Consider the following 63,260-nt stretch of genomic DNA (forward strand, 5'->3'; position numbering starts at 1 on the left):
TGAATTCATATGTCATATTCTAATCGCTGAGAAGAAAGAGTTTCAGTTTGGACATTTCACCACACATCGGCATCGCAAATCTCATCCAAGCTTGGTTATTCACTCACTCGTTCGAGTCTTCCCATAATGGCTTCATATAAGGGGGCCTTACAAGAAAGACAAATCTGGATGTTTTTAAACAGTGGAAGGAAACCAGAGAAGATAAAGACTCTTAAATAAACTGAAAACTAGGGAGGCCTCGATATTTTCACAGCCAATATCGATACTTGCCTTGAGAGTTGGTCGATAAAAGTTGCTAATAATCTTTCTAACATTATGAGATGAACACCACACTACATATGTTTTACGCAACTGCTTTGGCTTTATTACATAGTAGCGCTTTTAACAGAATCTGTAAACACACAGTGGACCCTGCATTAATAAAATATATAAGAATAAGAAATAGAAGTCATTTAGAAATAAAAAAAAAAATGCTTTAAACCTTGTTTGATGCAAAATCAAATGGATGGGTTCTTAATAACAATCTGCTACCAATCAAGTGGTTTGGCTAGAACCACCCCTACAAAAATACTTTTTCTTTTTTATTTGTAATGTTCTTGCACACAAATTACAGACATACAGTGAGGTCATTGCTACCTGAAACACTGGCTGAAATTTTCTTTAATTTCTGTCTACAACGATAGATTTCCCGCTTGGAAGATGTGGTAGAATTCTCACCACCGCAAGTTGGCAATCCAAGATGGCTTCCCAAATGTAAAGAGAAAGTAGAAGTTCAGAATAAATGAAATACACCAAACACATTTTGTATTTCCTCGGTGGGTTTTCTTGTTTTACATGGAACAAATATTTATCAAGAAGTTGCTTATATTCGGACAACGAACCCATGACAATAGCTTTTGTGGACGTGGCCATGTTCTATTTCGAGCTCGGACATCCATTGTTCTGTTCCGTGGTGATCTCACACTTGACCTTTCACAAGATGTGGCATCTACATATTATATAGATTTGAACTGAGGATGTTCCAATCGATCGGTCACCAATCATGATCGGGCGATTTCAGTGTCATCGGTGAATGCCAATCACTGCCTGTCATTGCCGATCACAACAACTGTTCACGTGTGACAGCCGGCGCTCCGATGAAGCTCCGCTGGTTGCCATGCATCTGCTCCTCCCTCGTGGCTACTCGGCAGCAGCATGTCTGCTGTGGAGGTTCTTTCAATCTGTCAAGTAAAGTTTGCATCCTGCAAAATGTTGTGCAGGGAAGTGCCTTCAAATGAAATACACCATTTTAAGCACCAGCACTTGACAGAGCAAAGAGAGTTTTCTGGGCTCATGAAAGTGAGAAGTGGTTCCTCTGCAGCAGGCTGTTAGCCCAGCTAACACTTAGCAACACCTGACGGTCCAAGCGTGACACTCAGAACACTAGCCTTTGTCAGGGAGATAGAAACGATCGAATGCATCGTAAGCCACCTCAGTCTGAAACTTTTGATTACATCTGGAGCGGATACTTTCATCTATGCAGTGCTCTCTGTCTCATTCCGCTACAAGCCGCCAGTATGTAAATGTTTCACGGACAGAGAGATTCACCAAACTGCAACGTCTCACATTGAAATAAATGTCTTTCAGCTGTCATTTTGACAGTATAGTCAAAATGAATAGTCAGAATAGTAGTTTTTTTTCCTCCTTGAAGAGGTATATAAAAGCGTGTCTGAATTAAAATGGTTCATTTCATCACATTATGTACACAGAAGGTCACATAACATCACATACTCTCTGAAACCTAAAGGTATGCACCTGACTAATGTTAGTGTCAATAGTTTGGAACACTGCCTGTCTTCATTCACCCTTTTTCAAGACTTATCTCGGGAGTGTTGTGGTCACGAGTGAGACAGCCGTTCACACATGGCTCCCTCAATGTGTCCGGAAGTGTTTACCAGGCCCCAGAAGGAACAGCGCGAGCTCCATATTTCGGCTGGCATCGGCCGGGTGGGCTCGCGCCAGAGTGCGACACAGGACCGCGAAGACACGGCATCTCCTCCCGCGGTGTGTGAGAGCTGGTGCGTGCCGCTGAAGTCGTGACGTCACTTGTTTACCGTCTTGTCGGTCGCAGCTCGCTTGCAGTGCGGCAGCTCATCCAGCAGGGCTTACGTAACCGTTGCAGCGTGACAGTGAGGCGGCCTCTGCTGCAGGGGCTGAGTGGGTGGGCGACGGCGCCCACTGCCCGCTGTCACCCTCTCGGATCAAATGGACACGCACGGGCGCGCGCGCTGGCTCGAGGTACAGTGTAAACAGCCAGTCAGCTACTTAGGCTCGCCGTGTGTGAGTGCGCGTGCACGTTCGTGTGTGACATGAAAGCTCATCCGCTGATTCCTGTGAACTTTCCCCCCCAGCTCTCCTTCTCTCATCACTCACACACGCACGCACGCACGTTTCCCGTGATCCTCCACTGCAGCAGCAGCAGAGAAGTAAACAACCCTGTGACTCAGGGCTCGCGCGGTGCACCGCGTAGAGTGGTCGCCCCCTACTGGTTACTCAAGGTAACACGTATCACCAAATATGGGCTGCAGGAAGTGATGCTGTTACCGTTCAGACAGTGTTTCATTCCTCCAGAGAAGAAGCTTCATATTTCGCTGCCATTCGGCCCATAGGGTCCAATAAAAGTGTGAAAAAGGGGCGAGTACACTGACTGTACTGATTTCAGGTACCGATGACTCACCGGTTTAAAAAAATACTTCTGCCACTCTTTCATTTTCACTTTATATTCAATTGTTTACACAAACAACTTACAAAGACTACTATGCACTGATCCTCTAAAAGTGCAAACATGTGAGGGTCAATACCAAATGAACACATTCGGCCTTAACAGTTTGTATGTAAAGTCTATGTTGTATTTCGGAAATATGAGACGTAATTGATAATGTTTCATCCTCAACCTCTCATTACCTCCATGATTATGACTGAAAGATCATAAACACTGGTGTTATCATGCCATGAAACATACAATCCCATTGAAGATGAAATCACTGTTCAACAAATCACATTAGTTTATGCATCCACTCTCTTTGCACTGAAAAGAGTATTTTGTATTGTGCATTTTATATTGTACATTTTTATATTTATATTTTTGTTGTTTATGGAACATGTTAAATTACGAGCAAAATTTCCCTCGGGATTAATATTTTTTTTCTGACTCTGAACTGTAAATATATTGTAATGCTACATCTGTTAATTGAATGTCCTCCAAAAAATGTGCTGAGCTTTTCCTTGATGTTGCTGTCAAGGTGCTTCATTAAAGTAGGTCATTTTTTTTTTCAATACAATAACCTAACATGACTTAACTGGAACGGTATGTACCTGGAACAAGATGTGCGAACACTTCAGAGAGTCAAAACAAGTGTGTACTGACTGTAGAAGGCTTCAAATTAATGACATAAGCATTACTCAGCTCATTTATTTTTCTGTGTCAAACATCCAGTACTTGTCAATTCAATATGTATGAGTATTAATCTGGTAGGGTATATATATATATATATATATATATATATATATATATATATATATATATATATATATATATATATATATATATATATATATATATATATATATATATATATATATATATATATATATATATATATATATATATATATATATATATATATATATGAGACTAGAAAGTACGACCCACACAGCGTACAGTCATGAGTACAGTCATGCTGCTTTTCCTGATACAGTAACCGGAGGGAAGTGAGTCACTATTTTTTTTTTTTGTAAAGTCGTAAACATCCTTGTGTTTTCTAACTCTCGACTCACTCTTTGGCTCCAGGTTCTTGCAGTGTCGTAAACAACCTGCTCTTGGTGGCACAGGCACAAGGGCGACCTCATGTGGTGACACTCATAACAGCGCGGTGATTTCTCAGTCAGAGGTTGCTCAGCAGTTTTTATGTTCCTCCCGGATTTTATTGCGATGTTAATTACGGTTGGGTTAATAGATTAAACTGTTGTTCAACAGAAAACTACTTCATAACAACGTCTACTTCTTAGATGAACATGTTCATACGGACAATAACATAATAGTTTAAAGACAAACGTCGACTCGTCAGCGGAACTAGTTTCACTCGTGGTTTCCGGGGGACCGTTTGTGAACCAGGAAGTCGTGCGACGCTGTCAAGTTTCACCTGAGAAGACAAGGGGTACTGTAAACACATTGTTTGGGATTTTGCCATAATTCGGTATCATTCATTTCCTAAACCCAACAGATTGTCACGTCGGCTTCAATGGTTGTTGTGTGTGTTTTTAATTCTCGATAGTTGTGTTTGCTTTGCTTGGAGAATTTTACTGAAATATAAACAGGCACATGCGGATTAGTCTTATTTCAAATGAAGTGTGTTTCTGACGTAATGTTCACCTAAAAGCGTCATCGGGCAACGGAGCTTTTATTTTAAAACGTGAATACCATGGGGCTTAAAGTTTGTCTGCAGATTTGCCGTTCTGCATTTGACGAATAAGCATCGTTAAAACACGCTGATCAAACTGGACACACGGTCCTATAATGGTTACGCTTAGCGATATTACACTTTATGTGATTTGCGCTTTACGTGATTGTATTTTTGGTCCGTGTTCATTCCTTTTGTGTCGGTTTATACGTTGTGAATTATAATATTAGTTATTACCAGAAAACGTTTGCGCTGTATATATGCCAAAAGGCTTGTACTTTGTTTACAGCTGCAAAACATTGAACCGCTGCTTTGATATTAGAACAACAGCTCACCATGTCAAACCTGAACAAGCAGCATGTGTTACACTGAAGATTTAAATTGAATCTGGTAGTCGAACTGCTTGAATGTTATTGTTTTTTTTTGTTTTCATCTCTGTCTGGTTTGTCAGCTGGACTATACACTCTTATTAACAGGGTCGTTATTGTTATTTTTCCGAGAAGGTTATTATTCTGTGAAGGTTTTCTTTCTCTATTTAAATCCCAAAGAGAGTTGAGGAAGTGAATGACAGCCAAAACTCATCCCCTGTAATCATCAACTATCAGTAATTTTTGATATCTATTCTGACAGATACAATCATGGCAGAAGCGTCGAGCCACACGGCTGCTGGTCAGTCGTCGGTGGCGGCTCAGGTTCCCTTTGTCGACTTGTGCACTGTTCTAGAGAAAATACAGAAGTCCAAACTCCGCCCGGAGAAATCTAAAATCCTTGGAGACTTCATCCAGTCTTGGAGAAACTTCCATTCTGCACTGCATGGCAATGGCCAAAATACACAAGACTCCTTTTACCCAGCAATGCGTCTCATTGTCCCGTCTTTTGAACGAGAGCGAATGGCTTATGGCATCAAAGAGAGCATGTTGGCTAAACTCTACATAGACGTGTTAGGCCTGCCGAAGAACGGCCCCGAGGCAAATAAACTGTTGAACTATAGAGCACCGACCACATCTCAGGGGGACGCTGGCGACTTCGCCAGCATGGCGTACTTTGTCCTGAAGAAACGTTGCACCAACCAGGGGAACCTCAGCATCAAAGACGTCAACGACTTCCTGGATTCAGTTGCCATGAATAACGCCAGCAAGAAAAAGGATCTAGTGAAAAAGAGCTTGCTGCACCTCATAACGCAGAGCACAGCTCTGGAGCAGAAATGGCTCATCCGGATGATTCTGAAGGACATGAAGGTCGGGATTAGCAAGGAAACTGTTCTTCAAGTCTTTCATCCCGATGCTGCTGAACTGTACAACGTCAACACAGACCTGAACAATGTTTGCCGGCAGCTCCACAACCCCTCCGTTTCCTTAAGTGACGTCTCCATTGGGCTGTTCTCTGCCTTCAAGCCCATGCTAGCTGCTGTGGCAAACATCCGAAATGTTGAGAAGCAGATGGGTAACAGTCCTTTTTACATAGAAACCAAGTTGGATGGGGAACGTATACAGCTGCACAAAGACGGTGATGTGTACAAGTACTTCAGCAGAAACACTTTTCAATACACTCAGCAGTTTGGAGGTTCACCATTAGAGGGCTCGCTGACTCCCTATATCCACAATGTCTTCAAGAGCCATGTTGTTAGCTGCATCCTTGATGGAGAGATGATGGCCTACAACCCCACCACAGAGACCTTCATGCAAAAGGGCAGTAAATTTGACATCAAGAGGCTGATGGAAGACTCCGAGCTACAAACATGCTTCTGTGTTTTTGACGTCTTGCTTATTAATAACCAAAAACTCGGCAAAGAGACGCTGAAGAAGCGGTACGAGATGCTGCAGACAATTTTCACCCCGGTTAAAGGGAGGATTCAGTGGGTGGCAAAGACAGAGGCCAGGACTATGCAAGAGGTGGTGAATTCACTCAACGATGCCATTGACAACAGAGAGGAGGGGATCATGGTGAAGGATCCGCTCTCTATTTATAAGCCAGACAAACGAGGGGAGGGGTGGCTGAAGATAAAGCCGGAATATGTGGATGGACTGATGGATGAGCTAGACCTGCTGATTGTCGGAGGCTACTGGGGTAAAGGACGGAGAGGCGGGATGATGTCCCACTTTCTTTGCGCTGTTGCAGAAGCTCCCAAACCTGGCGAGAAACCCTCTGTCTTTCACTCCATCTGTCGTGTTGGTTCTGGCTACACCATGAAGGAGCTGTACGACCTTGGCTTGAAGCTGGCCAAGCACTGGAAAGTCTACCGTAAAAATAATCCTCCAGCGTCCATCCAGTGTTCAACTGAGAAGCCAGAAGTCTATATCGAACCCTGTAACTCAGTGATCCTCCAAGTCAAGGCGGCAGAGATCGTCTCCAGCGACATGTACAAGACCAACTGCACACTGCGCTTCCCCAGAATTGAGAAAATCCGCGAGGACAAGGAGTGGTACCAGTGCATGACTCTGGCTGAGCTGGACCAGTTCCGTGGTAAGGCTTCCGGGAAGCTGGCCTCACGCCACCTTCAAATCGGTGAAGACGAACCACAGAGAAAGAAGCGCAAGCCACAAGCCAAACCCAAAAAAGCCGTCGGGATTGTCGACCACTTTAAGAGTCAAGACCTCTCAGGGGTCGCCAAGGAGATGGATATGTTTGAGGATGTGGAGTTTTGCATCCTCAATGGCACAGACGAGCATCCCAAGTCAGAGCTGGAAAGGGGCGTGGTCAGGTAAAACTTTATTTGTTTTTTTATTTGAACATAATTAGAAATAAATCCTGATGTATTGTGAGTTATGTTCAGACACACACTATGTCAAAACAACTGTCCCCATAATGTTGCACTGGGGACATCTAGTGTTCAAAGGATGGAAAGCAAGCAACATAGTTGTAGTAATTCAAATTTTTAAATTAGATTTGACTCGATTTTGTGTAGTGACACATTATTTTTTCATCTCAATTGGAAAAAATGTCTTCATTATTCTAACTGGTTGTGATTTATTAGGGAGTGTTAAGAACGCAGATGAGGTTTCATGAAACAGTGTCCTGATTTTCAAAGACCACCAAATGGTGCAGTCTGCTGTAAAATGTTTGGATTTGAACAACACATTTAATGAAACTTCACATCATTTTATTGCCAAAAGCGCCATCTGGTGGCCTCTGAAAATTATGACACTGTTTCATCCACCCTGCAACACTGTTTAATGATGCCTCATCTACCCGTCACTCGTGTTCTTCTGGTCCTGTAAGCAGTACTGTTCCAAACGTGTTGATGATTGGGTATTTTTGTGGTCGCACATGCCACCAGTCTCACAAGTTTTACTGTTGTACTGCTGACAGGTGCGGTGGTATTGTGGTGCAGAACCCTGGCAGGGACACCTACTGTGTAATTGTGGGCCTGGAGAACATGCGTGTGAAGAACCTGATTTCCTCCAACCAGCACGACGTGGTCTGGGCCACCTGGCTGCTGGAGTGTCTGGATCAGAAGCAAGTGCTGCCATGGCAGCCACGTCACATGATCCACATGTCACCGTCCACCAAAGAGCACTTTGCCAAGGAGTACGACAGCCACGGCGACAGCTACTTCGTGGACACAGACAAGCAGCAGCTACAAGAGGTGTTCAGTCGGATTCCTGTCGCAGACATGGATGTTGACGTTGGACTGGTGGAGGACAAGTACGACTGGCAGCTTTCCACCAGCATGTTCAGGCCTTTCAGAGCTTACATGGACATCTACACGCAGATTGGAGACCCTGGCTCTGCCATGGAGGCCAGTCCATTAGACATAAGGGAGTTGGAGTTTCGCTATCATGGTGGTACTGTGGTGAAGCGTTTGGAGGAAGGGGTGTCACATGTCATTATTTCCGAGGAAACAAGGCTTTTAAATTTGAGGGCAGTAAGGCGCCGTTTTACAGGGAAGTTTAAGATTGTTAGAGACTCTTGGGTGATTGACTCCATCCAGGCAGGACACCTGATGGACGACAACAACTACCTGGTTTAAAATGACTCACTGCAGGTTTTAATCGCTTTGTACATGTGTTTTAACTGAAAAGCAGCCAAGCCTTTATCATTTTAAGGACAAATCTCATGAAGCATTTTTTAACAATTTTAAATGAATGAATTTTGAATGTATAAATATTGTAAAATAAAAATGCTGATCTAATAAAGTTGTTTTAATTCAATTCCGTTCTCTGTTTTACCTATATGTTTTTCCAAACCAAAAATTACAGTATAATTTTGAACAGAAAAGTTGCCACAAAGCTTCAAGTAAAGGAAACAAAATGTCTTTTGAGTAGAATATTATATGTTGGAGTATGATGAGTGGGTGTGATCTTAGGAATTTTTCTGAACCACTATTTTATTTCATTTGACTCTTGAAATGATTCTTTGTGTCATATTAAATGTGCAAAGCAGGTGGTTGGGAGATGGCGGCAGAAGCTGAGCCAAAAGGCTTGAATGCAAGAGACTGAAATGAGTTTTCTCCGACCGGGGGCAGGCGTCTCCCCTAGAGTGAGAAGTCGGGAGAGACTCAGAGTAGAGCCGCTGTTTCTCTGTGTTGAGAGAAGTCAGTTGAGGTGGTTTGGCATCTCATAAGAATGCCCCCCGGACGCCTCCCATTGGAGGGGTCTCAGGCGTGGGAGCCAGCTGGGAGGAGACCAAGGGGTCGACCCAGGACCAGGTGGAGGGATTGTATGTCTTCACTGGCCAGGGAGCGTCTCGGGATCCCCGGCGGGCGGATGTTACCCGGGAGGAGAGCAGTTGACACTCTCTATTGAAGCTGCTGCCACCGCGACCTGGCGACAGGTAAGTGAGCGAGGATGAATGGATTAATAAGAAAGCGACCTTTGTTTCAGCTAATCATAATTCAGAGCCCTTGATTCCCATTCATTGCTCACTCTCTAAACTGAACTTACATCAGCTTGCTTTGATTCAGCTTGAGTCCAACCGGTGCCAACCTCCCAATAAACAAGTCATCCAGTTCTCCTGTCTTCACTGAATGTCAAGTGTGTATCTCGGGACGCCTGGATGTGTTCTAACCTTCATAAGTTCGTCCTCCCGGGTGCAGAGAGCTGTCAGTGGCGCCCTGGGCATTGTTGTGGGTAAATGCCACGTGAATTCATTTTCCAAGCGCAGCTGATGAGGTACCTTTTTCTAATCACTCAGCGGCCGTCGACATGCCCAATAGATCCCTGTAGACCTGTGTTTCGTTGTCAGCTTAAGCCGGTTCAGAGGAATTCTGCAGACCCTGCCCTCCACAGGTGACAACTGCGGTTGAGCCACACTGGAGAGTCTGGTCTGTGGTCTGACCGGTCTGTTGTTCAAGATGTGGCAAGGTTCGTAGTAAAGGTCAGGTCAGTACAATGTGTTTCAGGATTAAGATCAAGACAGGACTGAATATTTGTCAGTTAACCTGACAAGACTTGTCCATCTGCGGTTGATTTTGATGCTTTCACAATTGAAATAGTCATTCAGAGCTCCATGCTATTGTCGCACATGACCTTTAACACCGGCCGGGACCCCTGTAAGATACACCATTTTCACTCCAAGAGATCCAAAAGTTTAAGCTTGATGGAGGAGTTTCTCTTCGAGTTTATCGCGCCTCAGTCGGCAGTCGCCCACTCTGGACTATTTCCAGGTGATGCGGAGTGTTTGACAGGCCTTCATTAAATGTGCTCAACCTGTGCTTATTTCTGTACAATGACTCGCTCTATCTGTCTTGATATGGCAGCACGGTGAAGAGGCAAGGCCACGAAAATGCTTGTATTTTAATTTATGTCGTACGCCAAGCCTCAAATGGGATAATTAATCCCATTTTTATGTTGTGGAAGCTTCAGTCAAATCACGCTTGGATGAGCAGCGAGACGACCAGCGGCTGCACTGGGCTGAGATAAATGAGCTCCTGTAGAGACAAAGCAGAAGCTCCAGGCGGCTACAATTAGCCAGTCAACTTGTATTATTGGGATTAAATCAGGCACATTTTCTTCAACAGGAGAAATATTAATTTGTCTTCACATCCAGGAAATTCATCTGCCACTCTTTATTCATGATCCAGAGAGTGTATGGCGCTCATAAGGAAATGGCCTGTCATTCTCCATCCAAATCCTGAGGCTGTGACCTGCCGATTCTGCTCACTGGCCTTTAATGCTAAGGAGGGGCACGACTGATGACATCATAACAGGATGCTGAAATTGGGTCGGGATTGTAAGATATTATCATTAACTACAATATCGACTGCACTTAAAGCTGAAATATTATGACATAATTCGGTCCGCTGCCATTACACCAAGGGTCTCAAACTTGATTGACTGGGGACACCAGAGAAGGTCTTGGTGAGGTTGGGTTTTTTTTTTTACACCTAACAGATCATTTAATTCAGTTTTATACATAACCAACGGAGAAGTACTTACTTAAATGCATTAGAAATGCTGTTCTTTTAAATCCAATTCAGTGTTGAAATGCAAAGCTCAAGACCGATACAAGGCTCATTTAAAAAAGAGCACTTGCACCACAAACTGTGAGGTTTCATAAAACAGTGTCCTGATTTTCAGAGGCCACCAGATGGCACTGTAGACAGGAAAGTGCTTGGACTTGAACAACTTATTCAATGAAACCTCACATCACTTCTAGGACACCTCATCTACCCATCAACCTGACTCAACATTGTCTTTGACCACATTAATGGTGCCAGTCTTGAATAATGTGTTGGTCAACATTCCTGTCTAGAGGCGTCCCAGGATGCACTGCAGAGTACAAAGGCTGCGCTGCCTGCAAATAATCTTTGCAATGTTTTGATGCCATTTGAGTGCTTTTTTTTTTTTAGCTTTGCATATTGAATAAAAGTTCAGGCTTTCTAGGAGAGCCCTGGCCAGCCTGCATTGCACTTGGTATCATGAAGCCATGAGTTCGTCCACCAAAATTGTGATAGAAAAATTCAAATACCTTTGTGCTGTATCTGAATGAAAGAGGAACTGACCTGTCGGGTGCACACCCATGCCACATGGGATACCTAGTGATACCTAGTTTGAGACCCTTTCTCTAAGAAGTAAGTCGACCCATGTGCACCTGCTGCCGGATCATTTCATTCAAAAACAAACAAACAAACAAACAAACAAACAAAAACAACAACCATATTTTTGCATGTACCGGGATCTTCATATATAATGAATGTGTTACTTTTTTTTTCTTTATACTAATTAATTGTAATTTCAGCTGCCAATTAAAAGAAACCCATACGCTATAAAGCGTGTTTTTGGTGGTTTGGGGTGGATAGTTCCCCTCTGACCACGATGACATCTGGTGACTCTTGGCTGCCCCCATTTGATGGATTAACACCAGCAAGGGCTCCATTTCTTCCATGTATTCTATGTGTAATTTTTAATTATACAAAGTGAAAGTTGTGGATGCTGCTGGACAGTGTTTTTTCAAAATATATAATTTAAGATGTTTTGCAGACAATTTCTAACTTGACTGACCTCAGTGTGGAGAAACGCACCCTCGCCTTGATGGACAAGGTCTATCAAGCTAGTGTAATTACCGGAGGTGGTAGGTGTCGCCCCTTCGAAATAGTAGCTCTGTACCTTCGATGACAGACGAGTCCCACTTTCAAAGCCTGCATGCGTGAAAATGCACTTTTAGTCCTCTTAAAGCGGCTGTACACTGTGTTTTGGTTTGTTTGAAATTCAGATGATCGCTTACATGTTTCTCTTCCTGAATCCCAGGTGTGAGTCCAAATGATCTTTAAACGCGCGATACGTGTTGGACTTTTATTTCGTAAGGAAGCGGCGGAAGCACAGTCGCGAATGATAAGGAGCTTCATGCAGCTTCCTGCAAACACCGTCTCTTGGCGAACATGGCGGCAACTTGACAACGGCAGCGAGATGGAGACGGTGAGGGCTTGAACAAGAACACAGGTCCGTAAAAGGCTGCAGGCCCAACTGCCGACACCGAGCCAGACGGCTTCGCCATGTTGGAAGAGGAAAGTAGCCTTGTCCCTGCACGACCGAGGCCGGGGAAAACGTGAACGCGTCGGCGAGCCTTTGTGGAAAAGGAGTCGAGGCTACGCAGAGGAGCGGAGCTCAGGTCGGGCGGGAGGACAGCGGCTTCACCGGTCAGCCATGGAGGATGCGGCCCGTGGTCGCCAGCGTCTGATTTCCCACCTGACCAGCGCTTATTTTCATGGGAATTACCGCTGAAAGCCAAGGCCAGCCGGGACAAGCCACCAGCCGACACCCGAGGGGAGGAAGAGGCTGAGCGGAGCCCACGTCAATGACTGTTGCGGCAGAGGAGCCCCCACGGTGGAGTCGGCCGGTTCCCAAAATATGACCAGGGGTGCTGGGACGTGTTGGCAGCAAGAAGATGACGACGGCTTCCACATCTGGCTAGACAACCCAAAGCCATTCACCGACTCCGAGAGGGCGCAGAGATGGCGACTGTCCTTGGCATCCCTCTTGTTCTTCACCATCCTCCTCTCTGATCACCTGTGGTTCTGCGCCGAGGCCAAACTGGCTCGCACCCGGGACAAGTTCTCCCCCTCCCACCTCCTCTCACCCCAGACCCACTTAGCACACAGCAGCCTCAGAGAAAACCCAGATGCTATTTTTATAGGAAACACGACCGAGCGCGTGTGGCGCCTGGAAACTTGCCACCACGAGAGTTTGTCTCAGAACTGCTTCACTTTCGCAGATGCGGACCACTTGTGCAGGGGCCTCTCCAGCCAAGACGGGACTCGGACCGTCAATATGAGCGGCTTCTACCTTTCCTTTTGTAACTCCTACTCACTGCTGGATTTGTTCAACGGCTCGACAAGTCCGGACAATTTGAACTGCAGCCTGGACGTGCTGACCGACGGCGACACGGCCAGATGCAGCCTGTGCGTCCAGGCGTACCAGCGCTACGACCAGCACGCCCATGAGAAGTACGAGGACTTTGAGCTCCTGACTCAGAAATACGAGCCCGGGGCTTATTCAGTGAGGACGTGCATGGAGCAGTGCAAGGTAGGCTGCAGAGGAAGGGTGGGTGGGTGGGTGGGGGGGCGATTCGGTGGCCATCTGTTGATTTGGGCCCAGATAGATGCCAGATTTTGGTTCTCCTCCTCCTGTCGCCATGGAGACGAATGACAGATTCAAGGAGACTCCCGGCTTAGGGCCTCATGTTCATTCATTCCCCCCCTCCTCGTCTTAGGCCTCATGCTAATGTGGAAGCTTCTCCTTTCCCCCTGCAATCTGGGGCAGGGAGGCACTTCCGGTCTCAATCTCGGCCATCCAGATGAGGTCGTCAGGGATTTTATAGCCGCTGTTTGGTGTCGAGGGGGGTGATGGTATCTGCAAACAACTCTGGTAGAGAGCGTGTATGTGTGTGTGTTGTCGCAGTCTGCCAGGTGTTCGTAATGGCCGCCCCACTCCACATCGAGAGCTTTTCATTCAAGTCAAGAGGTGGTTTCCCTGACTAATGTGGCGGAAGCTTTTTATTTCCCGTGTTTGCTTAGCACCACGCCTTAGACGGGCCCAAGCTGCCTGTTTGCTTGTCGGCTGCTTACCTCAGTGTGTGTTTGCTCCTGGTTCAGCACCGTGGGGAGCTCCACAGCGCAACAGGAGCTGTCCATGGTGCTGAATGACGCTCTCCAGCTTCATTCACAGAAGCTCTGGCCAATCCCAGATGGTCTTCATTCAAGCCAACCCTGACAGAGAGGGCGTCAAAACCACAGGAAACCCATGTGTGATGTTATCCTCACCTTATGATCTCTGTGCACATATTTATTGAACAGACAGGAAATAGAGGAACAGGAAGTACAAGTGTGTAAGGATAAGGATACAGGATTCTTAGCTGTTTTTGTCATCATTTAGTGAAGCGTGACTTGCAACACCTTTTAAGGTAGACCACTAAGGTCGACACTCTGGGTTCTGCTGTCACCGTTGTCCCTCCCGTCAACTTCTTGTCAAAGTCTTCTACACCTGCAGGTGTGTTGTGGTTGGCAAAAAACACTGTCTGCTGCTCTTTAGCAATCTTTTACAATTGTACTGGTGAGGTGCTCCACAAGTTGGGGACTAGGGTTGCAGAAAATAGTCGAAAATAGTGATGCAGACATGAACGATTCTGCGTTAATGCAATGACAGGACATGATGGATTATTATTATTAAGAAGTTAACGTTACACTTACCAGGCTTCAACTTTCTATACCAAGGACATGGCGCATAGCTAAGTCATTCACAACGTAAGCGACAGGTTTAAGGCTACCTCATGGAGTGGATGATGAAAAATGCTCCCCGTGAGCTGAAAGAGGGAAACTGGCCTCATTTTGGATTTTATGAAGTCTAACACATGGTGGAGCAAGTATGTTGCAAGTTCTCTCGGGTTGGACTGGTTGCCATTCTGCGTGGCATGTTCTCACTGTGTGTGTGGGGGTTTTTGCCGGGTTCCCCAGCTTCCTCCCACAGTTCAAAGATGCGCTCACTAGTGCCTAGGTGTGTGTGTGAATGGGTCCAGGGTGTATTCCTGCCTCTCGCCCCGACTACCAACCCTCAACAGGACTAAGAGGTGGTTTACTGTGTAAATATACTGTGTAGCTGTGTCCAGCATCAGCCAGTGATGCTAAGGTCAGCAACAGCTACACAGTGGAACCAGCCTAAAACAACGATAGACTCTGTGCCTGTGAAGGACCAACCTGCTTTGACTGGTTTTGCTGCCGCTAAAGACATGGGAGCCACTGAAACGCTGCCATCTCCCAACCACTTCACAGAAAATGGGCAATGTAAGCAAAGCTAGCATAAGTGTGGAAGACCGTTCTAGAGGTCTTAACTAGAATGCGTTTTTTTTGTGTGCGTGTGAGATGACGAAGAGAACAGATCATGGATGGTAAAGTAAGAGAATTGGAATTTATCTGATTAGCCTATTGGTGCAAAAGTAGAATTCTGTATCTGAACTGTTGTAATGAGTCGTGATATTGAATTGGACTGAAATGTCGGCAGGATAATCCATTCGTGAGACCACTGAAGATGCAGAGCGCTGTAGGGGAAAGTTCTTTACATGGACTTTTCTGTCATGTAGTCTGCACCTCAGCTTCTTCATCGGCATGTGAGGATTGTGAGGCTGCGTGGTTGTGAATAACATTCCTCCTACTGCGCTGCTGCACAGTTGTACTTCTACTTCAAATGCTTTTGCACAAACTTTGCAGTAGTTTGTGGTTCAGTCGCTGTCAGACACTAGACATACAGTCATGTAGGAAAGACTATCGCTTCATGATGACTCTGTGTTTATCAGTGGAGAAGGTACAGGGGTAGCGCATTCTGACCTCAAGTTTTTCTAGTACTGAATAATATAATAATAATAATAATAATATTATATAAAAGCTGCCATGCCATCAGAAAAATGGTCTCTTGTTAAAAATGAAATCTTACATGAGCAAACAATAAAAACAAAGTAGAAACAAGACTTTGCTCATCATGGAGGTGGACATGACCGCGACAGTTTTCAGAGTGTTATTCGCAGAGAAAGTCTGATGCTCGCGGAACTCAAGCCGCACATTCCGGTCGAACATACTGTATGAAGAGACAGACCATGTGAGGACGGGTTGGATTGGAGGCGGATTTACTTTGCATGATTAAAAACTACCGTTTTTACTGTCACCAATTCAGTTAAGGACAAAACGTTCCCCAATGTTTCTCTGTCGCTTCTTGATGGGCTGCGTTCTGTTCCACCCTGCATCCACCTTAGCATGAGCAAGTGTGGACGATTAAACCTTGGCATTTGAACATCTAGTTTACATGTGTTTCGTTGACGTGTAGATGAAGATTGCTACGGTTGCTTAAGAGGTTTCCAGGGGTAATTTTTGGTTGGTTTTAGTGTTATTACTTTACTTGCATTATTTGTAGAGATGGTTTGAGTGGGTGGAGTCCAGGCGTTTGTGGAAACCACTGCTTAAGAGTTACCTGTTGAGAGCATCCTTGCCTTGTGACCTTTTCAGGAGTGCCTCCCTTTAACTTGAGAAGTAACTTTGACAGATCATCTTTTTCAGCCCAAGGGCTCTTTTCCCCTACGCTGCACACTGTTTTCCCCCATAATGTCCCCCTAACTGCACAGCCCTCCCCCCTCGATTTAATTTTAAACATTGTGCAACATAGAAGAAAGTTCCCTTTCTGGTGGAATATCTCTTTAAACTGTTCTTCTGCTAAATCAACTCAAAAACCTTCGCATTTCTTTCCCATTTACTCGTCAACGTGCCATTTCTCTCCCCACTCTCTGCGCGAATTCAGTCCTCATCTCCGTTTGCAACGCTCTCAGCATGGATACACTTTCCTTTCCTCGATGTGAATTATGCCTATTCCTAAATTCCTGTCACTGTTTGGAATGTTTATAAACTATTACACCGGTCACCACAGCTGACATTGAGAGATTGCTAGGTCCGGCCCTGCAAACACAGAAACTTGGGGGAAACACTGCTACAGGGCGCCTGCAATGCTGAAGCGCTGGGAAGGTCCCTGATCTCATCATATCTGAATGACGCTCACCGTGCATCTCCCTGCTCTCCTTGCCGGTCACTGTGAGGCTCCAGTGGCAGTGAATGGGGATTCACCGTGTGATGTGACCACACGGCTGTGGAAGTCTTACAGAGCGACCAAATCCTGCAGAGTGGCTCAATCTTGCAAGAAGAAAATGACATTCATGCTAGGGCTGGGCGATTATGGCAAAATGATAATGATTATTTTGATTCGTACCACAATCACGATTATTCCAACGATGATTGAATGACTTAAGATTTAGCTGTCATTAAACTTTCAAACTTTATTGAACAGTGAACTACAATAAAACAATGTGTAAAATTTAAATAATAATTTAACAGTTATATTTAACCTTCTTCATGTCGGTGAAATATTCCTCTCTAGAAACGTCGCCAATCTGTACGGTCAGGCTTCAGAGAACAGTGGAGACAGGAGAGGTGAGAGGACTTGGCTGGGATGCAAAGATGTTTCTGTGTTTCTGATTTGTAAGATGTTCCAAGTTTTTAATTCATTTTTTCGTGATAGAAGAAGTTACTTCTTTTATTATAAAACATATATTTGAGCGCTCTTCCTGCGTCTCTGCAGTGTTATGAATGAGTGCTTGATTTTATCACCCCATCTAGGGTGGGCGCAAGCGATTGTTCTTATGCATTTACCCATTTACAAATAATGGCTGGTTTTAGAAACATCGCCAACAAGCAGTTAGCATTGCTGTTGTGACTCAGAACGCTGGATGAGCGTCTGCTCCTTGGAGGTTCTGAATACCAACTGGAACGTGTCGGTAGCCAACAGTGGCTTGTATTAGCGCTGAGTGGCTCACTCTGTGTAGCGCGCTCACTGTACCCTCCACAGTAGTTTCCCACCGGTCAGTTTTCGAAGCGTGGTGCAGCGTGAGGGTGCTCCAGGACATAATGAGAGAAGCTGGGGAGATGGGTGTCCGGCTAAATAATCGTTCAAACTGAATGATATATCAGCCAGTACTAGTCAGAAGTGGAATATGTGATATTTGACACAGTAACCTGCCGCAAACTGGCAGTTCAAGAAGATCGGGGTCATATGAATTAATGCGCCTGTCCAATAACTGACAAAAAAGATAATTCGTCTCACCGACCCAAATGAAATTCCTTTTGAATTGTTCCATTGGTGCGGGTCAACACTTATAGAATTAATAGGAGAGTTTGAGTAAAAGTTGGAAGATGTGGATTTATGTGCAAACTGTTTTAAGACTGATGTCAAAATTCACCAGTTTCTTGTGAAATTTCCGATGTGTTTTATCTAACACATCTTCAAACAAGGGTATAGAGTAAAACTTCAGTAGACAGTAAATTCAGTACAGTAAATAGAAGAACAGCTAATTCAAAACTCATAATGCCGAAATTGATTGCAGCTTCTGAAATTCAACCCAAAATTCAGGCTCTTGTCGAGTCTCAAAGTTTTGCTACTTATGTTACTGGTTTGTCATATTTTCAGTGAACTGGGCCACTCCTCGACCCCATCGTTGAAGGCTTATCTGACAGGCTTCTTTAAGAAAAACATGGAGTGAAAGAGAGCAGTGGAAGCCCACGAGCGACGAGCTGATCTAATCTACTGTGACTGTTAAACCTCAGACATTTAGACGTGTCAGTCTGCTGCCAACCTCCAGTTACAGTGTGCTGTTGTTTCCTGGGTCTTTCAGCTGACATCTTGGCATTTGAAGTGAAAACAGTCATTTAGTCAAGCTGCTAATTTCTAGCATTTTGACCACGCACTACCACCTCTGTAATTACTGGTTTGCTGAAGGTTTGTGATCATGTCTGCACTACACCAAGTCCCAGTAATTGTGGCTTTTGGTCCAGTAAATGGCCTTTTGCTTTAACCCTTCAGGCGTCTGATTTTTTTCAATGAAATATTCCACTACTTCAAAAGGCTGTAGCAAGGAACTGGTTAGAGCTATTGGTGTACTGTGAAAGAGAAGAATCTTCGGTGTGATCCAAAGTCACCAGATGCCGGCCATAGTGAACAGCAGCCTCCCTTGTATCCTGTGAAGTAGAAGCGACATCAGGCTCCATATTTGCTCGTATAAATGCAGTGACGCCGCTTGTTGCAATTTTGTGACGGTGGCGCTTCAAGGGTTGTGAGGTCTAGCTTCGTACTTTGTGTTTCCTGATCTATGTAGTCGCCATTGATTATTGACTGTGGAAAAGTTCTGTAGATGTATTGTCTTCCCAGCAGTGTGAGGAAGGCCCCTGAGATTTAAGCTGGGATATTTATTATAACCTGGTAGTAGGTGCAGAGCAGCTTCAGGTGCTGCTTTGATGGCTGTAGCCTGCGGTGTAACATCACAGACTTGTCTGTAAACAAACTGTTTATCTGGTCAGAAGTGGCAGGATTCTACATCTGCATCCAGCCATTGAGTTGAAAGCAACATACTGACCGATTTGTTTCATAACAGAGGGGAATTTTTGCTCCATAACTAATGTAGTGTCCGTTGGCACTTGACATATGTGAGTAACGTATGTGGTAGCTCTTAGTCAAAGTTTTGGATTGGTAAAGACATCCGATGTAATATCATATAACAATAATGTCTTCAGTGGGCTCTGAACCAGACTCTGAACCGGTCATATCCACCACACAGACCACCACATGCAGGGTAAAGTGCAGCGCTGCCACCTAGGCACAAAGTTCTCCTCCCCTTTACTTAGATGCTTTAAAAAGAAGGTCATGTCACTACAAGGGGAACAGATCTAAGACATACCCAGCGTGTCTTTTGCTAGCTACCATGGAGGCTCTTCGTCTCACACAGCCACAATTTAGCAAAAGGTTCAACAGGAGACAAGAAACATCTCTTTTGTTGATGTTGGAGACAGACTCCAGTAATGCTGAGAATTAAGTAACTGGTGAGCATAGTATAATAATTTATAGCCATGAATGTTGTGCAGATTTTTATATATTGCCCATCCCTACTGAATAGCTGTGTTTTGACTGTACTATTCTGTTTCATCAAAGTCAAATGTCCTGCGATGTTGTGGTCTAATGTTGTGCACAAGTAGAAGGCACCCCTCTGCCCCTTCCTCCTCCACTCGACTGCACACATCTGCATCGATCGAGGACGATCTCAATGGTGATGACGAGATGTTGATCCCCATTGATTTGGTTGTGGCACTGTCTTAAAGGAACACTTGAACGCTCCGTGTGGCTGGATTGAATAATTCAGTTACTAAGTAGAGAATTACTCTATCGAAGGTGTGGAGAGCAAAATAACAAGTTGAGGTAGAAGATTTGTGGTTTGTTTGATGTGGCATTGAATTAATCTACTACTACTACTACATCAATGGAAATCTAAATTCTGGGGTCGAAATACACTTCTGGGATGAGTTGAGGCACCGGGACCATCGCGACCCATTTCACAATGGACATGTCACCGCTACAGCTTAAATGAGAGCTGTCACTCAATCTGAAAAATGACATTTTTTAAAAATGAACGCTCTGTATTGAAACTAAGTGGAATCAAACCTATCAAACGCGTCTTGGAGGTGGACTTGAACGTGACCGTATTCTGCCTGTGTTCAAGAAAAATCCAAAAAAAAACATAATTGAAGTCCATTGTTCACAGAACTCAAGTTGTGCTTTCTGGCCGGACATACGAAGAGACGGACCGCTGCTGATTGGAGAGAGATTTACTTTTTTATTGTCACCAGTTCAGTCAATGTCAAAACGTCAATGCTTCTGCTTCTAGACTAGACTGATATTTGATATGTTTTCTGGAGTTTGAGAAGGTGAACTGAATTTTGGTCTATTAGAAGTTTTTTTCTGCGGCACAGACTGTGGCAGTGAAGGAGGAGAGAAGAGATTGTTAGGTTCCTCTCTGATGCCCAAATAGTGGATCTCCAAAACTCGCCGTGAAGTTTGAGGACACTGGGTGACGGGTGGGTGACAGGCGAGGACAACGGGGGGACTTGTGATGAAGGGAGAAGAGTCAGACAGACCATTTGTAATCCATTACACTTCGATGGTAATATAAAAGTGTGTTTGTACACAAGGTTAAGAATAATTTTTAGTGACTTTAAATCTGAAATGTGTCTGGATTCCACTGGTATATTTTTGAGCATGTGCAAATATGCTTGGCGTGACTCGCCAATCCTTGACATGAATGATGTATGGGTCCTGGTTCCCACTCCTCTTTCAATACTCAATACAAGCATTGCTTCAATTCTGCCATTTTGTTTTTGTGTTCTCTTTGACTTTTATTTGCTTTAGATGAAATGTGGAAACATTTTGTCAGTGGCTCATCCAGGAGATTGTTTTTTTTTTTTTAATTGTTCGCCTGTCTTGCAAGCCGCATACGTGATGGCCGCCTGGCTAGGATGTTGTGCAGCTGTTACCTTGGAGAAGGTTTTTGTCCCTTCAGGTCGAATGCCTGGCCCTCTCCATAGCAACCCTTTTATGAATGGGTGCATCCCTGTGCAGCATCATAATGAGGAGGGGAGGAAAACGAAAAGGCTTGGCTGCTGCACTGCACAGCGGTGCATCCATATTGTTCGTAGACAGATCAGCCACATGGAGTGAAGATCGCATCACATCATATGTTGGGGCTGCACAATGAATCGCATTTTATTCGTGATTGCAATTTTGTCTACGACTTAACTTCTCTGATATTCGGCGATATCTGAATTTACATGGCTGCAGACTCAGACCAGATGCTCGCAGTTTTTGCCACTGAATTTGGAGACAGTGTGAGTAAATTTGAAACCTACTCTCGCATGTCCGATATGTAAACAAAACAGTACTCTGACCATCATTGACGTGAGGCACGTCCCTCCATCTGAGAACGATGTGTGGCTGATGGAAACATGCTCCCATTTCTGTACTGGTGGCTGGGAGGTGGTGTGGTGGAAGAGGGAGGGACGTTATAACTCTTTATATTCCTATATCGAGTGATTGTTTTTATTGAGGTGTACTTCGTGATTGTGCTTTTTAATAGCATATTTATTACCTCGGATAAATCAATAAAACATTATTCTGTAGTTTTGTTTATCTTTTTTTTCACTGAATGCTGTCTGCTGTTTGCATATCTTTTCAATTTGAATTACAATAGCAATAAAAATGTTGTGATGTGGCCATTATCATGCAGCCCTTTCACATGTAACTGGATGTATGGTAAAGGGTAGAGAACTGCACCTTGTTAGACTGGGTTACTCAATCAATGGGATCTGTTTAACTTCTGAAGCATTTCCATTGCCTGCGGACACAACTGACACTCATGTTGTCCGTCACAGGTAAAGTTGACAATTATTGAACAACATCTATTTACATCTGTGTGTTGGAATGTTTGGTACTTTAGGTGGACTGTGACAGGTCAGTAGCCCTTCTTGTTTGTATCGATTGCTTATCTTTTTTTATTGTCATCTTTATTTTTTTTTTCGCTGTGGATGCAATGTGCAAGGTAGAAAATAATGTTTTCACAGAGCACTCGCGACAGTTCTGTCAATATGCATTATATTCATGCTGAATCACCGCCGTATTGTTCCATTGGACTTCGGACAGTTTTCAGCTCCCTGTCTGCTCATCAGCTCCACCCCATACATGCACGTGCTCGCCACTCATGACAAAACGAATAAAAACACATGGTGGCCGCAAATGATGATGGGAGCATGTTCCTCTCAGTGCTGCTAAAATGCATGATAAATGGTTGCAAACTTTGGAATGGATTTCCTAGTCCATTTAACAGTTTGAGCAGACAGGGATGCAATTTCTGCAGACAACATTAAGCTCGGATTCAGCTCTTTGGAAGAGTTTTTGAAACAGGCCAATATGGATTTTTACTTGTTTTTTTTTCTTTTCTTTTTTCCCAATTAAATCACACACAAAAGTAACTTTTTTTAGTTACACACACATATTAAATAACAATAATACAAAACCACACTGCATAGAAAACATTGCCACTTTTAAAGCAAAATAAGTAATACAAAACTCAAGGTGTTCATCACAAAATAAATAACTTACTCCCTTTTCAGTGAACAGCAAACTTCATCACTCATCACCGGAATAACCTGAAATAGCCATTAGCATTGCTTTTGCCAGCACTTTGCTCCGGGTAGCATTTGCTCGGTTAGCCTCTTGGTAGTGTTCAAGTTCGGTGTGATGTGAGGCCAAATTTGAGGTGTTGAAGGTTGTTGGTGATTTGACTTAACTTTAACTTTAACTTGTGGGTACACATGTTGCGAGTTGCACAACGTGTGGTGTGGTTTTCTGGAGAAATGCCTCCTTTCTTTTTTTCATTTCTACATCGTGACATAAACTTTGTAAGAGTAATAATATTACTCATCATCGGTATATAAATAGCGTCTTAGAAGAAGAAAAAAAAAGGAGTGTATTTTCATGATGACATCATAAATGCCCATATCGACCTGCAGATAGATTGATCTGTGCAGCCCACACTGTATCGGATTGTTGTATCTCTAATCTGATGTAGAGTTCAGAATACATGAAATCTGTCAATATTAAGTAAATTTCAGAACCAATACAGTGGTAATGGGCGATAACTTATCGTACACGGTATACCGCCAAACACGATCTCCATGATGACAATTCTCACGATGAATTCGATAACCGCGCGGCTCACTTGCTGTATTGGACTTGCATACATGAACATGACAAAACCGGCGTTTGACAGCCGCGACAGAGGCGTGTGGTGGGCTTTTGACTGGGCTTATGACTAAATGATTATTTAATGACGTTATTTCTAATATTTCTTCAATAACACCCTGGAAATGTGTCCAGACGGGTCCATAGTTATAGTCAACTGTTACAAAGATTACAGCAGACAGACGGCTCAATTAAACCCCTAAATAAAACTGGCAGAGCAGTCTAGCAGACATGAGCGGGTTCTACCAGAGACTTGAAACTTGAATTTCTCATCTCTACTTAGTTAACTATTATAACTATATTAAAAGATAGAACAAATAATGATGTTGGAGACAAACTCCACTAATAGTTGTCATCATAAAACAATTTCAAGAGAGACTGTACTGACCAACACATGGAATAGCATGAAAATGCATGTGTTCAGTAGACTAGGGAAAGGGTTATCTTTGAATCCCTGTTAAGCTCTGAGACCCATTAGGATGATTGAGGCTGGTGTTTATCCTGGCAAATGTGTTGTTAGTTACTGGATTCGGAGGAGGAACTGTGTTTACATTATATTTGCTTACATGTGCTGTGCATACTTTTCTGTAGGAATTCACCGAACTGAAAATTTTAGGCTGAAGCCGAATAAAAATTTAAATGCTCGGCCGATTACGAATAATACAGAATATAGTGAATCATCATGATATATTATTGTGAAGATAAAAAGTGTGTATAAACTCAGAGAGACCAGGTAGATATGCTTAGCTGACATAACTCTTTCAAACATAAGAAAAAACTAGAGTTCAAAAGCAAGCTCAGTTAGAGTGTCTTGACTGATTCTGTCTTAATGTAAAAAGAAAAAAATAAAAGCTTCTCATTTTGTCCACACTGAATTGTTACCATGTCACCTTGTAAGAACGAGATAATTACAGAGTAGTAACCTGTGATATTTTTCCCTCTGTTACCGACTATGTACATTGAACTAAAGAGTATTACATTGCTTTTATGCTAGAGCACTTTAGTCAGTTGGCTGAGGAAACAGCAGGAAATATAATATGTTATATTGAAATATATTTTATTCCACACTGCTGCTGCTTAGTTGCTTAGTTGCTGCTTAGATCTTTCTGTTCTTGGTCTTTCATGGTTGAGATATTTGTTGGTATCCATTTACTAGGTTCCCTATGGGAATGAAAATTGCTGGGAATTTCAGACTTCGAACACCGGAACAATGCTATTCCTAAGACCACATCCATTTTTCTCTCTCTCTATTTCATTCTTTATTTTATTCATACTTTATTGTCTTATTTGGAGCATTTTGATGACAGCATTTAGACTGTTTTAGTGACACACCAGATTGGCGTGATTGGTTGTGGTTTTATGTAGGGCAGCAGCTATGGTCGAATCAATTTGCAATGGAGTATTCCACAGAATATATATTGATTAATCGAGTAATCAAATAAACAAAATAAATTTAAACAAAAATTTCGCTTATGAATGAACGACAAACTTTTCAAATTGTTTTACTTTGCAAGACAAATAGAAAAAAAATCACAAATAAAATAAAGTAGGTATTTACCTTCAAGTTCAAATCATTGTCAGAAAGCGGGCGCACATCAGTGAGTAAGAGAAACAATAAACACTGAGACTGAATGACATATGATGTTTTTGTGAACCCTGAGGTTCTTAAATGAGCTCTATATGAACATGGTTGCGTGTGTGGCATTGTGGACTTGTAGTAGGAAGGGCTGGACGATTATGGCAAAAATGATAATCGCGATTATTGTGAGTGAAATCTTCATCCCGATTATTCAATGATTTAAGATTTTGCTGTCCTTTAACTTTTGAACTTTATTGAACAATGAACTACAATAAAACAGTAATATTTAACCTTCATCATGCAGATTAACGGTTTCTCTCTGGAAACACCAGTCTGTATGGTCTGGTCAGTGGAGACAATACTTCGAGCTGAGCAGGCACTTGACTGGTCGCAAAGATTTTTCTCTGGTTCTTACAGGCAGGGATATTCACAGTTTACCTTCGTATTGGGTCCATGGCTCTAGCATGGCTTTCCGCGATGGAGCTGCTGAAGCATCAAAGACATGCTGCAATGATGATGAGAACATTGTTGCACCGAACAACCAAACCAAAAATGCTCCATATTTTTGACAGTGTCTGACTATACGCGCTTCTTCTGTGTTTGTGCTGACCTCGCCATCATTCTTCCGCTCTTGCGCAGGTGACATTGGCGTGCTGAGTGACATTAAAAGCAGAGTGTGAGGATTGGTAATTAAAATTACAGATTATTGGAGGCAGAAAAAAAAATCCTCTGTTATTCATCTGCTTTCCACTACTCAAACTCCTCTCATACTTTTTGTTTCAGATGTAGTTTTATGGATGAAGAGGGGTATTGCAAGAATGCAAGCGTATATGAAGCATCTACTGGACCAACAAAAACGACTGATAACTTTTTTTTGTAATGAAAGTTAGACAGGGAACAAATATGCTTATAGCACATAACTTGTGAGTTAACTCGTCATAATTTCTTCTGTCGCGTAATCAACAGGAACATTTGATCACTTAAACCAGAAATGTATAATGCAGTGACGATGACGAAGACACATTAGTTAACGCTGCACTGAGGCAGATTCAGCACAGAAGAAAATGTGGATGTGCCGTAATTACTTGAGCCCATTGTCGATGTTTTCCACTGACCTGCCCTCCAATCCCTCATATCTCATCAGTCAAGTGGCCATCTGAGTTGAGGGCTTTTTGAGAGCTGCACTGCCATCACTGAGTGACCCATCCTCAGCTCTCCACTAGTGCTTAGCCTTTATCCCAGTACTGAATGTGAAATGCAAGTGCCCACTTTCGTGACACATTGTTGTATATCTTTTTTTTTTTTTTTTTTTTTTTTTACTCTTAGGAAAGCTGCTCACGTGACAAGTCTAATGTCCCGACAGCAGAAATCGTAGGAAAAGTGGTGCGTGTGCAGTGGGTATAACAAACACTCTAATGCCTCAAATGTTTTGGCGGTGACGGTGAAATCCATTTTCTGATAACACCCACCCTGACGCCATGGGTGACAGGTAAAGGAATGACGTCAGTTGGAGTTAGGTAAGCCAGTGAGTGATGCTCCTTTCTGATCGTGTAACTTGGTCTAGGGAGCCTTAGCCACGGCCATCTACTTTGGCCTCATGGTGCCTAAACTAACAAAAATATCAGTACCAGAGTCAATGGAGAGGTAGAAGTTGTTTTCTGATCCATCTTGAAATATGCCATAGATCTCACATATGATGTCTGTGAATTTGAAAGATGCATTCCAATGCAGTGAGAGCACTGTTTTTCGACCAGCATTAAAAGTTACTTAAGGTTTTTGTGTGGTATGATGTAGCAAACTCCAATGCTGGTCGCAGGCTCTCACTCTGTAGTTGGTTGAGTGCGAGCCTGCTGGTGGGACAAGCTCTGCAGGGTCACGGCAAAGGTTTAATGATGTCAGCTAATGTTTGCTTCTACCTTTGATAATTTAGTAGCTTTAGCATCTGCCTCAGCGCTGGAGCAGTCGGATTCTGCTATGATGTCATCGATGCAACATTTGATTTGTAGTCCAAATAATTATGTATTTTCACTAGTAAATAAATCATAATTTATACTACAAACGTAATAAAAGAAAATATTGTTGAATGATTGTAAAGTTCTTTTCTATTTTAAGATGACTCAAAGTAGCCACCATTTGCTTTGTTGACAGCGCTGCAAACCCTTGACCTTTTAAATGAGCTTCATGTTCTAGTAATGGAAAACCATTTCAGGTGACAAACTCGAGAAGCTATTCGCCTTCACCTCAAATGATGATTTGCCTTGTTGGAGGCACCGTGAGTGAAGTGCATAGCCGCTATATATATATACATTATAAGTGTTGAAATAGTGATAAGTGCTTCAGGTCCTCACTCCCCCGTGCTTCCTAACTCCAAATTGTCCTTGACTTCTGTGTCAATGTGCAACGTGGAAGGCTGACTGCCAGTAGATGCTATTTAACACCTTGACAGCGAGAATATGGTGGAACCACCTGCCTTGACTGTCATTTGTACCATGTGCGCAACATTTTGGAAGATACTATTTTTCGTTAACCATTATGCGGTTATTCACAACAAGCTGTCTGTTGCTAATCTCCATTGCCTTGTGGGCCAACAAGCTTATGTCATTGTTTGTTAATTTAAAGACAAGGAGGGGTGATATGTCATCACTTCATGAAGCAAATCTTTTGGACTGGTTACTTACTTTAAATAGCATTTGCATACAGCAAGGCTATCATACTCTATTTTAAGAGGAGTCAATGTTTAATTCTTTTTGCGAGAGTCTACAATTGACAAAGGTTTAGCGAGAAATTTGGATCTACTCCTTTCCATTCAACGTTGTCTAAGTTCGTTAATAGGCTGATGTCTTTGGTTCATTTTCGTGATGTTTACGAAATGGTGTCTTCTTTTATGTTTATACAGTATTTTACATTGTGCATAATTGTGCTGGAAGTGTTTTATGTTGCATGCGGCACCATGAGTGAGAGTCATCCTGCTGTGTTCACCTAGTTCTTGAGTAGGGTTGCGTGATGTGGTAAAAAATGTAACTTTTATTTCATATTGTTTGGTCTTGATTATTTTCAATTATTATTATTATTATTTTTGGGTGACTTTTTTAATTATTTTTTTTTTTAACACTGATATTGAGTTGCAGGAACTGACGTCAGGTTAGCTTGGTGGCTGATGCTACAAATGTACTTGTTAGCGAAAGTTGCCAAAAGAATCTGTGAAGAACCCTTCACTGACAATGGGTTCTTCACCACACTGGTGTGAAGGGAGTCAAAGTAACCGACTCAGCAGCTTAATGTTTTGTTTTTTTTTTTTCCACGGTTTGTCGCGCTGGCCTATTCAAAAAGCATCTACAGGAAGCTCAGCATCATTGGACAAAACGTCCATGTGAGAGTCATAAAACTGTCATGCATTGTGGCAGATTAGGCACTTGGTGTCTTGACATTGTTTATGTAACATCCAATTTCATAGCCACTTAATTGATGTAGCTATTCTGGTTTGGCCTGCAGTGTGATGCATTGTGCTCACACAGTCCATTTCCTGCATAGTGGTTATTTACTGGTCCCTTAAACCATTCCCCCCCATAAAAATAAGGGGAGCCTCTATCTCATCTGCCCTTGGTGGTAATGTTTAAAAAAAAATGCTGACCACAGTTATCTGCCCTCTCACTCTCACCATTCAAATTCTCCTTCCCTATTGGAATAATAAATCCATATATGCTGATTGCTTTTCCTCAGCAGGTACATACCGTCCGCTTGTTCTCCCCTACACTCCTGTCACAAGAGTAATAACGATTCTTTGTCTGCGGCTCCTCCAGGCTTTTAGCTAGAGGGGCGACTCAACTGCAAAACATGAAAAATCGGATTCCTAGTTTTTTCTCAGCAGGACGCCCTAAATGTCCGATCATTAGTACCTGTGTAACGCCCTACTTGCAGTGTCACACATCACACTGGTTTCCACAAAAAGGGTGTTATTCGTCAGTTATTTCAACAACGCGTTGGTCACTTCCAAGTCTTCCTTAAAAATAAAAAAGGAATTGGATCTTTTGTTTAAAATCTTGTTGATGTCCTCTCTTTGAAGCCATTTCATGCCCAAACCTCTCTGAGATATTACAAAGAAACGTGATTGACTCCCAGCCTACCATGCGGAATGTGCACTGATATTGATCTGTTTCTATTCTTAGGCATCCAGAAGGTAAACAGCCTATAGGTGGAGCTCATAATTTCACTTCATACAACGCACCCAGACAAGAGTCAGCGCTGAATTATGAATGAATAGGTGTTGATGAACCATTCTTCTCTTCATTATGCAACCCACTTATGGATTGATGTGTTCTTTGTCTTGCGTTGTTCATTGAAAATTGCTGATCATATTCACTCTGACCTGCTCAGAATCATCCCACTGATCTAATCCTGCAGTGACAGCGATGTTGGGCGCACACTTGTGGAAATCAGGTTCTTAAAATATCATTTGCAACATAAGCAGCCTGTTTGACAGCAGGTTGTGGTTGTAACAGATTCAGGGCACGGCCCTTGCTTCTGCGTGCTAAACCAGGCGGAAAACCAATCCTGCCATCCACATTCATGATCATGCCTTCTCGGAACTCAACTACAAATCACGCTTCAGGGAAATGGACGCCACCTCCGTGCTCATGCGGATGTGCGGGTTTGGCTTAAACACGCATAATAAAATTTCCTGGATCATGGTGATCAGATCAGAAACTCCAGCCCATCTTGCGCTGTTGGGCTTTTCCAGTGATGCGGTTCAGGTTTTCTGGAAGCCTCATGGAGCCTGTCAATATGATTGATCACTAATCAAGACATTTTGTTTGCCGTTTCCACCTTTCAATATCAATCTCTACCTCAGAAACTGGCTTGTCCTCGGTGCTATAAAGAGCAACCACGAGCTTCAGTGTTTGCTACTAGGGATGCAGCAATTGATCGACCCGTCGATGTGGGATATATGATGTCATCATAATTGACCTATTAAATGACAAATATATATTATTTTTTGCTGTTTATATTGATACATGATGAGTAATGCTATTATTAGTGATGGGTAGATGAGGTTTCATGAAACAGTGTCCTGATCTTTTGAGGCCGCAAAATAGCACTGTCTGCTGTAAAAAAAAAAAAATAAATAAAAAAAAAAATATATATATATATATATATATATATATATATTTCTAAGCCAAGAGCGCCATCTAGTGTCCTCAGAAAGTTAGGACACTGTTTCATGATACCTCATTTACACATCACTAGTTATTACTCCTTTAAATTGTTCATTGTAATGTATCTATGACAAAACAAAAGAATTACTGGCATTTCTACAGAAAATTACTGAGATGACACTGATCATCATTTTTGGTCGCAACAGAATGCCGAGTTTTAGAAAGTCCCAACTAGTCATTACCATTTTCCCCCCACAGCTATATTATACACAGTACTCACTGTTTTTTAAAATTAGTCAGCCAAACCGACTAAATAACAATACAGCACAACTCTGGATACAAACTTTTATGGCATGTTTGTATTAGCGATCTTGTCCCTCCAGGCATTACACAGAGCTCATGGCCATAGGTGAGACTAGGAACATGGATTGTGCAAGCGCATTGTCTTTCAGCTCCATCCTCCGTCACCCCAGAAGCTGCGCCAATCCGTCTGTCAATTTCACGCACCATCGTTGTCTCACTCGCAAACAAGACCCCGAGATACTTAACTCCTCCACTTGAGGCAAGGCACCTTTTTCTGGCCAAAAACAATGGCCTCAGATTTGGAGGTGCTGATCCTCATCCTGCTCGCTTCGCACAAAAGAAATGACAGACAAACAATGCAAAACACTTCTGTCAAACCCACAATGTAAACTTCACTCATATCTTGGTAAATACCGTAATGTTGCCTTGTAGTTGATTTAAAATAAAGTGAATTTGTGGAAGAAAAAAAAAAATTATATATTTCTTATTATAAAAAATAATAATAACCAGTATATTAGCCTGTTGGGGTTTTCAAAAAATTGTCACTACTTTATGTATTGTATGTGACCATCAGTGCACCCCTAAATTTGTTATATATATATATGTATTATAATAATGCAATTCATAAGTGTTGAAACCATCTATATCGACTCAAATCCTTTGTTCTAATTTTGGTCCTGCTGGAGCAGAAGGCAGATGGAACCATTACATCACAGGGGAAGTGGTGTAATAAGTGAGAACATCAATGTAGCTGGACAGGCTTCAGCATCCTTGTCCTGCTGTCTTATCCCATGGTTGCATCAGTGACCCAAGGCGGCTGTTGGGATTTGAACACATCAAAGTCCTGTCAACATTTTCCCGGGTCGGGCCTGTGTGTGACTTGGAGGATTCCTTCTTTGAAATAGAGAGAATCCCCTCTGTGTTTTATTTCACCTTCAGCAACTGGTAAAAAAAGAAAGCAGTAAATAGCTCAGGCGGCGTTAGGGCCCCTGTATGTTCTAACACAGCAGTGATTTGTGTGATTGGTAATGATCTGTCACTCAGCTCCTAACTGGAATCTCACTCTGTCGCTGACTCATATGCTTTTTATAGCTACCGCTGTCATTCCACTTTACTGCCTTCAAGTGTTTGCATGCGTGGTTAACACACCACTGCTGTGCGGAATACATACCTGCATTATGAAAAAAACTTCATTTGGTTCACCACCAACAACACAGCGCAAGCCACTTATCTGTTGCCGGGAAGCTCTACTGTGAGAGAATGGATTACACCTCAAGATAGGGGTACGACATATGGCATTTACGATTTAAGTTTATTTAGACCACAATCATACATGCATTTTTGAAACTAGTTTGAAAGTTTCTGCTCAAATATACAAACAGAACCATCTGTCCAGAACAGCTGTAGTGGATCCAGGATTTAGTTGTAGTCGTGCATTTGAAGTGTAACTTCTTATCCCAACTTTGTACTTCAAGTTAGGTAGTGTGTCTCTCTTGATGCCTGAAAACCTAATTCAGACAAAAATCCTCTATTAATTGCAGCGTTTGAGGATTTACTTTCCAGAGCAAACCGGTCCAGCGATGGCAAATTGTCACTGTTGTAGTAAACTGAATTATCTGAAGAAAATTAAGACCTCTGTGGAAATACAATGTCTTTCATTCAATAGTTGGGTTCTTGTAAGAAGAATGACCAATAGAAAACGTCTTAATGTGAGAGGTGTAAGCGAAGAACAAGTCAAGGCGTGTGCATAGATATCTGTTAAATATGTCGGTTGGGTGTACTTTCTGAAGCTTTTCCTGTCACATAGAAAATTCACCGAAGGAATTCTAACTGGACCTCACCTCCATCTGTAGTTTGGTGCTTCCTCCTGTCCGCTCTCCCACAGCGCTCTCTGACAGGCAGTTGAGCGGTGAGGGGAAGCCCTGTGCTGCTGAGGAAACGCTGCCTTGCGCTCACATTTACAGACGCTGTCAGACCCAGACAGATACTGCCTGTGAACAACTGGATGATGGTGAAATGACCAAAACTGACCTGGTGTCCGAGAGCTCAGGAAAAGAGAGCTTGAAGGAGTCAAAATAGAAATGGTAATTTCTCTACAATTGGGCAGGCTGCCTCATGAATATAATGTTTGCTAATTTACATGGAATTTTCATTGCTGATTGACAAATAATAGTCTTCGTTGTTGTCACTGGGCCGCGGCATAAGCCAGCTGGGTAACTGTCTTAGTTCAATGTACACACATATCTTTTTGCCGCCGGTTGAGGCTTTTTGACATCTAGTTGAAGAGAGAAGAGAATCTGTACATTATAATCTGCATAGTTCTACATCTGAATCACATTTGTAGTTGAACAGAATCAAATCATTGCAGTGTAACCTGGTAAACACTTAGCATTGAAATAATGAAAAAAAACCCTGACACTATAAAGATATACAGTAGTACACTGTTAGTAGTAAGTACACTGAAGCAATTTCAATAGAACCGACATACTGATCAGGGTTTCCGCTACATGTAAACAAGCGCAACGCACAGCATTGGCTTCAAAGATGAAATCTCACTTCATATTTATACGATGTGGAAGCATTGAAACAAGGGCATGATGGAGGCGAATATCATTATGCCGCTTTCTTTTTTTTTCTCGTTGTGTTTTTAACTGAAAAACCTAGAAAGAAACCTCGTAGTGACTGAAGTCCGTTGCCCACGGAACCCAAGTTATGCAGTCCGGACAGACATATGAAGATGTCGACACGTTCTACCACAGTTAAAAAAAATCCTGTTTAAGGATTAAAGACACTTTGTGTATCACGGTGGTGGGTGAGAAATGACGGAATAAAATAAAATCTCCCTTTAACTAAATCTCAAAGACGATTAATTATCAACTTCAAAGGTTCAAATGAAATGATGATGAAAGTTGTTAGTGCTGAGATCTTGCTGGTGTAGGACTCATGTGATCTGAAACCCGGACTATATTCCTCATTTGTTCCCCCGCCTGTCTCTCGCACAGCGTTTATCTCAGTGGTTGATTCCAGATAGCAACAGTGCTGACGCTCGTCTGCCAAATTGCTCAATTCTAATTTCTCGACTGGTCAGGATGTAGGAGGATGAAAACACTTGTCTCCAACAGACATCCAATCTTTCACTCTGGGAGTGTTGAGAGGGGCTGTCGATCGGTTCTCTGGACTGGTAGCAGTGGTTATCCTTTATGTCTCCTGTCTTAGAACCAGTCTCAGCTGCAGAGTGACGGAGCCCGCTCCAGCGCCACGTTTCCATTCACACTGATCACACATTAAACTGATCAAATCAGACCCCAGGCCTGCTTCCTGACTAACTCAATTTGTTCTTATACGCTTCCCTTTTCACGCTGAGCACAAACACTCACTTTGGCACACACACTGGGATCTACACTCAAGCATGTGCACACTAACTGAAAACAAACAGAAAGCGGGGCAGCACCCTACTAGCTTTAATGAAAAGCCAAGGTAGCCGTTGCCACGGCAACTGCCTGCAAACATCTACAGGAGGACCCAGATTTCCTGACTGACTGTGACCGTGTTGTTTTGGTTCTCTTTGATAGCTGAGACATGCCGAGACGGATTATCTCACCGCTGGCAGGAATTTATGCTAAATCATCACCATTACAAGCAATAGCTGCAGATGAGAGTGCAAAAAAAAACATTCCACTAATTTGACCAGTGTTTTTTGTCCTTTATTGTGAAGAGGTGCTGCATAGGAGATCCAGGAAATGTTGGGAATATTTAAAAGTTTAGCGCTGTACTTCCTATTCTTTTGTGTTTTTGTAGAGTGAAATTTGTTATCTGCATATTTTTGGATATTTTATTTGGAAGCCTGGATTGGTTTGATGGCATTTCAGTTACTTTTACTTCTGAAAATTGATTTGGCATAAGGGTAATTGATTGACTTAAGGTGCAAGGTCCGTCATGGAACAAATGTAACCAGGCACCACTTCATAACCATCGCTGTGTTTGCCTGAGCTCATTGGTCGATTGGTCGCACATTCTGCTTTAAAGTATAGAGGTGTGGGAATGCGTCCACTGAAAGATCGTGTGAAAAAAATTAAAAGAGGGAACTGTTAGTGTCGCCCTACATTGAAAATGGTGCTGAGAAATACGTGTGATTCAAATGACTTGTCATTTTTTTCCTTGATACTTTGAAACATTTCTATATCCAGCAAGGGTTTTTAATTTGATGACCTCTGGCTCTCATGTCTGCTTTTTGCGAATGATTCGATGCCGTCAATCAAGCCTTGACCTGGAACTGGTTGCAGTGATGAGCCTCCCCTTCAGTCCTTGGTTCTCATTCGTGAAGTGTGGAATGCCCTGCCCCAGGTTGAAGGGCAAGAGACAGATGGTGGAGCCTCCTCAGTCGTGAGCTTGATATATCAGTCTCCCCTGGTCTGGAAAACTAGCTCACTCAATTCCAATCACAAGCTTTTGGTTGTGACTTGATGTTTATGGTCATTGGTGTTTTCTGGAGAATGTGTGGGAAAAGGTTACACCCATGATTCACTGGAGAGGTCAGGTCTGTTTATATCACACTGGATTAATGTGTATCAACAAACGCAAGTTATTGAGAAGCAAAAATACCCCTTAATACAATATGGAACAAATTCTTAATGCTCACTAATTTTCCATCTCCATGTAGCTATTTACTGTAAGGATCCATAAAGGTTACGTCAATCGTCATTGCAGAATTGTAATAAATATGTAATTATTTCATTTTTATTGTATCAGGGTATAGATATCTTTTTTTGTCATTCAGTCTCCATTATTTTTATTTATTTGAAGATTGTTTCCAAAGACCAGTTTTTGAATCTATAATGAACAATAAAAACTTCAATTATTTTAATTTATTTTGACAAGAATTATGAAGATAATACACAACAATTAACACATGGTCAATTGACAATTGCACACTCTTTATCAGCAAATCAAATGGAACGAAGTAAGTACAATTGCATCGGAACAATCTCTACTCGGCAAACAGAGCCAGTCGAAACTGAAGTCAGGTCATGTAGGAACCAGTTAACTTGAATGACTGCAGGATCCTCAGCGAAAGATGCAAAAAAAAAAAAAACGACCAAACAAATCGAATTGACCAGTTGAATAAATGTCTTCTGCTCTATGAGAGCTCACTCCTAAGATCAGATAATGCACACTCATGTTTTAGACTGTCACATCTTTAGAAACATCAGTCAAAATCCGAAGACGGCGACCCCTGGTGGTCAAGGACGAGTGGTGTAGTCGAGGGCCGTGTACTGCTGGAGGAACGGGGTGATAATCAACTTGCCTAGAGCAGCATGTGTGCAGCAAAAATGAATGTATGGGAAAGTGAAAGTATATATTTTGATAAACTGGTGTCATTTCATACCTCTTTTACAGCATTGTCTGCCAGTGAACGGACGTGGAGATAACTTTGGTTTTGTCAGTATGACAGAGCATTTGAAGATTCATAGTCCTGCCATGCAACTTACCCACATTTAGTTTCAGGATAACTTCTAACCAAATGGCTGAGCACGAGCAAATGTTGTGATATATTCTACCGTCTGCCCCTGTTGTCGCTTGTGATGTCATGGAGAGATGCTGCTTCAGCTCTCTAGTCCGATCCATGACAGCATGTTCTTCCAGAGGTTGAGATGTGTGTAGCTGAGGGTTCTGAAATGGACACTAGTCTTACCTTGCTGTCGTAGCTCACAGTGAGCTGAGCTGAAGTGCTCTTGCAATCGCCAGACATCGATAAGGACGCACTCTTCAGAGTGAGCATGTGCCCCAGATCATACACCACACGTGGCCGGCAGCAGGTGATAATGTGTTGGCTTTTGTAACACAACCTGTTTGTATTGAATACATAATTATTCACGCCAATAGCTCGCTACAGCGGGTAATTTTTTAATTTGCTAATTCGATGTTAACACGTGAAAATGGGACATAAAAACCCTGGTGAAGGTCTGCATTACACTTGGAAGTCATGCGTAGTCTCGCTCCTGGTCATGAGGAGGTTCATGAATCACTGACCCAGGATCACACACATGCTGGAACCTGACGTCCTGACCTGCAGTGACTTGCCTGCAGCTGCTCTTCTTCTTGTACATTGAGCATCCTGAGCGCATCACAATGTGACAAACATCTCACGTCAGCAAGCTTTCCTCCTTATTTCCCATAAATATTGATGAACAACAAGGTTTTATTACGTATCAGCAAAGTAAAGCATCCACATACTGCACTATTAACAACAGAAATTAACACTTAAGACATATTTTCATCAAAATAAAATTGACTAGGAGAAGAAAAGTAATAATCACAGGAGGAGGGGAGGGACAAGGTTTGCCATGATGGACGACAGCTTGGCCACCATCCTCCTATCTCCCTCCTCCTTCATTGAGTCCAGAGCTGGTCCTTACCAGTCTGTCCAGCCTCCTCCTGTCTCTGGCTGTGTTACTCTCAGCTCAGCAGACTACACCATTGCAAATGGCTTATCCCACCCCTGAGTCATAGAGGGTGGTCAGGAGCGTTCCCTGCACCCTTAAGGACCTCATGAGCAGGAACAGTGTGCTCTATATTTGGAATGAGTGTCTGTCTTTTGTGGTTAATATTCATTGGTGTGTTTAAAACCCGAGACGTGTGGAGATGTTGAATAAAATGGAAATTTAAAAACCGGAAGGGATGCAGTAATTCTTCCTTCCTTTCCGTGAACTGTTTAGCTCATTTTGAATTTGGTGGGGTTGGCAGAGCTTCATAAGTGGTTTCCGGGTGTTGTGTTTTGCGGCGTAGCGTCTCACTCCTAAAAACGCCTGGTCATTTGTCACTAGTGGTTGAGTGGCAGCGGGAGCTTTGGGGCGGAGATTCCTCTTGAAGTCTTAAGGTCCTGTTGATGCTGGGCTCTTCGGAGTCTTATGAAATTTTATGCTTTGCAATGTTTTCTTGTAACTTTTCCTCACTTTTTAAACTCTTCAGTTGACCTTTGCCTCAATCAAGTGCTTATCAAGATATTGGATTTATCTTTGCATGTTGCATCGCCTGTTTGGCTGAATGCAAAATATTAGCCGGATGTTTGTCTTTCATATTTGAGCTTAAATCGATCAGCATTTCACAGTAAACTGTGAACACTGATGCCTAATGTTTTCATCTTCGTCCTCCAACTGCACATCAAGTTAGGAGCTACACTGTTTTGACAAATAAGCGTCGTAACTTGAACAAAAAAAGACAAAGTATTCATATAACTTAAAAAAAAAAAAAACCCCAAAAATGTAATGTGCTTGCTCAATGGAAAATGATACCCCTTAATTTACTTCATAAGCGAACACACACACTCACACTATACACAATATGGACATCTCTTGTGTGTCCTCTCATTGTTATTGTAACATTTGACTTCACTGTTGTCTGTTAACATAACATTCTTTAGACGTACCTTACATATACCTTAAGCAACAGTGCAGCAGGTCGTCCTGATAGAGAGACTGACAAGGAGCAGGTGGAACAGTTCTTATTTATCTATAATTGTATGTTTTGTCGCCTGCAAGCGTCTTTGACTTGAAATGCTTGCCGTTGCATTTAGTACATTTTTAATTGCCGTTGTTTTTGCACTGAAGTTCGGTTTGTAGCTATCAAGTTTCTAAAAATTAGAATGGATCAATTACTGTGTTTGGCTCGTTTTCTTTTCTGACCGCAGGGTTTAGCTATTAGATGCCACCATCTGTCTCCTTATGTAAAAGTCTGAGTTTTATTTTGCCCCCCGGAGAACAAGAAGTACATAGTAAAGGAAAACGGTAGAGAATGGTTTGAGGGACTTCTGTTGGAGTGTTCCTAAACCACTCTTGTGTGATGTGCAACATCTTAATTTGCATTTTGCAAATATTACAGTCAAACAAGTCAGACTTTCCTTGTGATGCAGAAATGCCTTTTGTTTAAATCGGGACTAACGTGGTGGTCACGGTCTCAGTGTACGTGTTTCCCTTTTTTCCATCCACAAAGCAGTGACTGACAGATTTTACTTCATCCAAGCTCAGCCTAGTTAGACTTTCAGTCAAATTTCAGAGTTCAACTGTGGAATTAACAAAATTATAATCAACAAAATAACTTAACAGAACGAGAATGAAATCACTATTAAACGTGTCACAAATGCAGCAGCACATGCACGTATTTCCAACTTAAAATAAAATTATTTAAAACAAACAAATGAGAAATATAGTATAGTACTGAACAGTTCCTCACAACATATTTTAAATCCAAATTAATGTACTTAAAACAGCATATGCACACTTAATAAAATATGTGGGTAATTGTAATAATAATACATATGCTCTTCAATAGCATATGTAGCAACAAAGTTGTTGTTAGTGCTTAGCTAAGGTTAATAAAACTACTGTAACTTTTCAAGTGGACCATACCAAATTATTGCGTCAAAGACTTGATGGTATAATTACGTTCATCATGTTGTTTCAAATGGTCAAAGCTGTTCGAACATACATCTGTGTCGACCCTGTTTTATGAGAACCTTGCTGTGGTTCACAAGGCTTCCGGCCTGTTGTGCTTGTTCATGTTTGATTGATGTCTTTTTTGTGCATCATAAACTTAGCTTGCCATTCTCCTCCTCAGACGGCCTACAAGCCCTGGCTGTGTGCGCAGTATTTCCCCACCACCCAGCAGTCTTGTCGGAGGAAGGTGCCGTGCCACCAGTACTGCCTGGAGGTCCAGCAGAGCTGTCCGTTCATCCTGCCAGACAATGATGACTTGATCCACGGAGGCAGCCCAAGCTTTATCTGCACAGGTGACCAATGAAGTATTGGAAAGCGTCTTGTGAATATAGTTTGTGTGGCCTGACCTGAGTTTCCTGCAGTACCTTTACAACCTCAGCATCCTCCTGATCAGTAATCGTCGTGACATGACAACAGATATTGATCTTATTGGACATCTTAACACAAAATAATCTGCAGCCTCTATACTTATACTGAGCACCAACAATATACAAATATGCTCCTAGAAATATCAGGGGCGAGCTGAGAAACACCGTTAACAAGAATGTCTCAAAACACAAGTTGAATATTTGCAGCAAACTTCAATGTTCAAGTCAGAATCAAGTGTGGCCATGAATTCAGTTGTTTAGAAATAGAAATCAATTATTGTTGAGGAAATTAATTTAAAAAATACACCTTTTATCCCCTTGTTTTTTTTATATAAAGAAGCAGATTTGTTTTTAATTGCACACCATTTCATTGTGGTGAACATTTGTAACCATAGAAACAAAGAAATTCTAGTTCTGTGTGATTTTTTTCTGTGTGATCTTTTTGATTCATCAATGACCTGACAAACTGCATTTTTATTAGAGGGCGCATTTTTGTAGGAGAAGTTTAAAGCGCGTCTTAGTCGTCCGACGGCTTTCCGATGACATCTAGTGGCCATCTTGGGAACAAGCCCATCTAACGCATGAAGTGCATCAGGTCTTCCAACATGGACAGCGGGAGTTCTCTTAGCTGGCAGAAGAAGGGACCATTTGGTTTGAAGAAAATCCAATTTAAGTTTGAAGCTGACCTCTGTTATGTTTATTCTATTCTATTCAGAGTTTTAGAGACTTTTGTGCCACAGCGAAGTTTCTCCTTAAATAGTGAATTCAGATCAATGTGGCCTGGTTATTGATTTGGCTATTTTGAAAATGTATTTAGTGTGTTAAAGTAAGTGTATCAGTTGAAAGTAACCTGATTTGTAACAAGATAGGTATTGGACTGGCACCACGTGCTCACACACAGCTCTTTTGTTTTTGTTTTAGTTAGCTAAAATTGCGTTGCTCAGTTAAACCCAATATGAAGCCAATGTTCTTGTGCGAGTTTGGTGTAATAACATATTTCTATCACTTGTCTTGGCCAAGTCTGTCACACTCACACACACAATTGCCTTTTCAACTGGCACTCAGGCTTCTGTTCGATGTTTTCGGTGTGTTTTCAACAGAAAAATCCTGATAGAAACATCTTAATAACTGATGTTAATTACTTGCGGAAGTAAAGTCACGCATCCTGTCCATGGACAAATGAAACGACAGACTGGGTGAGGTTGGCGGCAACAGACTGAAGAGAGAGATTTTATTTCTCTTAATTAAAAACTTGCTTTTTGTTATCACCAATTCAATAAATGTCAAATCTACCCATTCCATTCTTTCCATATCTGTGGTATTATCCAGATTTTAGTCAATATTTAAGCCCTGGAACATAAGTCAATGGGAATGAATAAACAATAACAATATCGAGAATGAAAATAATTCCTAAAATAATTGACCTAAAAAAATTGTTGTGACCTTTGGTCGACTAAAACATGACTAAGAAAAATGAAATGTGAATGACTAAATGTGACTAAGACTAAGAATTACCTGTGGCCACTTGGATGAGCAGGGAAGTACCCTTTTAAACTTACTTTATCTCAGAATCAGAATCAGAATCAAATTTGTTGCCATGGTCAGTGGGGAGCTCACTAACTAGGAAAGTGTTTTGGAATAACGTGCAGTCAAAAAGTAAATAAATAATAAAATAAAATAAAATAAAATGAAGTAAAATAAAAATAAATAAATAAATAAAATAAAATAACAACAAGGCTGTTCACGAATTCAACAGTCTGACGGCCGAAGGGAAGAAGCTGTTCTGTGACGGGAGGTTCTGGTCTGGATGGACCGTAGCCTCCTGCCAGTGGGAAGAGGATCTATGAATGTATTTGAAGAATTGGATGACAGGTAATGTTGTTTTGAACAACTCTCAGTTCAGTATTTAATGGTGTTGGCTAGTGATGGCTAGGTGAAGTATTAAGAAACGGTGTTGCAGGGTGTCCTGATTTTCAGAGGCCATTAGATGGCGCTCTTGGTTTAGAAATTATGAATTAGTTGTTCAGGTTCAGACAGCAGACAGAGTCATCTGCTGGCCTCAGAAAATCAGGACACTGTTTCGTGAAAACTCATCAAACCTTCACAAACTTTGTCCCAAGCTAGGTCGCTAACTTTAGCTTTTATATGCCAGTTTGCAGAATGTGAATGTCATTCTACACAGAATTCCAGGTTGAAGCAACCACTGCTACCCTTTTACATCACACCAAATCATTTTTCACCTCTGAATCTTTGACCTCTTTATCAATAAAATAAAAAATACTGACTGGTTTTTGGAGTCTCAGAAAACAGGCAGACGGACATTCCACCTGAGTCACAGCTCACAGTGGCTGGACTGTGCTTTGTCAGCTGAATTGATTTGGCCGGTGTTCCACCGTTTCATGACCTGATCCTCAGCAGACCCTTATTCACCTGTGCTCCATCCACAACTTTAACCAGCCCTCATTTCTCCTCAGGGCTCTTGGGAGATCATTCTTCAGATAGCGAGGCCACGTGCTGTGATGTCCGATGGGACTCCATATTGGACAACCCCTCAGGCGAGACGCTACAAAGGACTGCTTCTTCCTGCCAGCCAGAGGGGGCTTCGATCACCTCAGCTGCCAACCCCAGACTGTGCAGTGGGCGACTGAAGATCTGCCTGCTGGCCCTTGTCCTGCTACACACTGTCATCATCATTTCAGCCTCCCATAACTCCACGTTGGTCGGCGTGGCTGCCATTTTCTCGCCAGAGGAGAGTACTTCGAATGAGGAGTGAACCTTGGGGGGTTGAATCAAGGTTGTAACGGAAGGATGTCGCTCGGGAGGATTATGGCTTTTTACAATGTCACGGCTGCCAGGGACACATCTGGCTTTGACCTGCAGGAAAATGCCTCCGCTATCTGCCGGCAATAAACCGTCAACCACAGAACGTGGCGGGGTTTTGGGTGCTAGGACTTGGACATCAACAGAAACGGGGTGTTTGAAAGTCGCCCTCTGAAGGATTGACCTCTTGCCTCTTGAAATCTGCTCATTATTTCTATTTCGTCTAATGTTTTCCAGCATATCCCCCCACCTTCCGCCCCCGGCCTCTTTTCTTGGCGCGTGTTCGGCGGGAAGCTCGACATCACTGTATGCTCTCACTCTTCGTTACCTTTCGATTTTTGCTACTCTCTCTTTTCTCCAGGTGTCAGAATCTGTTGACATATCAACTGTGTTCCTCCACCTCCTGCTCTCTGTCAGCCGAGACAACTCCTCCTTCCTTGTGTGTGCTGTTGCTGGTCAGGTCTTCAGGAGTAGCTCATCCATCGTTGGTAGCGGTCTGTTTTGACAGGTGTTTGTGCGTTGCACATGTTCAGCTCGTGTGTCATCCTCCAGGACTTTTGTTATTCCCTTACAACGGTACATGCCGACACATTTTAGGACCTTAAGTGCTCTGAGACTGGCTCACATTCTCTTCTCTCTTATTGGACCACGAAGCTGGTGATGAAGCTGCAAAGGCATTTGGGATTTGGCTGCCGAGTAGCACTAATGGTTTCTGAAGGGTTTCGTTTTACCTCATGATGTCGCCTGGAAACTCAAGTCACAGAGCGTGTTCTGTGTAGTCAGGACTGTGAGGACATGCAGGGATGCTGGCAACCTGCTGCACAGACGAAGTTCTAAACCAAATCTCAGGGTCTCATTTATCCACCAACTCCTGCACGTTCAATATGACATTCATATTTATTTATTGTTTTGACGTTAAGTTGGAGAAAAATTACCAAGACTTTCCTTGTAATTATTCACGGTAGAGAATTAATTTTCGATGAAGAATTTAGTTTCAGACAAAGTAGAAAGCTCATGAACTCAAACTGGAAGCTTATCCAGCAAAACTTGACAAAGTTTTGGGATTCTCATGGATGAACAAGACATAACGCCTCCCCCTGAACATGAATCCCAAGCCCGAGTGAAGATTCCTCTCCTTCACACCTCCCATGCATCTCTCTTCACTCTGTCTGCACTCGTGTGTCGGTTGCCTGGTTGAGAAATGAGACTCTGATCTGGAGTGCCTCTGTGCTGTGAAGCTCCATATCCTGGCTTCACATTTAAGAAAGAGGCGGCCTGTTTCTATTGCCTCTTCCTCATGCTAATGCAGGATTGTCAGCCTGTGGATCAGTCAACCTGCCGACGATTTCCAAACTGCCCCTTTGATAAGCTGGTGAACCGCAGTCTCTTCCACAGGAGAAAAGGGCTGAGTTGGTGTCCTAGTGCAGTTCGCAGTGTTTTCAAGGGCTGATCCATTTCAGTTTACTGTTTGTTTGTTTCCTGTCTGCTGCTAGAAGACTGCATAGTTACATCTGGACAGGTTGGTCTCGCCCCCCCCACCCCCAGGCCTCTTCCTTTTTTCTAACTGCTACATTCCATACAGTCGTTGAGCAACGATCCACAAACACCCTCCTGCTACATTTCACGTTTCCCATCTTGCTTTATGGAGGGTCATTCACGCCGTCGGTTTCCTCTATTTGGAGTGGCCACAGTGCTGAGAACCACCCACCTCCTGGAACTTTTAAGTTACCTCAAGTAGACGGTTTAGGCAATTTTGAGACACATCTTTACCAGTGAGAACTCTAAACTCTGTGACTCCACGACTGTGCTGATGTGTGACTCACATTCTAATCCTAAACCTCCTGATCACCACTGTTGTGGTCTGAGAAGTCCCATGAAATGTTGCACTACATCAGGAGTGGGCAGTAAATGATATATTGAGACTAGTGTGACGGGCTGCGAGCTGAAAGACCAAAGGACAGAGGAATATTAGTTATAACTCCAATTTTTGCGACTTCAGGATTAGAAAATAGACATTTTACGCTTAAAATGGTATTTGATCACGTATGTTCCTTGTACGCCTTAAATGCATGTTATTTAAATATTGTAAATCATAAATATTAGCTATTTTGAAGTGGCAAATAACTGGGTTAAACAATTCAATTAAATGACACAAGGTATTTTTGAGTAACTTTTATTACTTTTGACACAAAAAATACGAGTGAAATAGGCATCATCCACTGGATGAATCCAATTTAAAGTGATGAAAAATGTCTCTTGATATTTTGCTCAAGATGGCCACAACAATACAAGCAAAGGGCCACACTTTGCCCCATCACACTGGACACAGTGAAGCTTTGAGGTGTGGGCCTGAGTGGAATCTCTTTCCTGAGGTGATGCTCCAGGCGCAGACATCTGGCGCCACCCTCAGAGAGGCCGACTCCCTGGCAGGTCCTGCACCACACCACACGCTTGCTACAGAACATCTGTGGCTGCAAGTCCTGGGACAAGTGGACTTCTTCAGTGACCTCACTTTTCACGAGGGCATTGGGGTTGCATGAGAAAAGAGTGACCTGAGTCAGTCTGTCTGCCTAGAACAAAGGGCTGATCCACCGTAGACCTCCTAAAGTCCAGGACCTACCCCTGTGTTCAGTATGTGTTAGCATAGGTCTTAGTTCATAGCACTCACAGTAGCCCAATCCAGAACAAGAAAGCACTGATCTGTCACGTAACGCTTCCTGGCTCAACATTTCAAGACGCAACAAAGCTCCATGTTCCAGGAGAAACTGGGTTCGGTCTTGTTTTGACCCTCCCATCTGGTGTTTGAGGATCGCTGCTCTCATTATCAGATACAGGTGAAGAACGATTCTTGTAAGTAGAACGTTGAATATGATGTCATTGCCACCAGTAACAGCTTTATGTGGAATCATGTTGCATCAGTTACATGTAGCTCATGGTCACTGGCTTGACGTTCTGCGGCCCATCTAGCATGGCATCCCTGGTGACGCCTTGTTTCGTTTCCCGCGACGTTCCCTTGAAGACAGCAGCTGCGGATGTATGGGGGCCACACTTGTATCTACGATCTCTTACGTTCCGTGGATCTATGCAGATGAACCCCACCTGCCCAACTTGCAGCATCTCCTACGACCTCACGTCCTTGTGTAAATATGTCCTAGTGATCCCAAACCTGCGAGCCCTCGCCCTCCCAAACGTTCCCGCCTACCCCGCCACTGTTGGAGCCTCACTGTGTTTTCCGTTTGCATCCTTGGTTTTTGTCTGTTTTTGAGACTTTTGCCGCATTTTTTCTGTTGTCTGAAGCAGTGGTGTGAGTTGAAAAGTAGGACTAAGTTGGGTGATAAAAAGATGAGAGACAGAGGTCTTAAGGAAAATGTACAAAAATGACGCTTGAAACGAGAAAAAGGGTTCAAATGTAGAGAAAAAAATGTGATAAAGTTGTCATATTGTCATACTAGAGATGCTTTAGTTTGCTAATTTACTTTCTTTTTTTCTACAAAAAGACTTGGATGAAATTATTTATAAAACTGCGTCCCACGAGTCATGAATCTTTTTTGGACGTAAAATAAATACATTTATTAACATTTTGTTCAAAAGAAAATAAATATAAATTATGTTAAACATTATTGCGGTTTGGTCTTTTGTCAATGCATTTCACAGCTTACACCAATGCGATGTGCATGTTCTCCATCAGAGGGCGCCATAACATCACTAGTCTGCTCTGCTCTGTCGCTATGACGTAAACCCGCGTGCAAGGGTGTCTCCTGTCATACTATCCTCTCTGAATTACAGGTTTGGCTCTTCATATTATATTGTGATTTTTGAAGGAAAATCCTGTTCATCAAGTTACATCACTCCATCTCATAGTGAGCGCTGGCATGTTTATTTAGTTAAAAAAATCATCCTTAGCTCTTTAGACGGAGCTCTAAATCAATATCCATATTAATATAAGTATTACCTATTTGAATTCACATTTATTTGTGTATTTGATTCCTTGTAGACAGATAAATCAGTTTATTTATCTCAATTTTAGCGTATTTCATCACTTATTTCCAGGTTGTTTCATTGTCTCTATTTCCAATCCCTTCTTAAACATGTATGTCATTATTTTTATTCATTTATCATGGCATTCCATACGGTGTAGTGATTCATCAATGTGTCGATGTTCCTTTAAGTATTTTCCAGTGCATTACGTCCTTATTGCCACCAGAGGGCGGCACATGCTAGTATTTAAGGTTTCATTCATAATTCAAGCGCGTTGGATACCGCGACAACGTGTCAAGGAAAAAGTCCAGACCCTCAGTCAGGACCGTTTTCTTAAGGACTCCTTATTAATATTAGAATGACCGACAGCCATATTTGTGCTGGCGGCAATATTTCGTCCATCTCTGCCCACGTGATGAAATCTTTACATGCACACGTGAGTGTCAGACACCAGGCGTGGACACATCTACGGATAAAGAAAATGAAACTGTTTTTTTTTGTCCTGAGTAAAACCATCACCTGTGAGGACGGTTAGATTATGATGGTTGCAGACATGGCTAACAGAGATGTGCAGAACATAACACTGAAGTTCGGACACATCTGCAAAACAGAATGCCTTCACACGAGCAAATAAAAAAAAAAACAGCATTTCTTAAATAACTGAGCTGTAATGAACGTTTATGCTGAATTGCACTGGAGGGCAGCGCTCCATGAATGAAAGCTGCAACAATGAGGAGGAGCCGGACACACTAGGGGGCGCTAGTTAGTTTAAAATATCACCACCATGCGGCGCCTAAAAAAGGGGCGATGAAATCCTCCGTGGTTCTACTCGACTCTTCAGACAGATCAACTATAACTCTATTTTGCTCTTTGTTCTGTCTGAGGTCATTACAAAAAACAAACAAAAAAAACAAGAAAAAAAAACAAACTCAAATGCGATGCTAAGAAGAAAGCCGAGACCGTCCTTCCCAGGCAGGTATTTATGTGCTTTTAGATTTTCTCAACGCGTGTTTCCAGCAGCACCTGTCGCTCGCTGACATTTCCCAAATTATTGCTTTCATCTTGGGATTTTAATGCACCAGAGGTGATGGGCAATCCACACCAAAGTAATCGTGCTCTGACAGATTTACCATGGTCCTATGGGAGGAACACGCTGTCCTCATTTATGGCTCAAAGACGCTTTGTTTTTGATGGAATGCAGAAGCGCTTGTCTGTGCTCTGCCTGTCGCATGTGAATCAGAGAAGCTAGCATCCTCCCACATGCTGTCCTCGCGCTGCCCACTTCCACTTCCACTTACAGCTTGTTCAAACTGGCATCCATCTTTGTTTGCCGTTGGCCAACAGCAACATCAGCGCCTGCCGGAGTTTCCTCCTCACATGCATCTTTGAGAACAGCAGAAGTGAAAGAGACGAATGTCGGGGTGAGGTTTCATATACGAGCACATGCTGCTGGAGTTGAGTGACTCTGCAGTCTCACATCCTTCCCTCCGGTCAGTGAGTCACCTCTCATTTGTCTTCTTGCTGGTTCACCAGGACTGAAGGAACAGATGCCGCGGTATCAGCTCAGGAAGTGCACAGCAGCAGAGCTGGCTCACACTCCCATCTTTCCCCTGAGCTCAACCCGGTCAGCAAACCATCTCATTAGCCCGTCTGAGAATTAGCACTCCTCCAGACATGCTGACCTGTCTCAGCTCCTCAGAGGTTTCCAATCACAAGTGGCATCTCAGGATACGCAGATGAAAAGCAGCTGAGGGACAAGTGACAGTGACCTTTAGTGGGAGGTCTGACCTGCCCTTCCCATGAAGAACAATGTGAGGACTTCGTGTATTTCATCTGCTCACTATTTCGGTCTTGACTCTTGGTAAAAGGTAGTGCTGGGTAGGCGAGGTCTCAAGAAAAAGTATTGCAGGGTTGATGAAACAGTGTCGTAACTTTCAGAGGCCACTAGATGGTGCTCTTGTTTTAGAAATGATGTGAAAATTTTACATCAGACAGCGCAATCTGGTGGCCGCTGAAAATCATGACTCTTTCATGAAGCCTCATCACTAGTTAATGTCTGTCATTTGAGACCAAAATTATATCAGCTTGGCGAAGGTCAGTTCCATTTGAATGCTTCACTGTGATTCCAGACAAGGTTCTAAAATCACACGTGTCCTGTTTCAGGACACGTGTGACACGACTATTTGCCTTATAAAGTCATTGTTTCTGTTCTCACATGGCCTCCAACTAAAGCCAGGCAAGCCGGAACAGCAGCCGCCACAGGCAGAACTGGCGCTTGACTCCAGTCCATTTCACAGCTGACAGTGTCATCTAGTGGCCTCTGGAAATCTGGAGAATGTCTGATGAAACCTCATGAAATACTAAAAGGTAAGGAGGGAAAGTAATATGGTTGTTTTTGTGTTGATTTTTGATCCTCCTATTCGTTCAGCTCTTTGCTCCACGAAGGCCGAGCCATGCAAGACAAACCTCCTGACTGTGTCTCTCTTGCTGTCCGAATCTCTATAGCTGCCAGATCTAGACTTGTATCTGAAGCTACATTACACCGACTGAAGCCTAACTGCTGTCTCTGAGTGGGCACGGTGGTCTCTCCTGCACCCCCCACCCCCCACTGAACCCCTGACTTCATCCTCATCTGAATACAATGTGAGTGAGGGATTTCAACGTGACATAGTTCACCCACATTGTAGCTGCCATTCCTGCTGCTCTTGTGCACCGTTCAAGCCATTAAATGTTGCCCACTGTGGGGAAACTTTGATGTGAGAAAGTCCTTTTCAAGCCCATTTTTAAATCTGCTTCAAATCCACCAAACACATGCAGACTGCTTCTGGGGTAAAGAACGGCTATTCACTTGTGCTTACGGAGAAAAGCCACGATGAAGACGAGCAACAGCTCAAGCAGTCAATATCCTCGAATGACCTTCACACAGAAGGACATCAACCATTGTTTTTCACATTTAGTCATCGACATTTGCTGTACATTGGACCTCGTTCGAGCAGGATGCTTTAAAATGTGTCTCGATGGTTAAATAACATTGAGAACATGTTCATAGACAAACAGGAGGTCAGGACAAATGTTGACGAACTGAACTGGAGTCAAGCGCCGGTTCTGCCTCTGGCGGCTGCTGTTCCTGTTTGCTGTCTGCCTTTAGTTGGAGGCCATGTGAGAACGGAGACAGTGAATTGATAAGGCAAATAGCTCTGGTGTTCACTGGCTATGAAACAGGACACGTGTGATTTTAGAGCCTCATCTGGAATCAAACTTGAAGCTTTCAAATGGAATAGACTTTCGCCAAGCTGCTCATTGACACCCAGAAAGTGTGTGGGCCCAGTTACTGCGATTCAAACGTCGCCCTTGATTTTTCAGTCCTTTGAATGGCTGTGAGTATTGAAGGGTAGATGAGGTTTCATGAAATAGAGTTGACGTGCAGATGAGGCATCATGAAACAGTACGGAAGGGTAGATGAGGCTTCATGAAACAGTGTCCCTATTGTCAGAGGCCACCAGATGGCACTGTCTGCTGTAAAATGTTTGGACTTACACAACTCATTCAATGAACCCTCACATCATTTTTAAACCAAGAGCGCCATCTAGTGGCCTCTGAAAATGAGGACACTGTTTCATCAACCCAGCAATACTGTTTCATGATGCTTCACTGGTTGTTTGTAGTAGTAGTACAGGGGTTGGACAAAATAGTGGAAACACCCTGAAGCTAAAAAAGCTGTTTCCATTATTTTGTCCAACCCCTGTACATATTGTAGCTGAAGTGGTGTATGAATATCTGAGTTAGGAGTGAGCAAACCACAGTCACATAAAAGTTGATTTGCGCGTCATGATTTCGGCCCTTTTATTTATTATGTATTTGTTTGCTTTAGCCAAACTATGATGCAGATGATGGCATTTCATTAAAAGCTATTTCGCAAACTATATATTATATATATAGTTAATATTATATATATATTATATATATTATGATATTTTTCTTTTACCCCATTAGTACACGCAGCACAACACTGGTTTTGGGGAGTGAAGCCAAGTCATTTCTGGAAAAACAGAACCTCATTTTCCCCCTCTCTTCTGTGCCATGTGTGGCTGTCGGAGCAGTTGCCAGATGGCGTGCGAGACGCTCTTGGCTACTTGACACGCTAAGTAAATCTTTGCCCAAGAAATATTTGACTGCATGGATCTTCATTAAGTGTGTCCTCTTTCAAGGACTGAACTGTTGTCACTCAAATGTTGTTGCTCAGTCATTTTCATGGTCTTTCTGTGTCTCAATACCTTCCATTTGCTTTTTTTTTGTCTTCATAAGGCCTGTGAGATAAAAAGTAAAAAAAAAAAAAACGGACAACTTCTTCCTGCTTTGAGAAGACTGAGCAGCGCGTTCAGGCCTTTAATGTCACCGTGCACTGCAATCCAGACGCTTGTGCTCTGTGTAATCAGCTCCACGCGAGGATGAAATGTCAATCTCATCAAGCCACATCACTAAAATGTCAGTCATTAAGTTAAACACACGTTAACCTTCATCCGCACACATTTTCTGTTTCCCGTATGTGGCCTCCTGGTTCAAAAAGGGACGTAAAGCCATGAGACTCTCCAAGTCCTGATGAAGTGAACGATAAGTCACAAAGACCAACGGTCCCCAACCAACGGTCCGTGGATCAATTGGTACCGGGCCGCACAAGAAATAATGAATTCTATCTGTTTTAGCTTTTATTTTTGAAAAACCTTTTATTTTGAAAAATGAGCGGATTCTTTTGGTTAAGCCTCAGTCAGTGCTAGAGCTAGAGAAATTGGGACAGCAAGAGAGACGCAGTCAGGCGGTTTGTTTTGCATGGCTCGGCCCTCGTGGAGCAATGAGCTGAACCATTAGGAGGATCAGAAGATCAACACAAAAACAACCGTATTACTTTCCCTCCTTACCTTTTAGTAGTTGATGAGGTTTCATGAGGCAGTGTCCAGATTTTCAGAAGCCACTAGATGGCGGGGTCTGCTGTGAAATGGACTGGAGTCAAGTGCCAGTTCTGCCTCTCACAAGATGGCGGCGGCGTTCAGCCCACTTCTGAGAAACTTGTTGGAATATATTTTGTGGTCGTATATGGAAACAAAATTCCCTTCTTCTTTCTTGTCATGCATTGGTTGACGTTGACGTCTGTGACACCGTGAGACGCCGACAATCTTCAAACGCTTGGGTGTGAACCAACATGAGTGTTTGCTCCTCACTGTGTGTTTAAGTTAATGCTCTTTGGTCCACTTCATTTCTTCCTGCGATGAAACACTTACTGTACATATATTCATTTGTTTATGACATCGGTACACATACACACCCACACTCCCCCTCCACACACACATATTGGTATCTCTATCTCTGTGGGGACCTCTCATGGCCAGAACCCTTTCCCCAGCCTCTCCCCCTAAACCTAACCATCCAAAACACATGGCTAACCTGAACCAGGACTCTTCAAAGTCTTCATCCTCAAATGTCGGAATTGAGGGCCTTCTTCAGCAAGAGGTCAAATATGCTTTGGCGAGAAAGGAAATCCTAAGCTGTTTGTTTCAGCACCACAGGCTCTGAGTCCGGTGGTTAAGCGTTGATTTGTGTCTTCAGAGGGAATTGTGTTTTGCTGAAAAGTGGACCTGCAGCCGGCGACGGAGAAATACAGGAGTGTGAACACACACATTCCCACTGCACCTTCGCTCATCGATTATGCCCATGGGTGGGCTGAGGTGCGGACAGACAAGGGAGACGTTGCTTGTGGAAAGACGATAAGAACGACCCGAGGGACTCAATGTAAAACTGGTTTGTTGCTGCTTCTGTGCTGGGCTATAGACAAATCATCATGGCGCATCCATGGTTTGCTCCTGCATGAACGTCATCATCAAGTGATGTTTCATGAGAAGATGGATTGATCTTATTGGCGACTGTCATTGTCAAGTAGCGTTTATTCTTATCTTCTGAAGAAAAGTTGCACATCAGGTATTTTCTTTTCTCTCGTCTTCTGCAGTGAGGACTGAACTCACACTATTTTGGGCGACAATATGGAGGCAACACAGCAAGTCGCAGAAACTAGGAAATATGCTCCGATCACCGGCAGAACTGCTGCGAAGACAACCTGGGTTTTAGACAATGATATACCTTAACAGCATTAGACTACTTTTGCACACATGTAAACATGCACAGAGACTGTCCTCACAAGCTTGCGGGTCCACGGTTTCTGCGGTCAGAGGACTGATGCCAGAGCCACGCCTCGTTTCAGGGGAACGTAATTCTTGTCCTCCTCAACTAAGGCAGCAGGAAACCTTCTCCTGCCTCTTACACGAATGCCTCCATTAAACTCCACAGAACACCACACTTATGAGTTAAAAACAGCTCCCAGCCAAAGCCCCACTTCCTCGCCGGGCCAAACAAGCGCAGATGTACCGTGCTGTCTTTGCGATAGCATTGTTTAAGACGGAATCTGTCCTTTACTGGTTAAATGAGAGACATGGCTCTTTCTTCCGCGTCTTCCTACTAGTTTTTGATTCTTTTATCTATGACCAGCCCGTCACATAAAAGAAAGACTGAGGTGGGGTTAGGTAAGCCAAGGGATGGCGCTCTTTCCAACCTACTAGTGACAACATATCAATTGCTATTTGGAGCCTCTCAGGCCGCCATGCGTTTCAGTCACAGTGACTTTCTCTTTGCTGCCCCCTGCCCATGATGCTCCCCTGCATTCTTTACTCCATTGAAACATCTTCGCATCAACATACGAGGCCGAAGGCTGCCTCAGTTTAGAGACAATGACGACAACCTCTGCTTCACAGGAGGAAAGTGTTGTGCCTTCATGCTTCTTAACTAGTGATGGTATTTGTGGAGGGGCGGGTCTAAGGCACAGAAAAAACGGAGGCAGGTTGCAGACTCTTAGATGGAAATTTTCATTTTAAATCCCGTCCAGATGAGTGTTGAAGTTACTAGTAACCACTGCAAAGCTGCACATACTGATCACCGTAGTACTTCCAGTCTCAAGTAGCAATGGAATGTGAGACACACCAAATCACCCTCACAAACCAACACTGCTTTGGGCTACACTCAGAGGTCAGACAAGCGAACGGATGCAATACTAGAGTGGAAGCTACAATTGGTCACATTGGGCTGTTTATTATTATTAAACTATACGGTATGTTCTGTTCTTTATTCAGTACATCAGATTCCCGTTTTTAAACAGTCTCTGAAGCAAGTTCCTAACAGCTAAATGTCTTGGTTTGGGTTTTGAGAACCTGGAATTAGAAGTTTCTGCACCATGAGTCACCATTACTGTTTCAGCGGTAGAACTATTCAAATGAAAAACTTCTTTTGTGATTCATTTTTCCTTACTCCGCTATCTGTAGCCGCATATGAACAAAGTGTGATTGATGAATCAAGGAAAGTTATGCAATTAATCGCGATTTATGAATTTACTTGTTGAAATCCACCCTCCTGTCTGTTAAGATACGATTTATGTTCATATTTTTCCTTAAATGAAGCACTTATTTAAATGAACAACAACAACGCAAAAAGCAGATTTCGAGGATAGATGGACTTGAATTACCTTCTTGATCAGCCTCAGTAATATTCATCACCGTGGAAACTTTGCAAAGTTACACTGACGTGGAGGGTCGATGAAGTCTGAGTTGAAAGTCTTTACTCCAAGTGCAGTTTAATTCCTTTGACTCAGGGAGCAGAATCTTTCACGGTTCGGTGGATTGAAGGAGGAGGAAACTCCCAGCTTCTTTTCTATTAGTGTGTCATTCTTCAGTGAGTCTTCGACTTGAAAAATCGCACTTTATGAAGGATTGTACTTTTGAAACTCAGTCTAGCAGCAGCCACATCCTTGAGAATTCTGACTTAATTTATAAGTCAGGTTGAGCTGCTAGACAACAGAGCACAAGGTTAAAGCTCCATTTTTGCCAGTGCAGACAGACCGCATCTGCTCGTACGAATTATCGGAATCTGAAACTGCTAAGAGACGGTCACTGACTCTTGAGGTTTACAATACACCAGACATGGTGCTGGGAAACAGCCTCCCCATGTCTCATTATCACGACACATTTGACAGTTGGACTATAACGTAATTATGTTCCGTGTTTTCCAGTGCTTTTATTTTGTGTTCCCTTGTGTTTCCTGTTCCCATCTTCTCCTGCCATTCCTCCTTCTCCTAATGGCACCAATCTGTGCTCCAGTATTTCAGCTTTCTGTGTCCAGTCTGCCGTCTCGTGTTCTATTCCTCGTGGTTTGTTGAGTGTTTTGCTTCTACGCGTGTTTCCATCCAGCGCATTTCTTGTTCCGCTGAGTTTTTTCCTGGAGTCTGTGTGTGTTTCACCGGTTGTTTGGGCCTCATTTTTAGGCCTGGATTCATTCACCTCTCAGGTTTTTCCCTTCACCTGCGTGTTTGTCTTCTCACTTCGGTTTTCGTCCACACCTTCAGTTCCAGGTATTGTTCTGTGTATTTTCTGTGTACATTGAATTACTAGTTAACTTGCTCTCGCTGCTCCTGGTCTTCTGTACGATTAGCATTTGGACGCGGCTCAGAGCCGTCAAAAGTCAAAACTTACTCTTAACTATGTATTTTTCAAAGTGCTGTCATTTGCTTGTTGTTTTGCATTTGCCCCCCGCATGTCTACTATTGTACGTGTGTAGATCTTTGTGGTCGGCCTTCGCTGTGTTTTGGCTCTTCATGGACTCTGGTGTTTTGATGGTAGATTTTGAATTAGCCCTGCGCTGTGATACAGACACAAATGTCCATTTTGAACTTGTTCTCTGCAGCTGCAACTTCCGTCGTGGTGTAGAGATCCAGGTGAGTTTGCGCGACACGTGACGTCAGCAGACCACAGCTCTGACGGCACTTGATGTGCATGTATTTTGGGTTCTACCTGGACTGACTCACAACAATATGGAAGTTTAGCTATGTTGTTGTTTAAGCCGCGCTTCGTGAATAGTGTTCTGAGAACTGCCTCATAAATAGTTTGATTCTTCTATTACAGAGGAATGTGCAGTCTCAGCGCCTTTCTACTGATAAGAATATATCCATTTAAGAAAACACCTTCATTTAAAAACGATTGAGGTAAAATAGTTATTAGAATGCGTTTTAAAATACAAATTAACAAGAGGGAAATTTTTAATTTTTAATCTCATTCAACCGCACTGAAGATGAGTTAACTTGCGATTAATGGCAAATGAATCCCACATTTAGTATCTGTTCTAAAATGTAGCTTAAAGGAAGATGTTCTCAACAACACAGAGGCCAGTAATGCTTTCCTCACTCAGCATAAAACTATAGAACATATTTCCTCAACAAACTACTGTATAATTGTATCTAAGTGCAGTTACCAGTGAAGCTAGTTGGGTGCGGTGTCACAGAACTGGACCAGCTTCTGAAGGGAGCTGAAGTTGATGTGAAGATGGTGGTGGTTCATTCCCAGCCTGAACAATGACACGAATATTGACTTGCTCTATCAGGATTAAGACGAGTCAATCTGAAGGCATCCTGAGGGAATATATGAGTCTCAGAGGGAAGTTTGAGAAATTCAGATTTTTGCACTTCTGCGGAAGATGCTGACTAAAAAAATAGATTTTGCAAATTGGATCCGTCTCGAGGTTTATTCAGAAGGACTCATGCCTGCAGGAACATTGAGTTCTGCCGCTCAAATAACTTTAACACGTCGACATATATATTATGTTTTTGGTTCATTAATTGTTCATTTGCTGCTGAGTTTTTTTTTTCAGAAATTGGGCATGAAGTTAAACTGCTGATGCGACCTGACCCAGATCACTTTCATTTGACCTGTGTCATTGGTCATTGGGGAAAACAAAAACAGCATCGCACAGATTTACGACGACACTTCCTGTATGGGTTCTTCAAGTCCCGAGCACTAAAACAACAGCAAGCTCTGACAGTAAATACAAGCGCTGGGACGATGGATGGAGCACGATCTTTCATCAATATCATTTCCCTGTCTCGCACACATGAGTGCTGCTATGTTCCGTCTCAGGCCTTGTTTGTCTGATCTTTTCTGCCTTTAATTTTTGCTTTATTGACAGTTTTGGAAGGATTTTGAAAACAACCAGATTGTTATTCCTGATCTTGAACTGCCAAGTCACTCCCAATGAAAACCTTCAGCTCTGACGCTTCTAACTCTGTTTCTTCTCTGCCTTGTCTCAGTGGTACACAGTCGGCTAAGGGTCCTCCACAGGGTACCAGGCATTTTTAAAATGTACTGCTGTCAATCAAATAAAGTTTGTCCTCACAAAGTAGGACTAAAGTTTATTAGAAATAGAAAGTGTAGTCACTTCTCCTTATTTATTGTATTGTTTATTGGTTGAACATCAGGGTATCAAGGTGAGTATAGAGGCTGTGGAAAGATCCGCCCCCAGCAGAGCCGGCAGTGTTAAGGTCCGACACCGTCTCACGCAGACAGCAATGCTAGAATCCATCATACATCCTAGTCAAATGCAGCATTCTTTCATAGCAAAAGCAAAGGGCCTGCTTGAATCTGGCAAGCAAACGGGAGTCCAGAGCCAACCATCGTAACCATCGTTGTCCAAAGTGTGCGAAGCCCTCCAGAGGCTTTGCTTTTGGCTGCTACACTTCTGTCAACACACCTCAGTCAGTCCTCCACTCACCTCATCAACTCCCTTGTTCTCAGTGCTTTACTTCCAATGAGTTAAATTACTTGTGCCTCCAATCCATGGACTTCACTCATGCTTCTGCCACTTTCTTTCTGTCCTGCCAGAGGTTTCATCCCTCTTGCTCCTCCTTCCTTTCACTGGAAATCACCATATCATCATCAACCATCATCGTCCGTCAAGACCACCTGTCAGTCAGTCCATCACCATAGATAAATGGTAGACTCCAATAAAATAGCTGCATGGTTGTTGGGTTTTTTTTCTTTTGTTTCTCTGACCATCATGCAGGATTCACCTCCCTGAAAAAACAAGAAGTGGCTTCCTTATCGAAAAAACGGCGCTTGTTTTTCTGGCCTAATAAATCTTTCTCTCTCAACAGCTTTATTGAATTTCAGTGTTTCTCGGCCGCTTTTCTTTCCAGACCACATACCTCAGTGAACACACTTGACTGGCTCTCTGGTTCAGGTTTGGTTTGGGATATATGAGAGCTTTGCATCAGACATAATCCATCACATAGAAAAGTCGAGTTTAACAGGAAAAAAATCTTATGACTGTTATATAAACAAAACTGAGACAGGACTTTCTCAGGCTACTTTCTACTTTTGGGACTGAAGAATAGAGAATGCATGGAATGAGGTAATTGCTAAATAGTGAGGGAAGCTTAACCTATTTCCTTCCCAACAAACAGCCCAACACTAGATTTCGCCTCCTCTCTAACACACGTCCAAGCAGCACTGTCCAAGCATTTTCCCCATTGGTCACTAGCTCGGAGTCTCGTCCACAGAAATCCATCCTCACCAGCTTATCTGTCATCAGGTGGCGGGGGCAGCAGCTTCAGAAGGCCGGCTTCGTCCACCTCCTATATATACAGTATATACTGTATATATACAGTATCTATCTATCTATCTATCTATATATATATATATATATATTAGATATTCACTTACTAACTAGCAGCTAGCGGCTCTGCAGAGAGAATATCTGTTACATTTTACATGCAGAATCAAACTGTGATAAGACATAGAACGTATTTTAAATATTCTCTTCATGTGCCAATCCTCCCTTCATGCCTGCGAGGGACACTTCAGATACGTCTCTTCCACCAAGACTACCTCGTCTTTAGACCCCTGTGAATGAGGTGTGGATGAATCGGGCGGCACTTTAAACCAAAGTATCGCTGCCTTCATTTCATGGCTGCTTGTGCACAGATGGATCTCTCTTTCACAGAGCGACGTGCATCTGTGGAGCTGTCACAGTGCAATTCATCCCAATGTGCTTAAAAGCTCATTAAGCGCTGCTCGCTTGCTTTAACTTTGACCCACACTTGACTGGATCGCGAACATTTTCAGGCCAATAAAGGAGGAACTGAGCTCTTTTAAATAGACAAATTAAAAGGATTGGACACGTGTGGTTTACGACTCCTCTTCTCTCTCTTTGTTTTACTGAGTATTATCAATGATCGCTTTGTTGATTCAATTCAAAATTGCTGACTGACATAACAACATTTTTCTGTGTTGGGATTATGTTTCTTCTAGTGATGGATGGAGTTTCATGACACAGTGTCCTGATTCTTAGAGGCCACCAGATGGAGCTGTTTGCTTTAAAATGTTTGGACTTGAACAATTAATTCAATGAAACCTCACATCATGGCTAAACCAACAGCGCCATCTAGTGGCCTCTGAAAATTAGGACACTGTTTCACGATGCCTCATTGACCCATCACTGCTTTCCTGAGTCCTTCCTGATGTGTGTGTAGGTAGTTTCCCTACGCCTGCTCTTGGCTTTAGTGTTTGTGCATCAAATCATTGGTGATAAATCATGATCGGACTCAATAGGTGCATAAGTCAACTCTAATGAGTTGGCACAGAAATGTCCAGGGGAATCAAGGTGTCGGAAATGAATTATTAATGAGGTGTGTTGGGAGGTATGGAGTTTGATGTGTCATATATGATGGATCGTTGTGTGGGTGAAAGAAAGTTCACAGATTCAATGGGTCGAGAGGCGTCACGATGCTGAGGAGGCAGACTGGTTTGTAGCCTCTGCTTATGTTTTCAACAGCTTGTCTGGCTGCCTGTGTCCAAAATAACTAGAAACACTTTGGACTGATTTGGATGAAATTCTCGGGAAATATTTGAAATGGGACACTGAACAAATCATTTCATGTTGGGAGAGATCGAGATCATCGTCTGGATCCAGGTCAGGGTTGTTTTTTTAAAGGCGGAGGTTTGCGCTCACTGAGTGTTTTCTTGCACTAAAGACATGACTTGATGATGGCAGCTGCTGTATGCAAGCCCAAGAATGTAAGTGAACCGGAGGTATTTCCTTGTGAGGACTCACTCCCATGGCATAATATATTCACAGTGGGAAAGTGGACTTTTGCGTCCTATACTGACGCTGAAGGCAGCCTTCGGCGTCGCATGTTGACGCATTAGGCTTCCCATTCAAGCTCATGCTCCGCCTTCTGCAACATATCCTGAGGTTGGCGTTAGGGAAGCCATGAGATGGCGCTTCACTCCATTCAACAGGAGGAGAACTGGGCTACGAGACCTCTAGATCACTGCAAGACACTTGGATGCTATTGTTGCCAAAGTCATGTGTATAGGACATTTGTTGGTACATTACCAAAAATACTGCTGTAGTTGAAATTGCATTGTGTATTCTACAAGTCCTTATTCAATTTGATCATAAACATGTTGGAAGATTAAGGCTCAACACTTCAGTGGTGTGGGGTGTGAAATAATTTTGAACTCAACCATAAAGACTTAAAAGAGACAATGATTCTGAGCTGAGTGATGCTTTCAAGGTCAATGATGGTCAATATTGTGTCCACCTGCTCTAGAATCCTCGGAGGAGACATCTGCAATTCAAAGAAAAGTTCACAGTCGTGGACTCCATAATGAATGTGGGGGGACATTTAAGGTGTGGACGATCAATGGATCTTTGGAGGAGTATATGATAATTGAGTCTCCAATTTTTCAGTCTTGGCCTGTGAAGGCTCCAACCTTTCTGTATGTCAAGAGGATAAAGCATTGAAGTTCTGCTCCTCTGCAGTGACTCCAATGGATTTCACAATCTTTACAGAAAGAAAGTATCATTTGGAAGAATTTTTTGGGGCAAATTGTGCAACATCCGAAAAGGAAATTTCGAATGTTTTCATATGTAAGACTCTCCAATGATTCTGTCTCTGCAGATCTTCCATCTTCGTGAGAAACCTCCCTCCGCAGCAGTGAAGCTTTGCAGCGAGTCATTGCTTGGAGATCGATCCTTTTGTCTTTGAAAACCCTGGTGACAGTAACTTGAGGGATTTGCTTTTTAAATACTTAATTTTCACAGTTTGCTGTCTGAACCCGAGACCTTCATGTTCACGTCAGTTATTGCAATGTACCTGCTCTGCAGCTCACTGTTGCGGTGCTTGTACATCATTCAGTTGTGACATCAGTAATTCACGTGACACACCCCCAGTAGATTCTAGGTCTGAAACAGACTATAAAACAGAGCCTCCTCATTGTTGTGGCTCACGAGCGCAACGTCACCCGAACAGTATACGGGGCGGACGTAAACAAACATGGCTGACCCCCAGATCCATCTCTCTCCAGGATATTTCTGACCCTCTACATCCCGACCCTGTGGAACAGATCAGCAGCTGCTGATATATATATATATATATATATATATATATATATATATATAGGGAGGAAGTGCATATAAAAAGTGTCACACACTGAGCTCAGGTTCTGAGGGAACTTTCCAACCAAAATAGTGAATATGTGGATCTCACTAAGAATTGAAATCAAAACCAGCCATTAATTTAAAAAATGTATTTGATCCAAAAACGCCTGCATAGCAAACATGACTATTTCAAAGCTGAGACTGCGAGACTTGGCTGTCAGGTTCAGGTTAGTCTGCTGTGGTCAGCTCCATGTACTGCTTCTCCTGCCACAAACAACTGTTCCCCCCTCTGCCGCTCTTCCGTCTCTCTAGAATATGTGATGCAGCAATGACCATTGTCTAAGCAGCTGTAAACAGAACATGTGGATAAACGTGAACTTCAAAACCAGGGGAGGACAGCCTGTGTGCTTGCTGAACTCATGCCATGAACAAACACATGATTAAGTATTTGAGCAAACAGAGGATATTGACTTCAAATTTTGCTAATGAAATGTAAATGATAAAGTCAATAGTCGGTTGGCTGTTCACATCACCCTTATCATGAAAGTCCTGCAGGGTGACCAGCGGGCCAGGGGAGGAATCGAAAATAAATAAATAGATGTTGCACAGCTATTGAACTGAAACTGTTTGTAGAAAGATAAACTCCATTTTCACTCATGCTTCATACCCAGCTGATTGAGATCTTCTGTTTTCAAACTCCATACCATAATAGGGCAAGAGGTTTCATCAGAGATTCCCCACTCATCTTAGCCCGAGGGGCTTGAGACCATGGGAGCCAGACAGGTGATGTAATCCATTGTGTCTTGGGTCTCAGCCATGATCCAGTTAGCGCTGTCTAGAAAACTGGCACTGAGACCGACTTTGTGAGCTGTGGAAGCTTTTCCCCCCAGAGCTAATAGCAAGTGAGTGGGTGCTGACTCCTGATACTGGCTTGTAAACCTCTGACATTTTTTCATATTTAAAAAAACAAAGAAGAAATATAGTATTCTTATCTTCAAAATACTCACAAATGTTGTGCAAAACTGTGAATGTGCTTCGGTAACAGTACACTGGGGAACACATGACTGTTAGGAATAAACTAATTTCTTGTTTATTTCAGTTACCTTAACTTTTATTTTGACTGTAATCAATACTTTATAATGATTAATTGCTAATATACTGCAAATACACATATGAATAAGTAGTTCATTTAGGGTAATAATGCATTAATTGATTTCACTCACTGAAATATTTCCAGGTCAAATGGTGAAAAATATGAATTTGAAACCAGCAACTTGCTCTACGTCGACACCTAATCCGATGACAGAAGAAAAGATGTGTGTGAGAGTCAAAGAGCAGCTTGACCGGTCATGTGAATGGTAAGAACACTTGCTGTGTGCAGGTCTGGCTGTCTTTAAACTCTTGTCTTACTAAAAGAAATCATCTTTTATTTATGAAGAACTCATTTCAGTTTGGCCTCCAGCCCGGTGACTCACTCGCAATATTGATCTTTGCAACATAAACAACGCAGTCTGACGCTGTTCTACAAACGACTGGAGCTCTTGTTTACACCCTCATGTCCCAGTACTCGGCTGTGTTGCTTTCTCATCCATGCAAATAAGTATTGTCGGCATTTATGATGGATCACTGAACAAAAATTTAAATGAAGCGAGGTTTTGAATGTTAGTGTAGGACTGGGAAAAAAACAATTATAATAAAAACAAATAAATAATGAAAATGAAAATCTCTCTCTCTCTCTCTCTCTCTCTCTCTCTCTCTCTATATATATATATATATATATATATATATATATATATATATATATATATATATATATATATATATATATATATACAGCCCTGTGCTAACATGTTAACGCTCTCTGCTATATAAGGGCATGTAAGGGCATTTATACGATGGATGGTCATCCTGGGCTGTAAAACTGCAGGGAAAGTAGTTGGATATTGGTTATTTAATCCATCTCCCACAGCGTCTCTCTCCTGCTGCATCCGCGCTTTGGTCTGTGAAAACGCAGGCTCTGAATCGCTGAAACAATTTAGCCCCCAAATATTACTGTCAGAACCTGTTCTGGCACCCTGTTGTTGCACATGAACGGCTTTGTATATTAATAAAGAGTGAATAATACTCTTTATAAATACACAAAGGTATATATTACGGTATATATTCTAAAAGTTCCTCTTCTACTCCTTCTCCCCCTCCTCCTTCTTCTTCTTCTTCTAGCCATTTACAACTTTAAGTGGTCTTTGTTTAATGGCCTGCGCTGCAGCCAACATTTCAATGTTGTGTTTATCGTGGCTTTATCAGCCTTTCCTGCACTGCACGGTCATCATCAGGGTCCCTATTGTGAAATCCTCTTCAAAATGACACTGTTGCTGCATTGTTTTGAAATGCCCCGACCTGCTTCAACTGATTCAAAACTATCCTTCACTGAAGCACTCACCTGTATGGCAGGGTCTTCAGGAGAGGAAAAGCATGTCCCGCTCCCTCACAGGTCAAAGCGCACGTCTCCGTCTCTCAAGACTCGGTGAAAAGCCTTCAATACCCCTCAGTACTGCGTCATGAACCCTCATCTACCCTTCAATACTGATGGCACAGACAACAACTACAAACAGCTCTCCTTGTTTTTCCATGCTCACCATTAGAGCTGAGCTCTGCTAAATGTGTCGGTAGGAATCTATTATGACCGCTTTGCAACAGTAGAACATGAACGCATCATCATGGAGCTCACCGTTTCAG

At 42.7% G+C, this 63,260-nt stretch overlaps 2 protein-coding genes across 3 annotated transcripts; both read left to right on the forward strand.

The window, feature by feature from the left end:
* Positions 1-4,135: 4,135 nt before the first annotated feature.
* lig4 (ligase IV, DNA, ATP-dependent) lies at positions 4,136-8,536 on the forward strand. Of its 2 annotated transcripts, none has more exons than XM_053879422.1 (3): positions 4,136-4,196; positions 5,070-7,140; positions 7,749-8,536. In XM_053879422.1, the coding sequence occupies exons 2-3, from the start codon at positions 5,078-5,080 to the stop codon at positions 8,407-8,409; spliced, it is 2,724 nt and encodes a 907-aa protein (XP_053735397.1). In that variant the 5' UTR covers positions 4,136-4,196; positions 5,070-5,077; the 3' UTR covers positions 8,410-8,536. The 2 variants fall into 2 exon arrangements, with proteins under 2 accessions (XP_053735397.1, XP_053735405.1); XM_053879430.1 differs by having other exon boundaries at positions 4,191-4,235.
* A 3,708-nt stretch (positions 8,537-12,244) lies between these two features.
* On the forward strand, positions 12,245-45,837 carry nalf1a (NALCN channel auxiliary factor 1a). The gene is made up of 3 exons (XM_053877860.1): positions 12,245-13,402; positions 39,176-39,347; positions 41,897-45,837. The coding sequence occupies exons 1-3, from the start codon at positions 12,728-12,730 to the stop codon at positions 42,193-42,195; spliced, it is 1,146 nt and encodes a 381-aa protein (XP_053733835.1). The 5' UTR covers positions 12,245-12,727; the 3' UTR covers positions 42,196-45,837.
* The last annotated feature ends 17,423 nt before the right edge of the window (positions 45,838-63,260 follow it).

This window comes from Synchiropus splendidus, chromosome 1, assembly GCF_027744825.2.
Source record: "Synchiropus splendidus isolate RoL2022-P1 chromosome 1, RoL_Sspl_1.0, whole genome shotgun sequence".
Classification (NCBI taxonomy): domain Eukaryota; kingdom Metazoa; phylum Chordata; class Actinopteri; order Syngnathiformes; family Callionymidae; genus Synchiropus; species Synchiropus splendidus.

Excerpts from the sequence above, each read along its gene's own strand:
- lig4 (XM_053879422.1), top strand. The coding sequence starts at position 5,078 with ATGGCAGAAGCGTCGAGCCACACGGCTGCTGGTCAGTCGTCGGTGGCG. Across the intron at positions 7,141-7,748 it reads CTGGAAAGGGGCGTGGTCAG|GTGCGGTGGTATTGTGGTGC; the intron begins GTAAAACTTTAT and ends TACTGCTGACAG.
- nalf1a (XM_053877860.1), top strand. The coding sequence starts at position 12,728 with ATGACCAGGGGTGCTGGGACGTGTTGGCAGCAAGAAGATGACGACGGC. Across the intron at positions 13,403-39,175 it reads CGTGCATGGAGCAGTGCAAG|ACGGCCTACAAGCCCTGGCT; the intron begins GTAGGCTGCAGA and ends TCTCCTCCTCAG. Across the intron at positions 39,348-41,896 it reads CCCAAGCTTTATCTGCACAG|GGCTCTTGGGAGATCATTCT; the intron begins GTGACCAATGAA and ends ATTTCTCCTCAG.